General features: G+C 34.1%; 1 protein-coding gene across 1 annotated transcript; it reads left to right on the top strand.

Annotated features, from left to right (window-relative positions):
* The first annotated feature begins 18,255 nt into the window (after positions 1-18,255).
* On the top strand, positions 18,256-46,512 carry LOC149534918 (ABC transporter C family member 4-like). The gene is made up of 11 exons (XM_089807015.1): positions 18,256-20,550; positions 20,826-21,146; positions 21,324-21,410; positions 21,772-22,452; positions 22,545-22,709; positions 43,007-43,301; positions 44,471-44,685; positions 44,843-45,148; positions 45,648-45,711; positions 45,828-46,067; positions 46,163-46,512. The coding sequence occupies exons 1-11, from the start codon at positions 18,463-18,465 to the stop codon at positions 46,261-46,263; spliced, it is 4,563 nt and encodes a 1,520-aa protein (XP_089663141.1). The 5' UTR covers positions 18,256-18,462; the 3' UTR covers positions 46,264-46,512.
* The last annotated feature ends 25,577 nt before the right edge of the window (positions 46,513-72,089 follow it).

A 72,089-nucleotide genomic window follows, 5' to 3' on the forward strand; every position in this document is an offset into this window, starting at 1 on the left:
CGAGTTATTGTAGCTCTAGTGTATTCCAAGTTACTTTAGCTCTAGTAGATGCCGAGTTACTATAGCTCTAATAGATGTCGAGTTACTGTAGCTCTAGTGAATGTTGCTCTAGTGGATGCCGAGTTATTGTAGCTCTAGTGGATGCCAAGTTATTGTAGCTCTAGTGGATGTCAAGTTACTGTAGCTCTAGTAGATGCCAAGTTACTATAGCTCTAATGGATGTTGAGTGAATCTGTTCATGCTAAGTTGTCTGTGAGCTAACTTTTGGCATTTAATTTGTGTATGGGTATTTAATTTTGTGTTGTACTTGACTTGTGGCTTGACCTATATTTATTGTAAGGGATTTAATTTAGTTTGTAATGAGTTGGGCTGACTTGTGGCTTAGTCGAGTATAAGTAAGGGGTTTTGTGGAGTCTTCAGGGGGAGTTATCATTCCATATTAGAGAAGGGGATGAAGTGTAGATGTGGATGTTAAAGAGCTAGGGCTGCTACTTGAGAACCAAAGGATTTCTTGGTGAACTTGAGGGTACAAGTGTGGAATTTTCTTGGTGTTCTTGTCTAGTTGTGGATCTAGACTAACTGGAATTGAGTTTTTAAGTGGATCTTATTGGATCTTGTAGAACTGATTTTGTAATTGTTGTTTGTATTTGGCCCTAACTAGGAAGGCCTTATAGCCAAACATATTGCATGTAATTAGTTATATTTGTGAATAAAGAGTTGTGATTTGGTATTAGATCTTGCATTATTGTTGTTCTGTTGTTGTATTTATCTTGTTTGGTTGTTTTTTGGGGGTTTGGAAATCTCCTTTGGGGATTCTTTTGCCTTGCACTGCATCATATCATCCCCACCCCAACTTTACTTTCTATTCAAAAGGTTTTTGGGTTACCAAATATTGTGTCAAAGTGTTATGAATGTTTTAATTTCTTTTAGTCTTTCAAGTATACAATTAGATCAAATTACATGGTGAATGTTTAATTAGTGAATTAAAGTATAAGTTTTATTGGTTGATTCACCCCCACTTTCAATCACCTAGTCTATACTATATTTCCAACAAGTGGTATTAGAGCTTTGGTTCTCTCATTAGAAGTTTAGTAGCTTGAGAAAAAAATAGAGATAATTGAAGTCTATAGACTGGTGAAAGCTATTAAAAATGAAAAGTTGGATCTACAATTGGCCATGGATCAAATCAAGAAAGTGAAGAAACAACTCTCTCAATCCCTAAAAAGAAGAAAAGATGTTGCAACACAAATGAATGACAATCTCTACACTAAAGAAAGAATTGAAGACATTTGTCAAGAAAGAAGTTCAGATGAAGCTGATGCAGCAATCATAGATCTACATGAAAATAATCTTACTCTTCATGAAGAAGTTAGAAGGTTGAAAAGAGAACAAGAAATTCAATCAGACATATTATGAAGTCATGGAACAAAAGGACAAAGCCAAAGAAAAAATAAAAGAAAAGGCCAATGAAATTAATTAACTATCTCTTTAGCAATCATATCTAATTGATCAATTCAATGATGCAAATCAAGAGCTTATAAACTTGAAGACATAAAATGAAAGATTGAAGAATGATCTCAGCATAGAGAAGTAGATGAATGAGAGGATAATGAATTCACAAGAAAGCATGAATTAGCTAGATAAGAAAACTCAATTTAGACACAAAGGTAAAGCTAGACTAGGATATATAGAAGAAGGTGAATCTTCTCAGCAAGGAGCTCAAATGAAAAAAAGGCCTACATGTAGTCATTTTGGAAAAATAGTTAATACATCAAACAAGTGTTGGAGAAATTGTAAATCAAAGTTCAATGGAAAGCGTTATAGTTGCAAGAAACCAGGACATAGATCAAGTGAATGCACAAAGAAACATAAGTTTGAAGGAAAGTGTCACAATTACAAAAAACAAGGACACAAATCTTCAAAGTGCAAGACCAAGAAATGGATCCCAATAGAACAAATTGTCAAAGCTATATTTGGTTGGGATTACAATACATGGTGCAGATGTCACTACTATGGTGAGTTTGGGAACATTACAACAAATTGCATAAAACATCACACAAGGAAGATATACACTACAAAGAGATGTTTTGTATGTATAGAACTTGGACATCTTGTGAAGAATTGCATGAACAGAGGAAGAGTTGAAGATGAAAAGAAAGCTATGGATGACAATATCATAAAACAAATGAGGTAGAAATGGGTAAGGAAATCTCTTGAGGATGCAAATCAGAGTAATGAAAGTGTTGATACCCAAGCCAATGAGTTGAGTGACTCAACCATTTCAACCTAGCTTTGTATGGAGATTAATGGAACTATGATTCTTAGAGGACATCTAATATCAATTCTAGTTAGTGAGAAGAAGATCCATATCTTCATTCAAGATGGACAAGGATCACCAAGTGAAGATGGAAGATGAAGACCTTACTGAGCAAGGTCAAGTCACAAGACCTTACTAAGAAAGGTTGGGATGCATAACCTTACCAAGTTTTGGATGCAGATGACAAGTTGGTGACTCTACCGAGTTCAAAGTTTAGATCAAGTGGTGGTAACTTTACCAAGTTTGAAGTTCTTTCCGAGTTGGTAGTTCCTATTGAGTCAAGAGACCTTATTGAGTTGAAGGTATCTTCCAAGCATTAAAGACCAAACCAAGTGGAGGATAACTTGTCATCATGAAAACATTTGTATGAAGCATTAATGGTGATCTTAAAGACAAAATTTTGATAAAAGGAGGAAATAAATCAAATCATTTCACCATAAATTTTCAAAGCTAAGAGAGAAGAGCAATTTCAAAGCCCTTAAGTGACTTAAAGCAGTAATTTTTGAAGTTTACTTCTATGTTCAATGTTTAACTGAGTGAATGGAATCTTCTAGTAGTAAGGTGAAAAAGGGTTAGGAGATGTTGATTCAAAGAGTTTATTGAAAGGTTCCTACATTCAAGTGGAGTCAAACATTGCAGAGGAACTTGATCCCATTGGAGCACAGTCATAGATTCCTCCAAAGGTACTCATTATTCATGATATTCCATCATTTTACCACTATTCAATTCAAGAACTGGGAACCCTAGAAATGAATTAGGCATACAATGAGCTATGTGTGGATAGTGTTTTGAAACCCCAGCACAAGCATCTAGAGATGAAAGGTTTAACACACATTTTACACATGCCAAGGGATTTCCAAGGGAAATGGATTAGGTTCATCCCGAGCCAAGTCCATGACATGCATTTGTGGTTGGATCACCCCATTTTGATAATGAAGAAGATGATACATAGAATTATTAGGTCGTTAATGTTGAAAAAGGAAAATTCCCTCGAAAATCCTAGGTCGAGTTGAACTGACTAAGATGACTCTTGCTAAGTGAGATGATAGAGGCATGAAGTTGAACAAAGTAACTGACATGGAAATTAAGTTTGGCATCCATGTTATTGTATACAAGATATACAACTCATGCCATCTGAACATCATTTCCTGTGAAGCTATTGACTTGGCTTACAAGTTGGTGAAGAATAATCTATTCTTTAACCTTCCCAAGCTGCAGGTGAGCCACTTTAAAAAGAACATGGAAAACATCCAAGTCTCAAAGAATAATCCATGTAAGTTTGGTTCTCTATTGACTTGTTTATTTTTCTATGTGAAATTTGTTTTCCTTCAAAATGAATTGTGGTGTGGAAGAAGGGTACACTAGTTTTATCTCAAATTAATGAGTTTATGGCATAGATGGTTGAAAAAGTTTAATGTATAATGGATAACTATTTTGAGTCCTTCAAAGAGAAAATACAAGGCATATTTAGAAACCAAGGAAGTTAGTAGAGGATTATGAATAGGATACCTATTTTCTTGGTGACTATGACAAGTTACATATCTAAGTAGTCAAGCCTAGAGTGGCATGGGTCAAACCTTTGGGATATGAGGTTAGTATTGATGACACTAAAAACATAATTGAGGCTCTCTTGAATGAGTTAGTCGACCCCAAGGCTCCATGTTTTGGAACCTATGAGGAAGAAAAGGCTAGAAGTGAACTAGAAATCAAGCTTCCCCATGTAGTGAAAAGAGGAAGAAAGAAGGTGAAAAAGATTCTTAAGGCCACCAAATCCTCTAGCTCCCTTCTCTTGTTGATTTAAGGGAAAGGAGATGATCTTGATGAAGTAGGAGAGGAAGAGCAAGTAGAGGTAGAAAAACCTAAAGAGGAGCCTCCTAAGAAGAAAGGGAAGGTCATTATAACAAAACCTAAAAAATCATCCCCTACTATGTTCACCAGAAGAGTAGAAAAATCTAGGAAGAAATTGAAACTTAGAGATGACAAAGATAAAGAAGAACATATCATATTTAAGAGGTCCACCTCTACCTTCAAAGAAAGGTATCTAGAATACAAAGTGCAATAGGCATGGGAGAACTAAAATTCCTTAGATATGAGACAACGATCGAAGAAGAGTAGAAATAGATTGAGAAAGCCCTAGTGGCTAAAATGGAAAAATGGAAATACTCCCAAGAGGAATTGTCAAAGGAAGTTCTTGATAGTCTATTCAAGTTAATATCACATCATCGGGAGAATGCATTAAGTGTTGCCAAGGACATCATGGAGCAAACCCTCAGATAGTTTATGTCGAGTCTTATTGATAAGAAAGTGAAGACATCATTGAAGGAAAATAAAACAAAGATAATTCCTAGATTCAATGCATTTCCAATCTTATCTAAAGACATAGAGTTAATTATGAAGTACAATACCATGACATGGAAAACAAATTATGTGTTGTACAAGCCTAGTGATTAGGTTGTGAAAATTGATGATGAAGGAGGTGTTGAAAAAGATGATGAAGAAATTGATGATATTGAAAATAAGGAAGGAGATGATGCTAAAGGAGAAGAGGATCAAGAAGCTATAGGAGGTGATCTTCTTGAGATATAGAGAATTAAAGACTCAGATCTTGAGAAGATTGTAGTAGAGGTAATGGCCTCTCTTCCCAATTCTTTGAGCAAAACCTTAGTGCAACCTAGCTCAGAGAAGGCTTCTACCAAGTTGGTTGAGGTAAAAACTACATCACCAAGCACCCAACCAATCTCTAGAACAACACTGACAAGTGATACAATGAGTGAAGTTTCTATCACTTCATCTACCATGCAATAGGCTTTAATCATTCCAGCATTAGGCTGTAGTGAGCTACAACAAGGTATTTCAAGTATTCCTACTGTTAGTATTGTTACTCAAACACTTTTTGATGTTTCTACTATTTCAACTATTGTTTCTATACCAAGTGTTGCCACAATAAGTGCAACGACAATTGAGGTTAAGCCTCAATCGAGCATAGAAGTTAAGAGCAAAGGAAAATAATTTTTTCCTTCTACTATTCTAATAGAAAAGGGTAAAGAAGAAGAAATTGATTTGGATGAGGAAATTGTTATTCCAAATTGGGATACCTCTGACCTCACTCCTAAAGAAATGGATACCCTAGGTACGCTATGGAAAAAGAGGGCTACACAAAAAAAACTTAGAGAAGAAACGAAAAAGAAAAACCAAGTGCTTGAGGATATAAAAGAAATATTCATTGATGCACTAAGTATTGAGGTTGATGAGAAGCAACCAATTTTGGATCAACTTGTTGAAGTTGTTTGCAAGTATAATGAAGAGCTTAATGGGCAAGAAAAACTCTTGCAGAGGGAAAAAGATAGTTTGAAAACAAAGTTTTGGAGTAGGTAGCATAGAAGATAGCTATTTACCAAGTAGAATTATCTACTATTCTTACTACACTTGAAAAATCTATAGATAATGTTGTTTCTTTATTTATAAAGTTGAGTGATGTATCTAATTTTTCTAAGGAAATGAAGGATAAACTGTCCAAGGTAAATGAGGACATGAAGGAAAGTGCACAACAATTATCACTTGATCCTATAACAACTTTGCACATTTTGTAAAGATCAGGTACTTGTTAAATCTTCAGGCATAATTATTAAGGGAAGAAGCCATGATAAGGGCCACACTTGTAGATATTCAAGACATTGTCCTTCCCAACATGGATGCAATGCAAAAACATATTAGACATGTGAAGTCATTGGTCCATGATAATAATTTCTCCATAGTTGATCATATGATGGAACTTTTAGCAGAAGTGTAGATAGCCTTGCATGCGTCAATGATATTATAAAAAAATTGGGACAAGGCAATGACAAACATTTTGAAGGTACACAATGATTTCTTGTCACATTTTGGTATTAACTTGTAAATACTTTTCACCTTTGGCATTTATGTCAAAAAGAGGGAGAATATTATTGATAAAGGGGGAGAATATTATTATACTCTTGATATATGTATGGGAAAATTGTAATAAGAAAGGAAACACATGTACAAATAGTAGTAAATATGTTTACAAAATCAATTTTGCAAAAAAAAAAAAAAAAAGAGCAAGAGGTTATCGAGTAGCAACAACAAACATCAGTCAAAACTGAGTTGAAGACCCAAATTGTGGACATAGGAAGTTTTGACTTGTATTTTGGGCATTTGGATTTTTGATATGATAAGTGTTTTTGTTACTGATGCCAAAGGGGGATTTTTTGACCTTATGGTCAAATTAGTTGTCTATTAGTGACTTAACACTTAGACAGTTAGTTTTATTACAACTGAGCTCTATATTTGCTATCAAGATTACCATACTTCTAGTAGTATTAACCAAGTGTTTCAGTTGCTACTGAGCTAATCAATCAAACTATAGTTCATGACAAGCTTCAGAGTATCTACTGAGCATTTGAGACAATTACAGTGTTAACCGAGCTTGCAGTGTTAACAATGTGAAGTTAGTGTTGGCCAAGCCATATAGTATCTACTAAGTTTCTTAGTGTTCATTGAGTCATATAGTGTTAACCAAGTTCCTACTACTCAAAGTGATTAGCATGGACCGAGCTTCAATGTCAACCGAGTGCTAGAGTCTACTAAGTGTTGACAGTTTTTGCCGAGTGTCAAAACATCATCGAGCTATCTTCAAAACCAAAGTTATACTAGCGTGCTGATTTAGTGAATTATGATAAATTTGGTATTGTATCCAACATCAAAAGGTGTATACATAAAAAATTTGGTATTGTATCCAACATCAAAAGGTGTATACATAAAAAAACCTACCTGTTGGGAGCACTCTTAAACAAGGAAAATATTAGTAAATTTCAAACAATAAACAACTAAAACTACTTGCATTTTACTAAGCTAAACAACTAATAGATATGAGTCCCACACAACCTCAGAGTAGCTCAATAAGGACACCTGTGTGAACCTTTTTGGTGTGTTCTAGTTGGAGGGATGTGGATGTGTTCTCCCAAACACAACACTTGAATGAATCCCTTCATTGATAAATGTATGAGAATGAGATATGAACCTAAGCTAGGTGAGTGAGGAATGCTTCAAGAGGAGGGTATGGAAGAAGCCATTCTTAAAACATTCTAGGAAATGGAGATGAATGCAAGAAATTAAACTAGATTATCAATGAAAGAAATAAAATCTAACAACTACCAAAGAGTTAGTAACAATGCATGAAATCACTAAAGGCTCTAGAACTATACTAACATGATAACAATGCAAATGAGGGAGACGATGAATTCTTTAGATAAGGGCTCTATTTATAGTTTTGAGAGAGGCCTTGGGGAGGTGGAATTTATGTGGCATCCACATAGGTTCCATAAGGGAGACACATGGGCTAAGGAGACAAGCCATGCAAAGGTCAACATAAGCCTTTTTGGTGATAGAGATGACTCAGGGTTTGTTCACACGTGTGAGAAACCTTGGAGAAAGGAATGGGGGACAAGTGTGTAAGAGTGTAAGACATTTTGGATAAAATAATAAAAGGGAGGCTTTCTTAGATTTTAAGTTTCTCACACATGTGTGAGCAAACACTTAGGGACTAAAAGTTGTTTAGAATGGTGTTTATGATTAATTAAGTGGGATTAACTAGTGGATAGACTTAGAAGGATGAGAGTGATGGGTGGTGGTTTTAGGTGGGATTAAGATTAAATTAAATAAGATTTAACTTAATCATAGGATTATAGAATTTAGTAAAGTTGAGGGAACTAAATAAATTAGATTTTATTTAAAAGGAGATTTATGGAGCACTATGCATTAAATAGATTTAACACATTAGAGAGGAAGTATTCAAATTAAATTTAAATTCATTACTGAAGTGAACCTATTTAATTAAATAAATTTAATTGAGTAGAAGAATATGAAAAATATAAATAATTAATTACAGTGTCAAGGGAGATTATTAAATTAATTAATATAGTGTTTAGGATAATTTTAAGTGTGTACAAAAGGTAAATAAGTAGATTGGTATATATGCAATGTATTATATCATATCAAAAATATATATGTGAATAAGTAAGAAGTAGATAAGTGTGGATTGAAGAAGGCTACAAGCATTATAAGGAGAGGCAAAGACTTATCTATCATAGTCAGGTGATCATTGTTATTCAAAGGAATCTCATTAAGGAAACTGAGTTGCAAATCAAAGATTAGTCACTGATTCATCCTAATAGGTGCATTAGTCAAATCCTTTCACAAGGTGGACTTGACAGTCTCATTCCAAATCTCCTAAGAGAGTGCATACTTCATTGTATGTTGTAAATCTTTTCACAAAGTGGACCTAATAGTCCTTATTTCTCCTAATAGGGCAGATTACCAGAATTGGTCATTTGTAAGTTTTAACAGGCTAACTTTATATTGTAGTAATAAAGCTTGTGGGTATCATCTCCACATGAATTTTACTTTCTATTTGGATGGATTTTGGGTCACCAAATATTATGTCAAAGTGTTATAAATTTTTTAATTTCCTTCAGGCTTTCATGTATGCAATTAGATCAGATTACATGGTGAATGTTTAATTGGTGAATTAAATACTATAAGTTTTATTGGTTGCTGATTCACACCCACTCTGAGTGACCTAGTCTATACTACATTTCCAACACTAAATGGCATCTTTCTTCTTGCATTTCCTAGCTAGAAAAACCTTTGCCCAATCCTCCACAAGGAAATTATAGATCATTTTTGAATCATCTTTACCCAAGCCTTCTTGCTCCTTGTAAGTTAGCAGTTCGAGGGTGGTCCTTGTTGCATGTGTCACGTTTAGGGAGAATTTGGAGAAGAGAGTGAACCCTTTGTCCAATGCTTGACATTGATTCTTTAGTTCCTAAAGGTCTTTGGGAGTAACAACCACCTCCTTCACACTACCTATCTTTAGTTTTTTGTTGCAATTCATAAGAGACTTCCTCTTATCTTGTACATCTAGTTTGTTAATGGAAGCCCTTAATATTTCCAGGCCATTAGGACTTACAAGAGAATAAATAGTGTCAAGGAAGTCTTTGTTTGACTTGGGGTTTGTCTAGTTAGCAATAGATAATAGGGTGAAAGTGGCAAAAATATGGGAGGGGTCTTGGGAAGGGTCCTTGGTAGGGTTTTCTGCCTCAAAATCCTAGGTACTATCAACATTGTCGCCCCATTTCTCCCCCTCTTTGTTATTAGTATCCTCCTTCAACTTCTCCTTATCATCCCCCGATGTCTTGGCACTTTCCTTTGGATTAGTCCATTCTTCCTTCTCCTCCTAAGAGTATCTGGTCATTTGTTTAAATCTACCTTTGGTCTTGGAAAGCCTACCCAATCTTCTTCTATTCCCACAACACTCATCATCTGAATCTCCAATCTCCACTTTCACCCTCTTTTCAATTCTAACATTTTTATTGGTAGCCATCTCTAAAATTAGGGTTTTTTTTCCTAGTTTGTACAAGAGTTTGGCATGGTGAGGGTTGTGGAGTAGGGGCATAGCTACCACCTGCAAACTCAAGATGAAGGGGGGCACTAGTGGGGAGGAAATTATCAATGGCTATGACTCTAGGAGGGAAAATGGATAAGTGAAACTAAAGTAAATGGAACATGAGCCCTTGGTACAAAATGGTGAAATTAACCCCTTTCTTTACTTTCTCCTTGACATCCATAACCATCTCTTCTATGGCATGCATTAGAAAAAAAGCAATGCAAACTAACTCCCTATTATGAAAGTGATTAAGCAAAGGAAATGGTAAAAATTATACACACCATATCTACCTTCTAGGGAATGATACTTCATTATGACCAAGCACACATCGTCTCAAGGCTCTAGTAATTTATCCCTCCAAAAGCCATGATGATACCTATCTAGGGCTTTGTAACCTTTGAAGAAACTAGATAGACTAGATTCATCTCTCATCTTCATGATCTTCTGCCACTTCCTACTAGTTATGTCAAGACTTGTTTTCATAGCTATGGTTTCCTCATTCACCTAGAAACCGATACTATTGATTGTGACTCTTCTATCCTTCCAACCGCTGATGAATTGTTGAGAATAATTCTCATCATAGCTAGCTATGAACTGCATGTATGGCGCAAACCCCTCTTCCTTCAACATATCCAGGTTGTCCACCTTTTGAGGAGATCCTCCATCTTTGTGGGCTCTAGTCTGTTAAGTTCCCCACCCATGAAAACTTGCTCTTTAATGATATCACTTTCCATGAGCTAGATAATTTTCATTTGCAAGAAAAACACCATCCAGAAAATCAAGAAAATAGTGCTAAAAATGGTGTATTTGACAATTAAAATGGCTTTTGCCTTACTCTTCATGAGGATGTAATATGTAGAATGTTTAGGCCATCTTAAATCATCATTATAGGTACTTAATGATCTAACAATAATAATAATGATGACTTTTTTTGTAATCATCCCATACTACAAAAAATGATGATTATTTTTAAAAGTCAAGGTTATTAGTTTCTTTCCTTTTTTTGTGCCCTTGCATGATGAAATCCACATAATTGATCCTTGCTAAATGTCTTCTCATATTTATGATGATCTTAACCATCATATTATTAGGAAAGCTTCCAAAAATTTAAGTTCACCAAATTTCGGTAGTCATCAAATGTGTTTAGAGGGGTCAGTTCCCTACTTATGAGGGAATTTATATAATTTGGTAGCATTTTAGTACTCATCCAACTTTTTAGGCTATCCAATTCAAATCCTCTGCCACATTATTAGTTCCCTATCCTAGATTTCTTGAGTGGGCTAACAACACTTCTCCCCTAGCATTTCCCAACACACCTCCAACGATTGCAAAACCCTCTCTCGCTATCCCATCAAAATTGAGCTTGATAGTAGAAATTATTGGAAGGATCCAATGGGTACTTCTTCTTGCTAAAATTTTTGAGTTGTCAAAGTGCTGGAAGTTGGGAAGAATGTTCCATTTTCTACCAATCTCCCCATCCTTCATGCTTAGGACTTCCTGTGGGGCTTTGTACTTGGCCACCATAACATTCTTCGTAACAAGATTCATCAATATCTCTCCTACTACCTCCTCCCTCCTTTCTTCACCCATGAAGACCCAATTATTCCTCTCCTTTCAGACACCCCAACAATTGTGTGGGGGGCCAATATTCCAAAGGATTTCAAGTTAGGGGTGGTAGAAGGGACAATTCTAGTTCTCCACAAATTATTCCATTCCTATGTTCATGACCCAATCCAATAGGAATTTTCTCCAAATGTAGGACCTACCCTTAAATTATATTAATGTCCAAATGAAATGGAAACACCTATCCACTACTGATATTCCTAACAGAGAGGACCCCCTGGTTAAATAATTGGAGGAACTAATAAGCTACCACAAACTCCCCTTGCATGCTCAACCTGATAAGGCGGTTTGGGATAGGAGGACTAATGGCTAGTTCTAAGTTAATTTTTCCTACCACCTTAAATTTGAAAAGGATCAAACCCCCATTATCTAGACAAAGATCTAGAATAGTCACTTGCTACCAAAAGTCAATTTCTTTTGGTGGATGGTCATGCATGGAATGATCTTAACAATTGACAACCTAAGGAGGAGAGGCATACTGCTTAATAATAGATGCTATCTCTACAAGGAGAAAGAGGAAAGCATAGGGCACCTTTTTTCTTGAATGCCCCTATATAGTCAGCTATTTCTCTCCCACCATTCTTTTTAAAGGTTCTTGTAGGTTCCTAAACTTGCTGTAAATTAGTGGTCCCCCCACCCTCCAGCCAGTTGTCCTCCCATAATCTTATTCTTTTACCATTTCCCACCAACCATATTACCCCTTTCCTTAGAAGGTACCTATCCTTAAGGATGTTATTCCAAACCTTAGAGCCACTCAAGAGGTCATTATTGGGGAGATTATACCTAAGATGGGATTTGGCAAGGTATTTAGCCCTCATGATTCTCCCCCACCTAGTCTTGTTTTCCAACAATCTCCACTTGATTTTGGTGAGTAGTGCTTTATTCAGATCAACAATTCTTCTTATTCCTAACTCCCCTTCTCTTTGGGTTTACAAATAGTCTCCCAATTAACAAGGTTAAATTTGTTTTTCTCTTCCGTACCTGACCATAGGAAGTTCCTTTGCATTTTTTTGAGTTTTTTAGCCATACTCTGATTAATCTTGAAAATGGACACAAAGTAGATAGGTATATCTTGAAGAGCCACCACCAGTAGTTGGAGTTTCCTCACATTTCTTAGTATTTTACCTTTCCACCCAGCTAGCTTCTTTTGCATGCTTTCTAGAACAATGTTCCTAAAGGTGGTGGAAACATCCTTGGTCATCAAGGGGAGACCTAGGTAGGTGTCCAAGAGGTTTGTAGAATGACATCCCAAGATATTTTAAAGCTTAACCTGTAAGATCTCAGGAGTGTTAAAAAAATAGACCTTACTTTTTACTAGGTTAATTTGCTGACCTAAACAATTCGCATAGTTAGTGAGTAGATTCCTCTGAGATCTAGCCTCTTGGATAGAGGATTCACCATATAAGAAAGTGCCATCTACAAATTTTTGTATAACCTAAGGAGGTAGTGTAGTAGTAGGTTGGATACCTTTTATGTCACCTGACTCTGCCAACATGCAAACTGACCTTCCCAACACTTCAACTATCATAATGAAAAGGTAAGGGGATAGAGGGTCACCTTGTCTCAGGCCTCTGCCAGCTTAAAAATTACCCCAGGGGGCCCCATTGAGAATTACCTCATATTGTGTGGTTTCCACCATATTTCTTATGACATTCATTACGTTCTTTCTGAATCCCACCATTCTAAAACATCATAAAGGAAGGTCCAATTGACTCTATCATAGGCCTTTGAAATATCTAATTTAAGGGCCATGCTCGGTCATCTACTTTTTTCCATGGAGTGAATGATTTCATGGGTGGTAATGGCAACATCTAGGATTTTTTGACCTAAGACAAATCCCTTCTGTGGGCCCCTAATAACCATTTCTAGAAAGGGTTTAATCTTATTGACCTGCACCTTGTAGAAGACCTTATAAATGGTATTGCATAGGCTGATTAGTCTAAAATCCCTTATGTTTCTAGGTGTCCAGATCTTAGGCACGAGAATAATAAAGGTTTTATTGATCCTTCTTAGCATTTTCCCAGTTTTGATCATGTCCCTAGTGGCCCAAACCAACTTATTTTTAATGACTTCCCATAAATGTTGAAAGAAAGTTGGTGGGAAGCCTCAGGGCCCAAAGCCATGAAGAAATACATCAAAAACAAAAATTTCTTCACCTCTTCTTCCCAAACTTTCTCCCTTAGCTTATCATTTTTTCATTTCCCAACACCGTTGGGATAATATTGAGCATATTCTCTTAATTATATCATTGTTTCTCATATCCTCCCTTTAGTAGGCCTCCATGAAGAACTCAACTGCATGTTTTCCCATATCCTCCTACTCCTTCCAGACCCTTCTTCCATCCTCTTGAAGGGAGGTAATGGTGTTTATTTTTTTGTGTTTTGAAGCTGACCTATGATTGGAAGAGGTATTACTATCACCTTCAAAAATCCAAGAAATACGAGATCTTTGCTTCTAGAAGACCTCTTCATTGTTAATAGTTTCCTTCCACCTCCCACTACAACATTCCTTCTCTTGGGTGGTAGCCTCTGTATTGTCCCTAGCTACCATAATTGTCTGTAATATCTTAAGTTCCTCTTTAACATCTCTTTTGATTTTAAACACATCCCCAAGAGACCTCTTTGCCCATTCCTTTACATTCCTCCTAACATTATCCAGTTGTTGGGTAAGCATGAACATTGCAGTCCTATCCACTTTGATGTTCCACTATTCTCCCACCTTATTCTAAAGCTTGGGTGAGATTGCCACATAATTTCATATCTAAAAGGTTTAGACCTACTCACTATACCATTCTCCCACCTTATTCTAAAGCTTGGGTGAGATTGCCACATAATTTCATATCTAAAAGGTTTAGGCCTACTCACCATACCATTCTCCCAATTGAACATAATCAGGGAATGGTCAGAGATGGTTCTTGAAAGATTAACAAGGGAGGAGGGGATGAGGTGTGGCTAGTCCCTTGAAACTAGGAGTCTATCCAATCTCACTTGGATAAAGTCCTTACCCTTCCTATTATTGGTCCAAGTGAAGGGTTTACCCTATAGTTCAACATCCATGAGATCATAGGAGTTCATAAAATCTAAGAGATCTTGCATGCTTTTTGAGAAGTCATTGTTCCCCCCCAATTTTTTCCAAAGGTATATGGGGGTGTTAAAGCCTCCCATGCACATAATATTTTCATACTTCATATTTCTCAATATTCCTCCCACCCTCCCCTAGGATTCACTTCTGTCGACCCTGGCATTGGGAGCATAAATGTTCACCAGGTTCCTCAGTATTTTTCCATTGCTGAACTCCATAATCATGAAGTTCTTTTCTTTATGGACCTCCCTGCCAGTCAAGACATTGGGATTCCACATAGTTGCTATACCCCTCAAGGCCCCTTCCACTTTTGAATAATAGAAGGCAACCCCAAGCCATAACATATCAGCCATCATAGTAAAATTTTGGTCAGTCATCTTAGTTTCCTCAATGAGAATACAATCTACCTGTTCAGCTAGAATACATTGCCTAAGAGCATACTATTTCAGGCAGTTATTCAACCCCTTAATATTCCAAGAAAGGAATTTCATTTCTTACCTTTCTTGATTGTCTCCAGTGTAAGCTATCTTCCACTAGCCACCTCCCTTGTTGCTTGCTTCATTGATGTTGTTTTTCTGTTAGGGCATCCTAGAGTATTTGTTACCCTCACATTAGCTTTCTTTCCACCCCTAGTCTTCTTTTTATGGAATTCCCAATCTCCCATAGTGCTTGTTTGAGGAGAGAAAGGGGTCAAGAGAGCCATCATACCCTTAGCCACCTCAATACTTCTCATAACTTTGGTAGCGAATTCCTTTGGAGTCAGTAATTTGGGCTACATTCCCCCAATGGGGACTATTAGCAATATTTCTAGTTTCTCCTTTATGGAAAATTCCTATAACCTCCTTTAGTAGTAAGGAGCTCTTGACAAGCGTTACCAACACCATGGTCTATTTCTGGGCTAAAATGATCGGGGACCCCATAGAAGTCCTCACCAAGCTCACTTGGCTCTCAATTACAATATTTCCTATAATTTCTTCTACCATTAGATCTCCCTAGGAAGTCCCAACCTCACCTTCTTCCAAGCTCTGGTTTGTAGTTTCCCCTCTCGCATCTAGGGATTTTAGGAGGTCATCAATCTCCCTCCTAAACGGATATTCTTCCATGTCAATCCTAATTTTTACTACACTACTTGGTGACACATCCAAATGGTTAGCTTCTACATCCTTATCTTTGTCGTCTCTTTCCTCTATGATTTGGCCTTCTGGGTTAGCCTCCTTTCTCTCAACTTCTACCCCCACAAAAGTAGTTGAAGATTCGCCTATCACTATGTTAGGCTTCACTATACTTGGCGAGCCCACCTTTTGCTTATCCTTCTATAATAGGTCATTGCAATCCGTCATCACATAACTGAAAAGACCACATTTTTGGTAGTAGAGGCCAACATTCTTGTACTTAATAGTTTGGACTTTTTCCCCCACTTAGTAGACAATGTGACTATGGTTAGAAGTGTCCCGTTAATGGTAACATTCACACATAATCTAGCAAAAACTAGTCTAGATTTTTTTAGGGTTACCTGGTCCACGACAACAAAATGACCAAAAGTATTTCCTATCCATCTCAAAATCTTTTCATCCTAGAATTTCAGTGGTAATTAATCCTGGCAGGCATACCCACACCACAACTAGGCTTTGGGGCTCTTGTCTAGCACCACAACTAGGGTGCCATATAGCTAGGGCTAAACAATGTTTGCCATAGTACCAGGTCTCAAAAATGATGGCTACTAGGTCCTCAGCTGCCGTGAAGTGAAAGCAAAAAATATCACTGGTCAATTGTAGGTCAAAAGGAAATGAGTCTATCTGCCACACAATGTTTAAGGGAGGCAGTGGCACTTTCTACAACACCATTCGGGAAGGATATTTTTGGTCTAGTAGCACCATGGGTAACCTTGGGATCCACCAACATGGGAATCCCCTCCATTCCCTTGACAAGTACATTTTTTCACCCCCCAATTAGGATGGGGGGAGGAACAATGTTCCCATCCTCCTTTCGAGCATAGTCAACTTTGAATTTTGAAAAAAAGGGCTCATGTATGTTGTCTATACTAGAAACATTACCCGACAAAGTAGGGGAATCTTCCCTCTGAAACACCAACACCATGTGTAGGTCCGGACACTCTGGAATCCCCTACAGGCCTGGCCCCTCTGGGGCCATGTCGGTTCAAAATTCAAACCGTCTATGGGCGAGAAGTTGCAAGGCGTGCAAAAAGAAGTTAGTCTTAATATTAATTTTAATCTAACTTCTTTAAATTAACTGTAACCCCAACTTAAATTTAAATCTATCTTTATAATTCTAAAATAAATAATATAATTATTTAAAACTATCTATATATTTATTAAAAAATATAAATTAATAATAACTATATAACTTTGGGGTTCACCCCATAATGCAATGTGAGTTGCAAGTCTATATTGAAACATGTCAAATGTTCAAATTTCTTTGCTTGAAAATATTTATATTGTCCATTGTTCTTTCTTAACTAACAAGTGCCACATAGTGCATGTACTTACCTAAATGTCTTGTAATAGAAATAGTTATTCAATATTATTATTATAATTAATCAATATAGTAGATGAGAGATTTAGAAATAAATGTATACAAAAAATATTCTTTTTGGTTATGTAGTATACAATACTTTACTATTATAACATGTATTTTAAAATAAAATAAAATAAGTTAGTGTTAGTTGATTTCATTTTTAGAAATGAGGACTATTTTGTTAATCTTATAGTAAAATATTAAACAAAATATAATATATAGCATGCTATTTAATCAACAAACAAATTAAGAATATATTGAAAGTTAATAAAAAATAAATTTGAAATAATAATGTTATATATGATTTTGAAATGAGAGAAAGTAAGTATTTAAATTATAGTAAAATATTAAACAAAATATAATATATAGCATGCTATTTAAACAAATTAAGAATATATTGAAAGTTAATAAAAAATAAATTTGAAATAGTAATGTTATATATGATTTTGAAATTAGCAAAAGTAAGTATTTCAAATCAACTAATAAAAATATAGATAAAAATAATTATCAATAAGTTTACAAATAATTTCACGAGAGTAATAAATTAGGTGAAAATATAGCCAACAAATCTGAAAATATAGCCAACAAATCAAGCACAAATATAGTCGAAAAGAAAGCAATATGTAGAGGAGACCTCCCCAAAAAGGGGTCTATAAGATAAAAATCAAATGAAACAATCTAGAATTTGTTTTAATAATAAATTATATTAGTAAATTAATACTAAACTTTATGAATATTTGATCAATAAAAAATAATTCATTCATAGATTATAAACTAATTGAATAAAAGTGCAAAGTAAATATAATAGTATTAGTACAACAAGTACCATAAATATATAATAAAAGTAGTGCTGATCTCTGCCTTCAAACCAGAAACGAAGGAATCATCTTAAGTTCTTAGATAGTATTAATAATTCTATAATTGAATTTTCTTAAATGTAATATTTATCTATTAAAAACAATTAAAAAGAAAAACTGTAAACGTTTGTGGGGTGTGCACTAATTTTAAATTCCTTGTTGACTGTCTCCACGATGCCTATCTTTGTTGCCCGTGGCTATACAGCCACGAAAATGCAGTTCATTTACATTGCTTTTTCTAACTTTTTAAAAAATTGACCGAGTCCTCTCCTTCGTATGAAAGTGCATTTTCGTGGCTGTATAGACGTTGCCTGAATATTCCAGTCCACATGCACGGCATCTTCCCCGCAATAAATACTTCATTCCATTCATGTTTACTTATGAGCAGCTGCAAGAAGCCTTTGATCTGTTGTTGGATCAATCTCTTGCAACAGTTAAAGCCAATTGCTATGTTGATTTTGGTTGGGTTAATTACTTTTCATTATATTTAAATTTAATTAGAAATCACGGCAGAGAATCCATGGTGGATTCTGTTGTGTGGGTGGCTTACAAATTGTGTTTGAATTGATATTAAAAAAGCAGGGGCAATGGAGGCCTGGATAAGTTCTGTGAGCTGCTCAGCTCCTCACTGGTCAGCGGGGGCGGATTTCCCCATTTCAGAGGATCTGGGATGGGCGGTGCTTGCTCCATGTCCTCAACGAACACTCTTCGCCATTATTGACATTGCTTTTATGTTATTGTTTTTCGTATTCTCTGTTCACAAACTGCTCTGTAGACTGCTCTCAATACAAAACTCTGTTCCCCCTAAAGCCAATCAGCGTCTCCAAACTGGCCTCAAATTCAAGGCTACCTTGGCAATCTTGGGAATTGAAAGTTTGGTGTGGGTTGGGCTATGCATATGGAGATTCAGAAGAGGCTTTGGAACGAAATGGGCTACCTATGAGGCAATCTATGCAATATTACAAGCACTTTCATGGATTATATTTGCAGCAATAGTTGGTCATGAAAAGAAATTCAGGGCTACCGTCCATCCGAAGTCTCTCCGTCTGTGGTGGATCATGCATTTCATTCTGAATGTGATGTTCCTGGTTTCTGCGTCATTCAGATTCATTTCTGGAGTCTACAGTGCAGATATAAGTATCTGCGAGGATGATCTTTTTGCATTGATAACGCTCCCTGCAAATGGGTTTCTTCTAGTAACAGCCATTACAAAGGCTACAGGCATCACTATTGATAGGGAGAGAGTGATAAACAATTTGAAGGAACCGTTTCTCGTAGAAGAAACAATTGGGGATGGTAGCAGTTCGGGTCGTGGGAATGAAAAGGACGATGCAACCCCTTATGCTACAGCAGGGCTTTTATCAAGAGCGACATGGGCATGGCTGAATCCAGTATTAAACAAAGGATACAGAAATGCTCTGAAATTAACGGATGTTCCTACACTAGCACCCTTCGACAGTGCAGAAAAAATGTATGAGCGGTTTAGATCAAACTGGCCGAATGATAAAGTCACTCACCCAGTTTGCCGGACGTTGCTTCGCTGTTTTTGGCCAAACCTTGCATTGACTGCATCCCTCGTCATTGCAAAGCTCTGCGTAATGTATATTGGTCCAATTTTAATACAAAAATTTGTCGATTTTACTTCTGGAATGCAAATATTTCCCTATGAGGGCTATGTGCTTGTATTGATCCTACTACTGGCAAAATCCATAGAGGTTCTATGTTCGCATCAGTATAACTTTCAGTGCCAAAAACTGGGAATGCTTATAAGGTCTACTCTAATTACTACTCTATACAGAAAGGGGTTGAGATTGTCAAGTGCTGCTAGACAAGCTCATGGTGTAGGACAGATTGTGAATTATATGGCTGTAGATGCTCAGCAGCTTTCAGATATGATGTTGCAACTTCATTACATTTGGATGATGCCTCTCCAGGTAGGTGTGGCTTTAGCGTTACTGTTTGGGGTTTTGGGCATTTCTATGTTGTCTGGTTTTTTCTGTATGATTGTCATAATGGGCATCATAGCATGGGGATCCAAAAGGAACAGAAGATTTCAGTTCCAATTGATGAAAATGCGTGACCTCCGAATGAAGGCAACTAATGAAATGCTAAATTATATGAGGGTGATCAAGCTTCAGGCGTGGGAAGAACACTTTCGGAACCGCGTAGAGTCTCTTCGGGATTCCGAGTTTGAATGGCTCTCCAAGTTTATGTATTCGGTCACTATGAACATCATCGTTCTATGGAGCACACCTTCTTTGGTATCAGCAGTCACTTTTGCTGCGTGTGTTCTGGTAGGAGTGAATCTTACACCAGGAACAGTTTTTACAGCGACATCTATTTTCAAAATCCTGCAGGAACCGATTAGGAATTTCCCTCAGGCTCTGATATCTCTATCACAAGCCATGGTATCCTTGGAAAGGCTAGATAGATACATGACCTGCAAGGAGCTTGATCCAGAGGCAGTTGAAAGACTGCCACCTGGTGAAAAGCTTGCTGTTGTTGTTGAAAATGGTAGTTTTTGTTGGGATGAAGAGGAATCTAAGCCTACTCTCCAGAATATAAATATAAAGATAGAGCATGGATCTTTGGTGGCTATTGTTGGTACTGTTGGATGTGGGAAATCCTCTTTATTGTCATCTGTTCTTGGGGAGATGCCAAAAATCTCTGGGAAGGTATGATAATCACAATACTTTGTGCTTTTTCCTCTTCAGTACTTATGATAATCATTTCCAAAGCTCGAGTTACTACAGGCACAAATACTGAGGATCTAGCTAGTTAAACTAGAGAATGTATACCTGGCTATGATGTGGTACACACCTGGATGACATCAAGAAGTTGTTAATGGTGTCTCAACACCTAATTAGTGCTGAAAATAGGCTGAAAGTAATCTTATCACGGGTTGATTTTCACTCTTTAGTTTGTTCTCTCTGCTTGCTTGTAATTACAGGTAAAGGTAAGCGGTAGCACAGGGTATGTGCCGCAGACATCGTGGATACAAAATGGGACAATAGAAGAAAACATTTTATTTGGACTGCCCATGGACATTTCCAAGTATGAGAATGTGATTAGGGTGTGTGCATTGGAAAAGGATTTAGAAATGATGGAATTTGGAGACCAGACTGAAATTGGGGAGAGAGGGATTAATCTTAGTGGTGGGCAGAAACAACGGATTCAGCTGGCAAGAGCTGTCTATCAGGACACAGACATTTATCTTCTCGATGATGTTTTCAGTGCCGTGGATGCTCACACTGGCTCTGAAATTTACAAGGTACAAGGATTCTATTTTCATTGATCTCTGCCTATTCATACTGCACATTGATTTGTTATATTGAAATATTTATCGTAAGAGAACTTTGCTTTTCGCATCTCTTGTATTTCAGGGCAATTTGAGAATGCTGATATCCGTATAATAGAGCTTTAACTTTCCTTATTATTCATCATGCAGGAATGTGTCAGGGGTGCTCTCGGTCAAAAGACAATTTTACTGGTTACTCACCAAGTAGATTTCTTGCATGCAGCAGACCTTATTTTGGTAAATGTGAACAATATCTCGTGATTTATTCAAGCATTATATATATATATATATATATATATATATATATATATATATATATATATATATATATATATATATATATAAGGGTTCCTCTGATTTTCCAGTGACATTATAATTGTAGTTTGATATGCAGATGAAAATTAGTTATTACAAAAAATCCTTCTCCAATTTAGCAAAAATGACAATGAAGATTTCCCGAAAGCAAAAGCACTATCTATCATATTAGAATGACTGACAGTCCAATGCTAATAGAGCACAAAATCAAAGATCATAAACACAATGACATGACTTGTTCTTTAGAAATACATTAATAATTGTCAACATTGGATACTAACAGGTAATGAGAGATGGCATGATAGTGCAATCAGGAAAGTATAACGAGCTTATGGGGCTAGGGACAGATTTTGAAGGACTAGTTGCAGCACACGAGGATGCTATGGGATCAGTTGAAGCAGGAAATGCATCTAGTGTTCATGCTAATGAAAGAGAGCCAGAAATGATCCCAGAAGAAAATGAAAGAGAGCCAGAAATGATCCCAGAAGAACAAGTGGATCATAACAAAAATAAACCTGATAATGCTGCTCAACCACAACCTTATGAATCAGCACCGAAGGCCAGTAAGGGAACATCAAAGATTGTAGAAGATGAACAAAGAGAGACAGGGCATGTGAGTTGGAAAGTTTATTGGTTGTACGTTACCAAAGCATATGGCTGGCCTATTATTTTGATGCTGTTTACAGTTCAAGTAGTATGGCAAGCTATTCAAGTAGGAAGCGACTATTGGTTGGCATTTGAAACATCGGATACAAACAGGGAATCTTATAATCCAAAACTCTTCCTAGAAGTATTTGCCATTCTTTCAGCTGGAATATGGATTTGTATACTCTTACGCTCCTTCTTGGTTACAACATTTGGACTCAAGACCTCTCAGATATTTTACAAACAAATGCTCTACAGCATCTTCCGTGCTCCTATGTCATTTTTTGATACGACTCCATCAGGCAGAGTTCTGAGCAGGGTAAGCTTTTTTCATTCCTTGATGTTTTGACTGAAGTATTATTTAACAATGAAAATCTGAAAGAAGTTTTCTGTTTGGTTATGTCGTTACAGTCATCTACAGACCAAACGTCACTGGACATTTTCCTTCCATTCTTTATGGGAGGATGTGTTTCAACATATTTCACAGGCATTACCATCATCGCTGTTACATGTCAAGTTGCCTGGCCAACTATTTTTGTGATTGCGCCACTAGCTTGGGTGAATATCTGGTATCAGGTGAGAGCCTTCCTTTGGGTTTAAATTTTAACCTCCATTGATGGTGGCTTTTATTTCATAAGCAGATTACACTTATAGTTGCACCATAGATTTGCTATCTAGCATCCATAGAACCTCTACAAACCAAGTGTAGCATGCTAGAATGAAAACAGTAAGATGCCAATGCTCAAACTTCAGGATTTTCTTCCTGGAAATGATTATCAATTTTAAATAAATGTTTTGGCCGATTTCCACTACGGATAAGAGTATCTAATATAATTTTTTTTTACCCTAATACGTGACATTCAAAAAAAAGAAGATATTTGATGATCTCTCTAAATACCCTAAAGTAGTACTTTAAAGATTAATAAATACATGCCCAGATTTGTCCAATTAACAGAGCATACACATCTTTAACATGTTTCTAAAACTTTACACTGCAGAAAATAAAATCAGACTGCAGCATTTATAGAAGTTGCTTAATTTTAAAGACCCTATGCTAAAAGACTATTCATCAGTCTAAACATCTGTTACATAGAGACACACCGGTCTTGTAGAGATACACACCTGTCTGCTTATTTTGCCTAATTTAAAGGATCTTTTGATCCCTAACTTACGTTTAGCTCAAATCTACTTAAAGTCTCTAATTTCAACTTAAAACAATGTTGTAACATTGATTAAATATATAAGATCATGAGAATTCCTTTTTACAACATACTTTGTATCAAACTGACATTAATATAAGCTTCCAGCTATGGGAAAATAAGTTTGCGATTTTGAATAATGAAAAGGCTTTGAATAAACTATTACAGCAAAAAGGAGCTTTCGCAAGTATTTTTTTATTAAGTCTCTTTCTTAATATAATATAAAACCAAGAATATAAGTTGGTAGGCTAGAAAATTCTTTTGGAGAAGTTTTGCAGTGACATCATTTATTGTGTGCCATCTCCGCTAAGTTTACTGATGTTGACAACAATGGAGAATGACATCAGTAGATTAAAAACATTTTTCTGTTTTTAGACCTCATCACCATTGTTAGTGGAACTGCAACAAAGGCATCCTGCAGATGTTCATCTCCAGGAAGAATTTGAGGAAATAACACCAAGTGCTGGTCTTCATAAACTCTCTATGTATGGTAGATTGAAGTGTGTGTGGAGTGCAACCACACCAAAGGAAGCTTGGGATGCAATCACCACAATCTTTGAGCAAGAGAATGATGTGAGAGCATACATGCTCTGAAATCAATTGTACAATTTAAGAATGGATGGATCAATGATTAAGCGTCTCTTGAAGCTCAAGGGTATTTTAAATTATCTCATTAATGTAGAGTAGACATTGTTGGTAAATTTCTCATCTCCTCTATATAGTTTCCCAAAATCATTAGAGAATTTCAAGACCAATGACGAAAATGTCTGATATGGAGTTATATTTATTAAATTGGTAATTAGTTTGTACTACTTGGATTTCTTTTATGAAATTAATGTTCTTTTTCTTTAGTGAGAACTTTATGAAAGATCCCAAATTGGTCTCAAGGCAAATAACTGTCTTGTTTGAAGAACTTAGCTTTGACCAGTGTTTAAACCCTTGTCCGGATAAGTGCCAAATTCTGATTTTTTGTTGTTTTTCTCTAATATTCACCTTTTGTCTGATCTTTTGGAAATACAAATAATGCAGAGAAAGCAATAAACAAATTCCAGCTAGAACAATAAGCAAAATGCTAAGAGTTTAATAGTACTTTAATTCTGAAACAATACATACCTGTACATGCAAAGAATCTGATTTTTCTTTAATTCAACAATGGATCCTTGCATTAGTTTGATGCCTTCAACAGTCTGAATTAATGCCAACTTTAGGAAGATTAACAGCCGTAAACATGATGATACAACTTGCTGTCTATAACCTCTTCTCAGCAGTTCTCAACAATGGCATCAGCTACAAGATGAATGATGCCTCCAAGAACACTCACGTGAGCTTCTACAGAGGCATGTGCAAGCGGAAATGAGTTGGCCGCCCAGCTGAAACCCTCTTTACCAAACTAAATTTGCAGGCAATGATGAAATCGATCTCTACCTTTGTCAATCTGAGTACCCAATCAAACAATATGCAACAACCAATCCTTGCTGAGGGTTACGTCCTAGCAATTCCAGTCCTGGGGTTTGCATCCCAGACCTCTAATTCACTCCACCAGAGCAATGGCAAATTTCAAAAGTGTAATGTTCAAAAGATACTCAGAAAATAGGATTGCCTCTCCTTATATCCCCTCTCCAAAGCAATTCAAACCCTAGAAGGGAATTTCCCTCTTTGCACTTTAATTAAAATAATATTTCCCATATAAATGGCGTCCAAACTTAGGAAAAATGTTACTTTATTGAATTGTCATAACTCAATGCATCAAATAACCTCCCAGTAGAGAAAATAAGTTATAATAATTCAAGATCTTTCCAACGAGCTATCACACATAGGTATAAAAGCCCAAATTATTAAATTATTCCCTTATTACTCCAAAATGACTATAAATATAGCCTTATTATAATTTATTTAATAATCAACTTAGGAAATACTAAAATATTTCTTTTTATTCCCCCAAAAGCCCAAATCAACCAGATAATCATAAAACCGACCATGCCACTGGTCTGTAATTGACACCGATTTGTAACTAACATCGAACAAGATGGGTCAATTGGCAGTCCTGTCCCCAAAATCTATAAATGCTCCTAAAAACTAGGGAACTCACCTAGTCGTCCTGAAACTGAAACCATGGATTGGTCCCAAGGAGCCACATATCTGGAAGCTGCTGCATCCTCCTAAATTTTAGGGAAACCTCCTAAAATCAAGGAACTTCTCCAAACTGGCCCAAAACTGCTTGAAATGCCATGCCCGGCCACTGAATATCTTGTGTGAGTCTCTGTCCAACACTGCTAGCCTATGAGACTCCCATGATAGGCTAACTCTCATGACCCTGATAGTCCAACTAAGGAGGGGACATGACACTTTATGAGAATGCTTGTTTATCATTTGACATATAATTAATTTTTTCTAGCAGATATTCTTTTATCTTCTTTTAGCATGCGACTCCCTTCCAAATCCATTCTGTCTAAAGATATGCCGACTCATTTTTAAGATATAGGAACCTAAGATGCAACTTATTGATGGGTTCTATTGAACCATGGTTTTTAATGTTTCAAAATTGAGGGTTGGTCTTAGTTTGACTAGGCTAACACAAAGATCTTCCACAAAAATACTCTTGGGAAATGTATGATTAGATTAAACTACTGATCAAGTTCCTTCTGAAGATTGTATTCCTCATTTTCTTCTTGTTGACAGAGACTACAGTATAAAGTCAATGTAGAATCTTATGGCACTGTCACCCTTGTCTCATTCTTAATGTAAAAATGTGAAATGCTTAACTAATGAAACATTAAAGAGATCAGATTTCCACAATCCATTGCATAATATATATTTGTTTCTGGATTTGATTGTGTAGAGATTTTTTACCATCAACGTTTCGAATCACACTACGTGATCCATCATCAGGATGAAAATAGAGCAAGAGATGTAAAACAAAATGAGTTGCAGAAGTTGACTGACCCAAAAGATAAAGGAACCAAGAGGAAAAAGGTTGCACGCTAACCAAGGAGGAAAGAAGGTTGGCCAAGGAACCAACAAGGGCACACTCCACACACAACAAGAAAGAAAGAGCAAAGAAACAAAAAATCAAAAAACAAGAGATCAATCACATGTAGTCAAAGTAATGACACAACTAACCAATACTTAGAACAAACGAAATATGCCCGGACAAACAAATATAAAAAGAAAACCTATGGAAAACAATAAATAAGAGCAAAAGAAGCAAGTGAGTAAAATTACCAAGAAATAAAATCAAATAAGGAGACTAAGTAAGAAAGAGGGTGTGAAAGAGAGAGGTAAAAAAATGGGCAACCACCACTAAGAAACACAAAAATAGTAATGAATAAGAACAAGAAAAAATCACAATAAGAAACCAATAAAAAAGAAAAGAAAGTCAGAAGATACATATCACTAAATAAGGACAACAATCAATATATATGTATAAATGGTTATATAGTTATATGTCTAGTTAAATAAGACACGTGCACACATCATATAACAAGTGTGTGTGTGTGCATGTATTTTATTCAACACGATTGTTAATAGATAAACAATTAAAAGAAACTAGAACTAAACAACCAAAAAAAATTAAAAAGATAGTTGATTAATACATATAAATAAAAATACAAACAAACACTATATATATATATAATCAACCACAAGTATACATAGTATAACTACTATGTGCACGCATTTATTATTTAGCCAAATAGTGAATAGATAAAAGAGAAAGAAAAACCAAACTAAACAACCAAAAACTCCAAAATAATGTACAAACCAAAGTGAGTATATATATATATAGTAATACATAAAAATATAAGTAAAACCATAAATCTATATAACCTGTTGAATAAAACCTATGCACACGAGATAAGGTGTGTGTACGCATTTTTATTTAACTGGTTATATATAAGAAAGTCACAAATAAATAAAATAGAGAAAGATAGAACCAATATGTGACAAAAATCTAAAGGTAGAGAGAGAGAGAGAGAGAAGTCTAATGTTAGAGAGAGAGAGAGAGCGAGAGAGAGAGAGAGAATGCATCAAATGCCAAAAGTTATATATATATATATCAAGGAAGTAATATATAAGCATGGAATAGAAACCTACAAGACATATTGAATATATGTGTTTTATTTAACATGATATATATATATATATATATATCTTAATGCAAAAATAGATAAAAAATAAAAATAAAAATAAAGATAAAGTAAAGAAATATGCAAAGTTAGAAAACCCTAAGAAGAAAACAAGGAGGAGAGAAAACAAAGCAACAAGAAATTAAAAACTCAAGACAAAGAAGAAGCATGAGGGCAGCAAGCAAACTGAAAAAACAAATAAGGGGAAATAAAGGGAAAGAGGGAAACCACCGATGGAGAGGGGAAGCGACCAAGCAAGAAGGAGAGGGAGAGGGGGGGGGGGAAGCGGAATTACCCCTCATGACAATGGTCATTGCACCTCGAGGTTAACAATGGTTGCCACGAGGGATTGAGGGTCCAACCATCTTCACGATTAAGGTTGATGGGGTGGTTATAGATCTCAACGGCTTCCTTAAGCTTCCGTTTGAAATAGTTGTCCTCATTGGCAAGGATCTGAGTGTTTTCCAAGCGGATGTGGTGTTTGGTAGAGAAAGAATGCTCAGCTAGGGCAGATTTGCAAACCCTATCATGACGAATGTCTGCAATGTGCTCTTTTATCCGAGTATGGAAAGAACGACCGGTTTCACCAATATAAGGAGTCCCACAGGAGCAAGCAACTTTGTAGACCCCTGAGTTAGAATGTGCATCTCTTAAGTCTTTAAGAGGTGGGACAAGGTACCTGATCTTGGATGGGGGTTTGAAAGCTACTCTCAACCCTTTTTTGGTCAAGATCTTGGCAATTTTTTGTGAAATACCTTCGACAAAGGGGAGAGAGGCAAACAAACCAAGAGGAGTGGTGGAAGGTTTGGGATCACAATGGGAAAGGTGGAGGGACTTTGCTTGGTTGAGAGCTCTGGAAATTTGTCTGGCAGAGTAACCATTGAGCCTAAAAACGTGACGCAAGTGGTTTAGTTCAAGGCTTAAATGATCATCATCACAAATTGTATATCTGCTCTTCCTCCCACCACCCCCCGAGCCAAAAAGTTGGCATTCTTAAGACCCTTGCCCTGAGAGCCTATAGAATCTGTGATGATGATCATTTAAGCCTTGAACTAAACCACTTGCGTCACGTTTTTAGGCTCAATGGTTACTCTGCCAGACAAATTTCCAGAGCTCTCAACCAAGCAAAGTCCCTCCACCTTTCCCATTGTGATCCCAAACCTTCCACCACTCCTCTTGGTTTGTTTGCCTCTCTCCCCTTTGTCGAAGGTATTTCACAAAAAATTGCCAAGATCTTGACCAAAAAAGGGTTGAGAGTAGCTTTCAAACCCCCATCCAAGATCAGGAACCTTGTCCCACCTCTTAAAGACTTAAGAGATGCATATTCTAACTCAGGGGTCTACAAAGTTGCTTGCTCCTGTGGGACTCCTTATATTGGCGAAACCGGTCGTTCTTTCCATACTCGGATAAAAGAGCACATTGCAGACATTCGTCATGATAGGGTTTGCAAATCTGCCCTAGCTGAGCATTCTTTCTCTACCAAACACCACATCCGCTTGGAAAACACTTAGATCCTTGCCAATGAGGACAACTATTTCAAACGGAAGCTTAAGGAAGCCGTTGAGATCTATAACCACCCCATCAACCTTAATCGTGAAGATGGTTGGACCCTCAATCCCTTGTGGCAACCATTGTTAACCTCGAGGTGCAATGACCATTGTCATGAGGGGTAATTCCGCTTCCCCCGCCCCCCCCTCCCCTCCCCCCCCCCTCCCTCTCCCTCTCCTTCTTGCTTGGTCGCTTCCCCTCTCCATCGGTGGTTTCCCTCTTTCCCTTTATTTCCCCTTATTTGTTTTTTCAGTTTGCTTGCTGCCCTCATGCTTCTTCTTTGTCTTGAGTTTTTAATTTCTTGTTGCTTTGTTTTCTCTCCTCCTTGTTTTCTTCTTAGGGTTTTCTAACTTTGCATATTTCTTTACTTTATCTTTATTTTTATTTTTATTTTTTATCTATTTTTGCATTAAGATATATATATATATATATATATATATATATATCATGTTAAATAAAACACATATATTCAATATGTCTTGTAGGTTTCTATTCCATGCTTATATATTACTTCCTTGATATATATATATATATAACTTTTGGCATTTGATGCATTCTCTCTCTCTCTCTAACATTAGACCTCTCTCTCTCTCTCTCTCTCTCTCTCTCTCTCTCGCTCTCTACCTTTAGATTTTTGTCACATATTGGTTCTATCTTTCTCTATTTTATTTATTTGTGACTTTCTTATATATAACCAGTTAAATAAAAATACGTACACACACCTTATCTCGTGTGCATAGGTTTTATTCAATAGGTTATATAGATTTATGGTTTTACTTATATTTTTATGTATTCCTATATATATATATATACTCACTTTGGTTTGTACATTATTTTGGAGTTTTTGGTTGTTTAGTTTGGTTTTTCTTTCTCTTTTATCTATTCACTATTTGGCTAAATAATAAATGCGTGCACATAGTAGTTATACTATGTATACTTGTGGTTGATTATATATATATATATATATATATATATAGTGTTTGTTTGTATTTTTATTTATATGTATTAATCAACTATCTTTTTAATTTTTTTTGGTTGTTTAGTTCTAGTTTCTTTTAATTGTTTATCTATTAACAATCGTGTTGAATAAAATACATGCACACACACACTTGTTATATGATGTGTGCACGTGTCTTATTTAACTAGACATATAACTATATAACCATTTATACATATATATTGATTGTTGTCCTTATTTAGTGATATGTATCTTCTGACTTTCTTTTCTTTTTTATTGGTTTCTTATTGTGATTTTTTCTTGTTCTTATTCATTACTATTTTTGTGTTTCTTAGTGGTGGTTGCCCATTTTTTTACCTCTCTCTTTCACACCCTCTTTCTTACTTAGTCTCCTTATTTGATTTTATTTCTTGGTAATTTTACTCACTTGCTTCTTTTGCTCTTATTTATTGTTTTCCATAGGTTTTCTTTTTATATTTGTTTGTCCGGGCATATTTCGTTTGTTCTAAGTATTGGTTAGTTGTGTCATTACTTTGACTACATGTGATTGATCTCTTGTTTTTTGATTTTTTGTTTCTTTGCTCTTTCTTTCTTGTTGTGTGTGGAGTGTGCCCTTGTTGGTTCCTTGGCCAACCTTCTTTCCTCCTTGGTTAGCGTGCAACCTTTTTCCTCTTGGTTCCTTTATCTTTTGGGTCAGTCAACTTCTGCAACTCATTTTGTTTTACATCTCTTGCTCTATTTTCATCCTGATGATGGATCACGTAGTGTGATTCGAAACGTTATCTCTTGCTCTATTTTCATCCTGATGATGGATCACGTAGTGTGATTCGAAACGTTGATGGTAAAAAATCTCTACACAATCAAATCCAGAAACAAATATATATAATGAAACATTGTTAGTGCTTGAGGAGTTCAGTTCTTCAATCTCTAGGCATCTATATATATCCTTGAGGAATCCTTTAGTCTTCTTCCTTCCCATGAGAAATGAAGGAGGCCATTTGATGTAGGAGCATGTCTGGGATAGTGCAATGTCGCATGAACTAACATTATTAGGTTCTTTTAGGCACATGAATGTGGAATTAAGTGAGTCCTCTTTAGTGAAAGACTGTGTCGAGCACAAACAGAGGACTTTGAGGATGCCATGATAAGGAAGGCATGGGTAGACTTAGCAATGGCACACTGTAAAGGTAGCTAGGGGTGAAAGTTGTTTCACGAAAATTTTACTGTTGCTGCAGAGTATTTTCATAGCAGCTTTTTTCTGCTGTAGAATCTTTTGCTTATTACAACAGCCTGCAGAAGCTGTTTTGTAGCAACAACATAGTTGTTTGGCAACAGTCACAACTACCACTTTCAGCATCACAGTAGTTTCAACAGTAAGAAATGGACGAAGGTGTCATTATGTGAAATCAAACATCAACCCATCTGCAACTGAACAAGTGACTGAACATTGAAAAACCAACTTAAATTAATGGCTTTCAAGAGAGAGGAGGGAGGGAAATGCTTATCAGTTGAGAGGACTCTTGGAGAGATATGAGGCTCTTTAGATTGGTATAGCTCCTTTGGAAAAGGAAAGTGGCTGTACAAAGTCTGCCTCAACATGTTGTGCAGCCAATTGTAGCAAGTTTTATGGCTGCTTATAGCATGATCTGTAGCTGTGTGTAGTTTATTCTACAACAAAAAATCCAGCATGTAGTGTTTGTTATATTATAACAATGTTTGTCTGTAGGATGCTTAACATTGTTGTGATAAGCATTAAAAACTGAATTTGTTGGATGTATTCTGTGTTGATTGGATCTGTGAGAGAGACTAGAACATGGATTCAAGGATGAGACATCATTAGTTTGACCATGTTTTGTCTGCTTCCCCAATTGTTGTGACATTTATAGAAGTTATCAGGGTTTCATGGATAAAACATACCAAACTAGATAGTGTCATACTTGTTTTTTGTTATTTTCTTTACGTTGTAAAACCCTTTTGAATCTTTGTTAACATTCAGAACTCAGTGGCATAGATTAGACTTAAATAGCTTGGAAAAAAAATCAAAACTATGCAGTGATATATTCTAGCATATTTGCTAAATATGTTCACTCAACTTGACACAAATGAGCACTTCATCTTTCCATGTCTTATTTATTATAAGATTCTAGATGGTTATCATTGGTTTTGGGTTCATCTGGCTTACTCCCTCTAGTGTGATGATTTACACTTTACCTTTGGATAGGGCCAATCTGTTAAAGGTGATTATTGTTCATAAAAATGCATGACACTTAATACCTGCCCTGCTGCCTATTTTTATACTGCTAATAACATGGCAGTTTGAAGCCTTGATCAGATGGTAGTGTTGTTCTAGATCTGTGAAATTTAGTGTATATTCTAGATCCACTAAACAAAACGGATGGTTGCCTAAGTCTTCTTGACAGAGTAGATGAAATAAAGATCACAATTTGATGCAAGACAAAACACTATGCCTATAAACTTCAAACTCAAACACAAAACAAAAAAACACAAGCAGAGACTCTCTACCACAATAATACTGTTCACCAAATCTGCACTTAAAGTTGACATTAGTAACCTCACAATGGCTTCTCTCTCCACATAACATTTTATAAATTCCATTACAAATTCACTCGGCCTCTCTCTCACACTCCACACTCAACTCAGACATACTATGTTTTCATTTTAGATTTAATCTTTCTTTTGAAATTAAACCGCCATGATTATCTACCTTTGGCATCTCTCTTGCATGTACCACAGTCCTATTTTCTTCCTCTCTGCAAGCTTTCTATTTCCTATTTGCAGCATTTCCTTATTTTTCTGCAGCTCCAGCTTATTGGTTGCTATTCTCCTAAGAAGACCCACACTTCCCTTCTGTTGGTGTGTATTCTGCCATCTTTAATTGCTCTGTCCCCCTTTCTCGAGATACCTCTCCCTATTCTATGAACCCTTGTTGCAAATAAATTTCCCCTGTTGATTTGCAGCCCACACAACTCTATTTTGGGTCAGAACCTCTATCTTGGGTCAGCAATTGAAGAGGAACTAAGCGAAAGTGAAAAATGCAGTTGAAAAATAAACAAGACAAGTGCATGAATATTTATCGTGGTTCACCACAAATGCAGCTATGTGCACACTGAAGAGCAGGGGAATTCATCATTAATGAATGAGTGTCTCTGAGTATACATGAAATCTGTAAAACGATGCAGAAATAAGCTATACAAAGTATTTTATAGAAGTGCAAAACAATCTTCATATGGAAGGCCTCTGTTTCCCTCCAACGGTTGTGCTTTACAATATATTAAATCTCCCACTTGAAGTTCAACCGAAAAACTGCTCAGAAGAAGTTCCCCCACTCAGCCCTTTATTTCATGTCTTAAAACAGACCAAGAGAAGTCGTACAGAACTCGGACTTCTTTGTGGGAACAACCTTGGTTAAGACATCAACCGGATTGATTTTCATGACAATTTCTACAACTTGCAACTTGCCCTCTTCAACCACATGGCGAACAAAATGAAATTGAATATCAATGTGCTTGTAGCGATGCAGAGATGAATGATTGTGAGCCATGATAATAGCGCTGCGAGTATCACAAAACAGGACACAACTATTTTGTTGACATCTCTAGTCACTTAACAATTGCTGTAACCAAATCATTTGCCTGGCTCCTTCAGAAAGAGCCATGTATTCAGCTTCTGCGGTGGAAAGTGCATTTGAATGTTGTGCAGCTGCAGCAAAAATAAAGGCATAATGAGTAGTAGATCTGCGCTTGTCTAAATCTCCGGCTAAATCTGAATCAGTAAAACCTTGTAATTGAACATTGTTCTCCCCAAAACATAAAACATGATCTGAAGTATCTTTAAGACACCTTAATATCCACTTGACCACCTCCCAATGTGACTTGTTGGGATTGCTCATGAACTTGCTCATATCTCCCACTGCATAAGCAATGTCTAGACAGGTATAGACCATGGCATATTGTTAGCGAATAGTTTTTCCCTCCCGGTTATTTATGTTTACGTTAATAGGAAAAACAGTTTTCACCACAAATGAGTGCTGAAAATTCACAAAGACTCTCTATGTTTAAAGGCACAACTCCCTTCTACAATGATTCATCCATATAGCTCTTATTGTAAATGAATTATAACATTTGCTCTTTTAACCTGAAAGAACTTAAGGAAAGCAAAACATTCTCTCGTAAACACAAAAGAATGTTATAGATTATACATTTGATATTTGATACATGCCACACGACACATGTTTAAAGATTTCAGATTTATGATCAAGCTCACTAAACTGAATAAAAGAAGAATCACAACTCCAACATAGTCAATGAAGCAGCACCAATGCAATAATGAATTTCACACAAAAATACCATCAAGCAAGATAACCACATGATCATCAAAGAGATGCCCAAAAAATAACCATACAAATTAATTCTATTATCACCAACTTACTGTCTTTAAACAAAAAGGAAACAACTACCGACTTAATCAAAATAGCAAACTATCTAAGTCCAAAGAGCTGACCCCCCAGGTCAATTAAAACAAAGTATATATAGCCACACAGGGCTTTCCAAATCAGTTTTAAAACTAACTCCCTAAGGAATTACCAACTGTTTAAACATAACCCAATTTTAAAGTGTAAATTAAAAGAAAACAAGAAACTAAGGCACGTGGCCTCACGATCATCTTTTAAACTCTAGCTGTGTCATAGACGTCATCATGCGGATCTTGGGAGTTGGAGCAACCACCACTAGCTTCTTTCTAGGTTGTATGCGCTGCAAGGAGATTGATCAGTTCCCGTTGTTGCGGGACACCAACTTGCTCCAGTCGAAGTTTCCACATCTTCATGATCTTGCAGATATGATCGAGCTTTTTATCCTATACCTCTAAATGATCTGTGCAGATGATCATCGTGGAATCCACCCTGGTTATGTGGGTTAAGTCTTTAACATAGACCTCGCTCGTTTCTTTCAGCAACTCCACCTTAGAGAAGAAAGTCGTCTCCACTTCCTTCAAGGTTTTCTCATTTTGCTCCTTGTTATCCATTATCTTAACATCAAAGCATTTGACGTTAGCCGTTAGGATCTCCTTCAAACACCGCACTTCCTTCAACAGCTTAGAGCATTCCTCCAATCCTTGTTCAATCACTATATTTCTCTATTCTAAATTAGCTTTGACAATGAAAAGAAAATCATTGTCAAATTTTACCTCTGAATTCTTAGCCGAGAACTTGTCTGTTCCATATCGTTGAACCTCTAAAATGTTAATGATGTATTCATCCCGCTTGATCTTCTCAGATTCCCAAGAATTTATTTATGATTGTAGAGCACTCACCAACTTGTTAGCTCTCGCATTAGTGTTAGTAAAGTGGGAGAAATAACTAAGTGCCTGGGTATGAACTGCATTCAACCATTCACCATAGGCTTGAGAAATAGAGCGATCTCTCTTAACTTGTTCAATAAAACTTTTATTAAGGGGAGAAGTGACATCAATGATAGAAATAGCAGTCAATAGAGCCTTTGTATTTGGATTTTGAATCTCATGAATATATTTAGACATCTTTCGCAAGGATTGTTTCAGTTCTTGTTTATCCCTCTGATCCTTTTGTTAGTTTGGAAGTACTGTACATACTTCATAAATTCTTTGGGGTTCGAGGCATCACCCCAATTTTTTTTTCGGTACTATTCACCAATTTGCCACTAAAGTTTGGGCTAATATTTGCCAATTTATGGCCAATATGTTGTAGCCCTAAAGCGGAAAAAATACTTGTATAAAAGGGCTTAGGGTTAGGTGTTTTCATAGTGAATGATGCAAAAATTGGTTCTTGCGGCAGTATTGAGTTGAAAGGGATTTCGGTACTATTCGCCGATTTGCCACTAAAGTTTGGGCTAATATTTGCCAATTTATGGCCAATATGTTGTAGCCCTAAAGCGGAAAAAATACTTGTATAAAAGGGCTTAGGGTTAGGTGTTTTCATAGTGAATGATGCAAAAATTGGTTCTTGCGGCACTATTGAGTTGTAAGGGATTACGGATTGTAATTAGGTTGTAATCACCGGATCGTAATAATATCAGACTTGTTGTTTGGTAGACGTAGCCCAGGGATTGGGTGAACCACATTAAATCTTGGTGTCTTGTGTTCTTTTCTGTGTGATCTATTATTTTCTGATATTGGTTATATTTGCATTTAATTGTTATTTATGTCCGTGGTTTAATCCTAACACCTTCCATATGCGGTGAGAAATCCTTGAATTTCCAATAGTCCATAATTTTATATCTGTAGATCTGGAAGCAAGACCAAGGATTGTTTTCTTTGTCATATAATCTTGGGGAAGAACATCATCTATACTCTTGTCAGTCATTGGCTTCATCACTTCGGCTATCCATTACCCTGTATTCTCATCAACATTTAGTACGGTCTCAATCTTTTCTTTCTTAGTTTTGGGAGTCTTTCCGAGACATTTTCTTACCATATCACCTATTGGAAGAGTTGTTGGAACTATACTCCTTTTCTTTCTCACAAACAAGTCGAACCAATTAGGGATGGATGGATTTTCTTTAGGAGGGGTTTGCAGAACAGGGGATGAAATGAGCGCCATTGAACTTGGAGTAGTGGCTCCCTCCATTACTTGTTGATTCCCTTGCTCCATTTTAAGATCAATTATAACTGACTTGTCACAAGTTTCCTTCGAAATGCTTGGTTGTTCCTACTCCTTTTTTGATACGAGAGCGAGTCCACTTGACGGAAGGAGGGAGTTGAACTGAACTTTGAACAAGGCATTCGGGTTCAACTCTTGACATTGGTTTACTTGCAGTGGGAGAGGGAACAACTTCATTGGTACTAGGAACTACCATGGGCGAACTAGGGCTAGTAGGGACTTCTTGACCACTATAAGTCATTGATTTTGACTATTCTTTTGTTTAAGAGCCATTGTTCTATTCTGGTTAGGACAAGCAAGGTTCTAGCATGCAAGTCATCTTCTTCTGGTATGGTCTAGTCAAGTGCTGGCAATGGGTAAGCCTTCACTTGTTCAATATAAGTTGGGTCAACAATTTCTTCATTTTCCTCTTCAACCACTCTAGAGGTATCTAGTGAAAGATCAAAATCTTTGATCTGGGCTAGTGACAATCTAGACCACAATCTTCTTCTAACCTCAAAATCATCTTGACAGTTAGCCCAAAAGTCTTCTAGATGAGGGACATGAAGAGTAGATGAACCTAGCTCAAAATATCTTAGGGCAAGTTCTTGGCTATCAAAATTAGGTCTGGCAAAATAGGTCGATAGGCTCATGGATTTAATTTCAACCTTAAGCTTCAGGGCATCGTGGATTGTCTTGCACTTGTAATGTCCAAGTTTAACAGGGAATGCATAGCCAGAGCCTTTTCGAGTTTTACAACTCTTTTCTACCTCAGCCAATTGTCTACATATTTCAATCAATACAAAATAATCCAAGTAGTGGTGAGGCAGTCTTAGGGGTTTTCCTTCATATCCTCTGACTCTTAGGTAGGTGAACTTTTGGAACTGAGTAAAGAAACTGCCATAAATGTTAATCAGTTGAGTGGCTTCCTTTGTTATTCTTATGTTCTCTTTTCCTTGAAGCTCGAACACTAGTTTAGGAAATAAGGTATCTTGAACTATTTTGAAACCTTCTGGGTTCTTGGTCTTTTGCAAAAGGGGATAGTATTCATAAATCGACATGCTTTGATTCCAGTCTAGGTGTAGTAAACCCCTCCATTCCCTGCCACAAGCCAACATATAAAACAAATAGGAAGACATATAAAAGCCAAAAGTTCCAAAAACTTGAGAAAGTTCTTCTTGAAGCCTAGTTGCTATATTATCTGCCCAGTCAATAAGTCTATCTTCTCCCAAAAATGTTTGAATGAAAAAGTACATCAAATTCTCTCACTGAAAGGTGTGGGGGTTCCTTTTCACTCTATTCGGCAGTGTAATGACATCTTTAATCTCATGAATCATATGCTCTTTGGTTAATGTATGTGGAAGGCGGGAACCTCCTCTCGTAGATTTGGAAAGCCAACCTTTAGCAATTGTAATATTAAACTCGATGACATCTGTAGAGAACTTTGTGTAGGAAGAGCTGATAGTCCAATCTTCATAGACCTCATGCAGAGGAATCCTCAACGCACCCATTACAACAATTCGATTGACATATACCAAGACCTCACCATTAAAGGCATAGATACACTTTTTAGCTGCGTCATACCTATGTCTGCATGCTGGGACTTATTTTGGGCAAGTAAAGGCTTCAAGGAAGGCAAATGCTTGTAACAGCCCACTCTTTGAAACCTTTTGGGATATAGACCGGGGCTTTGGGTTTGAAAATTTGGCTAATAACTTACCCATGTCTTCCTTTGCAAGGAAGGTGTCTTCAATATCAAGCAAGACACTACTTACGACGGATTCCTTAACCTTTTCAGGTAACTTAGGACAAAACACAGCCATTGCAGGAAGGGATAACTAGAACAGAGCAAGAACAAAAGAATTCACAGCCCTTTAAATAATGCAGGAAAAGAAATAATACTTGACAAGAAAAAGCGGGAAACTCACTGTGTTGGGTGCATGCAAGCTTTGCTGAAAGAAATGCTTAAGCTACCTTCGTGTATCTCTAGACAAGACAAGACAAATCCTTACTTAAAACAACAATGGCAAAAGGAATGAGAATGAGGTAACTTCTTTTAAAACATAAGACCTGGATCAAAAGCATGCGAATGGATGACAAGACTGGTGAAGGGATTGGTACTTTCCATTATTAAAGGCTCAATCGGACTCCGCACGTACCTAAACGTGTCTTGTCATCATTGCCATTAACTCCCAATTAATATGTAACTTTCCCGCAGATCTCAATAAAGAAAAGTTATTTTTCATACCACCTCTTGCTTGGACATGTGCCACTATTGAAATAAGCTTTTTCAACCAAGCAAACATGAACCTTCGAGCTACAAAAACAATTCAAGGTTCAAGTTCAACAGTCAAGAAATGTTGGAAACTATGCTCACAAGACAACAAAACTTAGAATTACGGGTGAACCTATGAACTTGAACAAGAAAGTTCATCATTCAGCTTCGACAAGTTGCAAAAGTATCTGTGAGAACAAATGACACTCCAAAACTTAAACTGACTCGACAGAAGAAAACTCACGAACTTATGAACATTAAACCTTGAATTGTTTGTTCAATGTTCATGTTCAAGAGTTTGTTAAAACATAAAATCAAAGAGTATTGCACAAGCCAGTGTTGAAATGAAGATTTCAATTGGAGACCTTTTCCTTAGAAATAAGCTTAAAACTACCATGATTATGAAAACATATAGGTGAACCATACATGGGTAACACATATAATACTGCCAACCACTGAATGATAAGGAATGCTCTGCATAAATTGTTGATCTTCTTGTCTTGCAACACATATCAAAGAGCAAACAAAAATGACCAGCAAGAGGAGTGCTAACAACCATAAAACCAGTCATACCAAATCTTTCTACAACTTTATCGATGTATTGTTTTTGAGACAATCTGATGTCTCTTATCCATCTATCTCGAATAATGTTCATCGTAAGAATTTTCTTTGCAACCCCCAAGTCCTTCATAGAAAACGGACTAGCTAATTCTTTCTTCAACTTACCAACAATTCATGTAGAAGAATCGGCTATCCACATATCATCAACATAGAGAAAAAGAATAACAAACTCACCATTTGGAAGTTTTTGTAGTAGACACATGGATCTGATTCACACCAAATGAAATTATGTTCAGTCATGAAGCGATCAAACTTAATATACCAATGTCTTGGGGCTAGCTTGAGTTCATACGAGCTACGCTTTAGTTGAAAATAAAGATTTTCTTGTCCCTTTTGAACGAAGCCTTCAGGCTGTTCCATATATAATTCCTCATTGACGTCACCATGTAGAAATGTTGTCTTGATATCAAGCTGCTCCAACTCAAGATCCCCTATTGCCACCAATCCCAAAACTACCCATCTTGTAGTCATTTGCACAAATGGTGAGAAAATTTAATCAAAGTCTACTCCTTTGTATTGAGCATATCCTTTTAAAACCAATGGAGCATGATATCTCTTCTTAAATTCCATCTTCCTCTCTGTTTGTACACCCAACGATTCTTCAGAGGTTCACAATTGGGTGGAAGCAGCACCACATCCCAATTTTGTATCAGCATAGAGCGAACTCATTTCTTCGTCCCTCGTGACTGTCCATTGATCCTTATCACTGCTCTGACAAGTATCTTTGAAATTGACTGGTTCAATTTGATCAGAGATCAATAATTTGGGTTCTGACTCTACTGCTTATAACAACTCATAATCTGAATATTTACCAGGTATTCTTCTTTGTCTATCTGATGTCCTTAATTGAGGAGCTTCACATTGTTTTTGTGGTATTCTTACTCTTGAGTTACCACCAGTATGCTCTGTAGAATTCTTGTCTGTGAAATCTATGTGAATTCTTAGTTGCTTTGTTGTGGACGGTGACTGTCTAGGGATCAATCCATTGGAAGAGTTGTCCATGGTACCATGGCTGTGATGACCACTGATAGTTGTTGCCAAAGGACTGATGAAGTCTCCATCTTCCCTTTCATCCAAAGGGCATCAATCATAGTGTGGATCGGTGTAGTGAGATGTAGATGCCTAATGCAGTGAACCATTTGAAAAACTGTGGTTTCCTTCTGGCAAAATCTGGTTAGGAAAACGAGAACCCAGTTCGCAGTGCCAGTGATCCAGATTTTGGCTTGTGGTTGTTTGTGTGACCTGAGTCCTTCCATTTCTAAACTCCTATCCATGTGATACCAATTGAAGAGGAATTAAACAAAAGTAAAACGAGCAGATGAAAAATAAACACGACAAGTGTACCAGTATTTATCGTGGTTCACCACAAATGTGGCCATGCCCACATTGAAGAGCAGGGGAATTCTTTATTAATGAACAAGTGTCTCTAAACAATATGAAAATAACAAGCTATACAAAGTATTTTATAGAAGTGCAAAGTAGCCTTCATACAGAAGGCCAACAACCCACCATTTCCCTCCAACGGTTGGGCTTCACAATGTAACAGCAATTTTCCCAATTACTATGCAGCCGTCAACACTATTCTCCACGTGCTAATTACTCCACTATTTCTTTCATTATTGTGACTCTGTCGTTAATTCCACAACTGTTTTTTTTAATTTCCATCAGTTTCATTTTCCCTTTTCAGCATGGGTGGAATGCTCGTGTATCACAATTTCTTCAATAAAAGTATATGTCAAGCTAGGCAGATTCCACATAAGCCCTGGAGAGTTTCTTAAGGTGGGTCCACATTATGCACTACACACCTTACATTTTGTTCCTTTCATCAACTATTCTACTCCAACGAGTTTAAACTTGGTTCTGAATGAAGGAAGAGCTGTTGGATCTCATAATCTACATGAAGTCCTTTGATAACTTTCCTTGGGTTACAGCTAAATTTTGTTGTAATTCTCTTGCTTTTGTGCGCTCTTCATTTATGTATTTTATGGGGTGGGAAGCTGGGTTAAGGGGGTTTGTCAGCTACTAGATAGATCTCAAGTGATGCCTTTGATATTTTACACTCTTTTATTGACCACTTTTGGTCATCCATGGATAGAATATAATTCCCATCTTTCTTCTGTATCTTTTGAGAAGGTTAATTATTAGTTTGAGTTCTAAATAAATTTTCTCATCTCTCCATGTAAGAGCCACCTAACGATTATCATAGTTCTAGCCTGTGGAAGAGCATCACACTGGTATAGCTTAAATTGTTTCTTTCTTTTCCTCACACTACTCTTATGATCAGTCATTTTAATTGTCCCGGCATTTGAAGAGAACTCTCAACTTGAGAATTATTTAATGATCAAATTTTTACTCAAGAAAGATTAATAGCAAGTAGCAAGTAGCAAGAACCTTGTTTCATAATACCACTGTAACACCAGTACTGGGGTACATTGGGACAAATTTTTGGGATGGGGGGAAAATGGGCCTCATTCTCGGGATGGTGGGGGGATGGCGGGAGGGGGAGGGGTGTTGTATAGTATACATATTACATATAGAACTTGAAATGTTTGTTATGAAATGATGTTTCAGTAGAACATACCAAATTAAAATACTTGAACAGTGAAATTGCATCATGAACTAAAACCATTGAATGTTCAACATGGTAACATATTACATAGTAACAATCAAAACTCAAAATTCAAATAGAAATCCAAGTCCTCATTCTAGCACCAGCATGGTTGCAGAATGGCGGAGGTGGGGATGCTTAAGTACGTGAGTACCCGGTGTGGGGACATCTTAGGGACGAGTACTCCGAGGTTTGGGAGGGGGTGCGAGTCCCTGTGTAACACTGCATAGTACTCTACCTTGAATATTCCTAGCATGCTTGTAAGTGGTCGAACAAAGGATCAACTCAAGCTGTAGATCCCAGGTTTAGGCACATAAATGACATCTTTTGTATACATTGCTTTAAATTTGACCCTTGATTCTAGCTTCTTTAGACCTGCACTACCAACTAGAATACTCCATATATCTTCATCAACAGGTTCTTCACTTTGAGTTCTAATCATAATGATTATTCTACCTAGTCAACATATATTTTCCATATAACATGCAGTTTTTGGATAATCAATGAGATTTGTGCAACGAGGACAAACAAATCTATCAGAAGCCTTGAAAAACTAAGAATTCCAAGAGTGAAAATTCTCTGGACTCCATGTGGAATCCTTATTTTTATCAAATCTGTTTAAGAAGAATTGATTATTTAAAATTAAATGGTAAAGCTTCTGCTAGATAATTGTGTGTAAGTTTCTTTTTTAATAAAAGACATTTTAGATTCCACTCACGATCCATCATCAGAAAGAGGATGAAAATTAAGTTTGCAGAGCATGTGCCACATTTTTCTTTTGAATTTTAAATAGCTAAATCACTAGAGCCATGATTAAAATCTTCTCCAGCTTATTGAGGCTGCATTTATATTCTTAGCCAGCACCTGTATACATTTTGTTGTTAAACCATGGTATTTGTTTTGCAGAGGTTCTATATTGCCTCTTCCCGGGAGCTGACCCGATTAGATCAAATCACCAAAGCACCAGTCATTCACCATTTCTCAGAGTCCATTGCAGGTGTTGTTATGATTCGATGTTTTAAAAAGGAGGCAGGATTTTCACAAGTAAATGTTGATCGTGTAAACTCTAACCTACGAATGGATTTTCATAACAATGCATCGAATGAATGGCTTGGATATCGCTTGGAGATGATTGGAATCACTGTTCTATGTGCATCTGCCTTGTTTCTGGTTTGTCTACCAAGCAATTTCATCAAACCAGGTATTACAAAAGCACAATACTATAGCTCTTTGTTCAAGGCTCCTTTTTCATATGAATACATGACTTTAACTTCTAAAAAAAAAACACTTTCTTTTTCTATTTTTGATTCTACTGGCAAGCAAGTTTAATTTCATGTATATTTTTAATATTCCACATGATTTGATTTGTGAAATAAAATGAATGAAACTCTAATTATATCTATCGGATAAAGCAGCCATTGAAGCTATAAGCTGAACTGCCCATCAACAAACAAAAGTCAAGCCAACAAAGTACAATGCCTAATTCTGACTATCCCCTGTCTTTCATGATCATAGATCTTCTGCTATGAATTTTGATTAAGTAATCTGATGTTTTTGCATTCTGTTCCTCCTTGAATAAAGCTGTTAAAGACTTCGGCTTTAGAATTTTAGTATAATTGATTGAGTACATATGAGTTGGGCTAATGGTGGAGAATTTGGGTCTCTTCTGTTTTTCTGTATGCAGTGAGCTGTTTTCGGTCTCAATTGACTGTTTTTCTGCTGACTTTTTGCAGTAACTTGATTTTAGGAACCCTGTAAAATTTCTTCACACTTAATCAAAACATATGGTGCATTAATTTGGAGACCCCATAAAATTAATATTTTCCACTACAGGAACTTTTATAGCAATATTTCTTCACTGAATCACCACAGTATCTTGTAAAATTTTGATTGATTGAATTGACAACATGTAAATTCTAAACTTTTTTTACTACGTACTTTTCCATCTTAGCACTAATATTTGTTTATTCTTCACTGAATCACCACAGCATTTCAAAGAATTTTGATGGATTAAAATGCACCCAAATAATCTAATATGTAAAGTTTGTAAATTCTAATGTTTTTTTATACTACATACTTTTCTTTCTTAGAAACCTGTTTTTTCATGATGTTTACTTTCACAGCTTTAGTATGTAGTCCTACCACGAAACGTCCATTTGGGTTGCTTGCTTCCTTTGAACAAATGATTCAAAAGCTGCATTTACCTTGCTATGTTGGAGACTGAAATTATTATTATTAAATTCTTGTCCCAAACATTTTAATTCTCCACTAATAAGCTGCATCAAGGATTTTTTTGTCACTTCCATTACTTTCTAACAGTGACAGCAATTTCAACCAATGGTGATGACTGTTAATTTGCTTGAACTGCAGAACTTGTCGGATTATCTCTGTCATATGGTTTGTCTCTCAATTCAATGTTATTTTGGTCGGTTTGGCTTTCTTGTTTGGTTGAAAATAAGATGGTTGCTGTTGAAAGGATTAGACAGTTTACAACTATTCCATCAGAGGCAGCATGGGTAGTCCCAGAGAGTGTGCCATCTCCTAATTGGCCCTCTGAAGGAAATGTTGAATTGAAGGAGTTGCAGGTATGCTGTCAAAGATATAATACTCTATAATGCACCATCTTTTAGCTTGATGAAGACACCCTGCATTTAGTCTCAAAAGAAAAGAATGATATAAGCTAAGATTAGTCTTTCTGTTGTAAATTGTATAAAAAGGGCTAATATTTTCCTGTTGTCATAGGTTCGTTATCGTCCAAATACTCCCCTGGTTCTGAAAGGCATAAATCTGAAGATCAGAAGAGGGGAAAAGATTGGTGTTGTAGGCCGAACTGGAAGTGGGAAATCGACTCTCATTCAAGCTATGTTTCGGCTTGTTGAGCCTGCTGGAGGAACAATAATTGTTGATCAAGTGGACATTACTAAGTTGGGCCTTCATGATGTGCGATCTCGATTCGGAATCATACCACAAGAGCCGGTTCTTTTTGAGGGAACAGTAAGAAGCAACATTGACCCCCTTGGACAATACTCAGATGATCAAATCTGGCAGGTAATGCTATTCATCCCTTCATCCTTTTTCTTGTTTGCCCTCCTGAAACCTGTGGAGGGTAATGTTATTCAAGATTTCGTTCTTTTTACTTGTTTGCCCTCTTGAAAAATCATGCCCATTTGACATCAAATGACCTGATACAAATTTCTTTTTTGTTTCTTTGGTGCTGGATCATGTTTTATTCTACTGTTGCTTTGGTTGTTTTTCCGTGATTGGTTGCTTTATATTACTGTAATTTTGGATGTCCCTCCTAAACGTTAACCCTAATTTGATACTTTTCTTTTATCAATCTTTTATTGTTTAAGAGTTTATTTTTCTAGTGGTTCCGATCCAACAAGGGTATTTCCAAGTTAATTGCACAAAAAACATTCCTCTTAAATATGACAGGGTCTTTGTTCATCTAGTCAGCTTCAAAATATATTCTAGTCCATTTGCATTGCTGCTTGATTGTGCATTATAAAGTGGCTGATTACAAGGTGATATATTTGGGTGCTTACAGAGCCTTGAAAGATGCCAACTTGCCAATGTAGTTGCAACAAAAAATGGGAAACTTGACTCCTTGGGTATGTTGCCACTGAAATTCAACATAAAATGATTTAAACACTAGAAATGTTAACTGTGTCATAGCTTCTGAATGTGATTTGCAGAGGCTAATATTGTGGCGATTTTTGTTTTGAAGTTGTTGACAATGGAGACAATTGGAGTGTGGGACAAAGGCAGCTTCTTTGTCTGGGAAGAGTTATGTTGAAACATAGTCGAATCCTATTCCTAGATGAAGCAACAGCATCAGTAGATGCACAAACGGATGCTGTGATCCAAAAGATCATACGCGAAGATTTCTCTTCCTGTTCCATAATCAGCATTGCCCACAGGATACCCACAGTGATGGACTGTGACAAAGTTTTGGTTGTGGATGCGGGTAAGGAATCATTACTAAATTCCATCCACTTCTTCATGATCAAGTTTTTTCTTGTTCGCCTGCTTCGTGATTGACCGTGCAATGCATTGAAACAGGATTTGCTAAGGAATTCGACAAGCCGTCCAAACTACTAGAACAGCCATCCTTATTTGGAGCACTCGTCCAGGAATATGCTACTCGGTCATCCGATGTGTGAATCCCAGACAATCATCTATTCATCTGCCGGGGTTTCTCCCATAAAGAGGGGAAAATGAGACAGAGATTTTGATAACAGCTCAACTGCTTCATTCATATTCTGCAACTCCTCTGTTGGATTCTTTCTGCAAGTTCTCATCTGTAAAACATTATGGATACAACTGTAATCAATCCACTTAGGATTAAATTATAATTTATACTCATCTATACTCTCTCCTATTTGGTGATAATATTAATTACGTTTGGGAAACTGTGGAATTTTCTCCTCAAAAACTGCAGAAACACATGGGGATTTTTATTATTCCTTTACATTAGCCTACTTGGCGTAGGCAAAGCTCATTTTTTTTGGAACTTAAATTATTTATGGATTGTTAAACAATAGTCTATTTTTCTATGAAATGATTAATATATAATTATATCTCATTAAATTATATAATTATATAAATATTGCTATTAACAATTTTTATATTATAACAATTTTTATAAAATTTAAATCGATATAAGTTATATAAAATATTGTTATATTTTAAAATATTATAATATATCATAACTTAAAATCATCTAGATAATTATTAAGATTTTAAATATATAATAAATATATAATTATATAATATATAGAATGTTATGTTATATGTGATTTATTATAGTTATATTTTGAATAATATCATAATATATTACTATTATAAATTCTAAAATATTAATTTTATTAATTTTTTAATATATAAATTTTGTAAATAAATATTACAATTTCATATATTTAAGATATATTATAGAATTCTATAATATATTTTATAATAGTACTTGACTATTTATTTTCTTGTAAGCCACAATATTAAACCACAATTGTAATGTTTGGCTCTATTTTTTGTAATCTTTGTAAATTTCTAATGTTTTTTAATAATAAAATTAAGATGTTGCACAATTTGATTTGAAAAAATAATAATAAGAAATATGCAAACAATAAATAATAAAATAAAGCTTTAATATTTCTTTAAAAATTTTAATATTCAAAGTTTAAAAGTATTGATACATGTATGTGTGTGAGAGAGAGATTTTAAGTTATTGTTAAAATAATTATAAAAATATAAATATTCATAATATTTCACATAATTATAAAATTATTTTAGTTATAATTGCATAAATCTATAAAATATTTAATTATATATATATATATATATATATATATATATATATATATATATATATATATATATATATATATATATATATATATATATATATATGATTTTAAGTTATTGTTAAAATAATTATAAACATTATATAATTATAAAAATATAAAAATTTGTAATATTTCACATAACTATAAGATTATTTTAGTTATAATTGTATAAATCTATACAATATTTAATAATGTATATATCTATATATATAGAGAGAGAGAGAGAGAGAGAGGATGCAGGAACATTTTGTCTTTGCGATAAAGTCAAAATAAATTGAGTTATATATATGATTTTAAGTTATTGTTAAAATAATTATAAACATTATAAAATTATAAAAATATAAAAATTTGTAATATTTCAAATAACTATAGGATTATTTTAGTTATAATTGTATAAATCTATAAAATATTTAATAATGTATATATATATATATAGAGAGAGAGAGAGAGGATGCAGGAGCATTTTGTCTTCGCAATAAAGTCAAAATAAATTGAGTCTAAGTAATAGTTTTGTTTCTAACATAAGCGCCAAAGTTCCTACTTGTAATGGAATGTCTGGAACTTTTATTTGTCAAGACGATCATATCGTGTAAGATATTTCAATAAAAAATTAAAAAAGCAATATAACCAACTATTATTTCATTTAGTACAAATTTATTACACATGCAAATTTATTAAAACCAACTTAAATGTTAGAGTTTCTTTGATTTATCTTACCCCTTATAATCTGTTGAGACATTGTGCTCACTCAACGAAATATAGGGAAGATAGATTTCCAATGCATTGCATGCATATTTCTGAAAAATCCCTATTTTTTCATGTGTGTTGTGCGTCTTTGCATATTCTATGATATTAATAATCGGTAAATTATAACTTTACTACCTTCAAAATTGCATATTTTAATTGAGAAGTTACATGTTTTACATATATGTTATTTGTAAACAAAAACATAAAAACATAAACGTAAATGCCAAAATTATTATTTCACTAATAATTAAATTTTTTACAAATATTCTATTATATTAATAATTAGTAAAGTGTGTGTGTGTGTGTGTTGTGTCTTTGCATATTCTATGATATTAATAATTGACAAATTATAACTTTACTCCTTTAAAATTGCATATTTTAATTGGAAAGTTACATGTTTTACATATATGTTATTTGTAAACAAAAACATAAAAACATAAATGTAAATGCCAAAATTATTATTTCACTAATAAGATTAATTTTTTTACAAATATTCTATGATATTAATAATGAGTAATATTTTATATTATTGCATTTAAAACTAGCTTATATATATTTATATATATATATAAAAGTCAAGATTTATAATCTAACTCAATACAATAGGTGTCTTGAGAAGGATAACTCTCAGCTTATATATATATATATATATATATATATATATATATAAGCTAGTAGCAAATGCGACACTAATATTATTTGTTTAAATATATTATATTTAATATTTTATTATTTTAGAAAAAAATTATTTTCATTTATTAAGTTTAATTAATTATTAGAATAAATAATTTTAATTATTAATAAATATTAAAATAAAATTTGGCATAATGCATTTGAGTAATTAATTTTGAATGACTTATAAAAAAGATCAATTTTTCAAAAGGTCAGTATCAAATTTTATATTTATTACTATTAAATTTGATGATTATGCATACAAATAGCTCAATTTTATACATTTTATTATTAGTTTTGATGATTATGCATAGATAATATAGCATCTAACATATCAATGAGAACATAAATTTTATACATAATATTGTTGTTCATAAAACTCACATAGATGAAATAAAAAATATGTGTCCATGACTTGAATAGTGAAAATAACTTATTCATGTTGTTGTTCAAAATATAAGCCCAAGTAGAAGTATTTAGATGAAGTATAGGAAATATGAGAAGAAACTAAAAAAAGAAAATTTCTCCATAATGATTTAGCTGCATCACATATTCCTCAGTGATAAGGATGGTGTTGCGACCTTTATTAGAGCAATGATCGCAGGAGACTTATTTTATCAATTTTGGAAATGCATTTGTTTTTGCAGATGTGTCATGCATAATTTTGGCAACATTCGTCATTTCCATTATTTCTAGTTTATCAACAGTATCAATTAACAATGCAATGCTATCCAAAGCTTTGTTATATGTGAGCATGATTCTCAGATTATTCGTTTACATTTATCTAAATCAATCTCAAAGAAATTATTTTAGGTTATGGAAGTAGCATGACTTGTAACAATGATATTTGACTCTATAATAGAAAAATCCATAGCTCAAATGATATGCTGCAAAATTTTAAACAAATATCAATATAAATATATATAAAACCATTATAAGATATAATCAAATATAGAACACACAAATTAAATTTAGCACTTATACTTAACTATAGACCAAATAAAGTCAATAGAAATATATTTTATTTTCAAGAATATTATTATTTTACTGTACCATATCAGAAAAAGTTAAGTTCACTAATTTTAAAAAGTATGAAACAAAATCAAATTAATATTGGAGGATTATTAGAATAAGTAAATTATATTCATTGATTTTTTCTTTGAAATTATATAATGAATCTTTTAATTTAATAGTTTAAATAAAGAAAAGTTATCCATGATATTGTCATCAAACATTAAGAGACATTGAAGCAAAAGTAAATATAATATGTAAACATAAACTAATATTACTCAATGAATCAATACAATTATTACTTAAAACATCAATACAATTAGTTAAGATATAATTATTACTTAATACATCACTACGATTACTTAAGATCTATAAAAATAAAATATCATAAAAAAATTGGGTTTCTTAAAATATACTAAACTAAAATGAAGAAATTTTTTTTTATCATTCATCATTGTATAATAGAGACATTTTTAAAATATGGAATATAGTAGGAAGTGTTACAAAAAAAATACTAATGTGTCCAAAAAGACTTTTACAGACATAATAATTAAGAATAACATATCACATCAACTATCTTCAAGGTGCTTAAGTCTATTTTCTTCATCCTTGCGCTTGGAAATTTGTCTACCCTTTTTCATTTTCTCATAACAATCATATGTGAAAGGAGGCATTATTCTCGAACACTGGAGAGATTTTACATGTGAAACTGCCACAAATGTCAATCCTGCTCTTTCTCTTGGTCTTATATCAATTTTTGCTTTGGGAAGAGTCAATCCCTGAGATTTGTGAATAGTCAATGCCCATGCCAACCTCAATGGAAATTGAAGTGTTCTACCCCTCTGTATTGGTGGTATTGGAAATATCTTTGGATTATGATCTTCGAATGGTAGTCCTAAATAACCATCAAACTCAACCATCACATATGTTGGAGGCTCAGGCGGAGCACTGCGTTGCTTGTAGACAATTTTTCAAATGTATCCAAGAGTCCCATTTACAAGACCTACCTCTATCTGTAGATTTGAAGTTAGCATGACCCTTGAATCCTTACATATTAACAACTCTAGATCAAGCTCATCATTCAAAGAGTCATTCATTGTATTGATAGCACCTGCTTTTGATGGAACACAATGTGCAACAAGATGCTTCAATGAATGTAGCATTTTTTTATTATGAGCATGAACATTTTCATTTGTTGAGAACAAATGAACAACATTATCAAATTCAATTTTTTTTGCAACATCTATGTTGATAGGGGTCCTTGACATCAGCAACCTCTAATCATCAATTTGTGGGTTTGCATCTCGTAGATTTGTCAAAAGTTGTCGAAATCTTTGTTGTTCAATATCTTCCCCATCTTGTCTAAATATCTTATCTAATGTGACAACAACCTTGAATTATTGCCGTAGCAACTTTTCCCATTTATTACTGTCATATGTTGTTCTATCATTAATAGGAGGCAGCTAGCCCAAATCTCCCACCAATATTATAGATGCACCTGAAATAGAATTGAGGAAAATAATTATTTAAAAAAAAAAATATTAATTCATGTATTTGATTCAAATAAAGTATATTTCACACATGAGTTAGCTATTCATGATGTAAAAATGGAATCTTGACCTCCAAAGCTTATATGTGTAGATTGTGGGAATGCTTGTCGCAAATCGTGAATCTATATTTTCCTACATGTTTTGACCAATGAAGCTCATTTCATCAATCAAAATATATTTTATATGTGACATTTCTTCTTGAAAACTTATGAGTCTTGCTCCTTCCAACTGAGAAAAATCTCTTATTGGTATCTTCAATTTTGAATGAATTGTAGAAGCTCCTATATTGAATGCTACAACTCTTGTTGGTGCAAGTAATAGAATGGGAGAATGGGAGGGGATTGCTACATTTTGAAGAGATTGACTAATGACACCAATTAGGTATGATTTTTCTATTCCCGTCGTTCCTTGAATGATCATAAACAATGGTTCTCCATTTTAATTTATGTGGTAGTGTGTCATGATTATGTTGACTACCTTTTTTTGTTTCTCACCAAGGGCCATGTAGTTTATGCATTGAGGGATTTTATCATAGATAACACACCCATGATTCTTCATGTTACTTATGAAATTGATTGCTCTAGCAGTGTACTCTTCTCCTTGATAATCAATAGACCAATTTGTTTGTCTATTAATGTCTCTTCTCCCCAACATGTCTATTTTTGATAAATGTATATTTTGACCCTAGTGCAACCTAAATATAATCTCCCATTCATGTTCTATAGTATTTCTCTAAACATCTTCATTTTCTTCAGTTTTAGAATCATTTGGGTTTTCAACATTTTCTGCAGATATAGTGCATTGAACATGCCAAGGGTTGTAATTGAATGTCTCCCAATTTTATATGATAGAGGCATCATCATGACCAATATCTCATTTGATATCATGAAATGGCTCGTAGAGAAGTAACTAGGATAAGAAAAACTCAATCCATTTACCTGACTAATGTGAAAGGATGGATAAAAACCTAGGAAATACTCTGACAATTGCGGCTTTTTCCCGAGGCTCCCATTTCTTGTCTTTTTTTCTCTTAGGATTATATATCCATGATCTAGCTACATCAATTAATGTGACACCTTCCATATATAATGGCCTTTTTTTATAACCATCAATGAAAGATTTTTTTTGTTCTTCATTGTTCTCTTCATCATTTTTATTTTCATCATTTAGAGTTATAGGTTTGAACATCTCAAGTGAGACATTTAGATTGACAAATCTTCTACTACACTCCACCAATGGAAGTTCTAATAATATATGACAAGTTTCTTGAGAACCATTGTCTCTTTCTACAATTGTCTCAGTTAGAAGCCTCTTATATGCTTGTGCTACTAAATCATCTAGATTTTCCATGCTGGATAGACACATCAACATTTGGTGGTATGTTTCTGAGCTTTTCTTTTCTTTTTCTATATACTTGGTGATATATTTTATGATAGCATGTTTGGAAAGAACAAGTTGCCAATCTATATTTGCTCTTCATAATTATAGTATATGGAAATTATGTGAATTGACTCTATCATCACTTCTCGCTAGTTCAAATTTCTTTTCCCCTATTTCTATGTCTTCTTATAATTTTGATTCCCCTAGATTTAATGGCCAGGGAGCATTATACCTACACTCCACATAAGAAATATTGTATTTAGCCTCATCATTTTGTAGTAATTATATATATTTTATAAATATTCATTGGGATGAAATAATTACTTGTAAACCATCTTTCCCTTTTTTTTCGTAGGCATGCACCCTCCTTATAGATTGTGTTTTGCTCCACACGGTTTAATATTTCTTCATAGTCACGGTCCAAATCCACCTCTGCAAGCTGTCTTGTGTTTTTAAGACATGGATGTTGTTGAAAATTGACAAATGCCTACAATTCAAGGTAAGAAAAAAAAGTACATTAATTAATATCACCTTACATGAATATATATAAATATTTATTAACATGCCTATATATTTCATTGATGAGGATCATTTCTATGGTTGCATGCATGAACAATGGAATGAAACTATCTTTCAACACTTCTTTCCTCCTCATTTGAATAGTCAATTTTATCCATGTCAGGTGCTCCTTCGATCCATATGAATCCATGTACTTGTAGGGACCCCCTATGTTGCCATTCATATCTACACCAAAAGTCCTTGACATTCATTCCCTTTTCTAGAATCTCTTTTTTAAACATTGTGTGTCTTAAGTGCATATAGTGTATGACTATGTGAGGATAGTCTATAATATTTTATCTTCTCCAATTCTAAGCTTCTTGTGGATTAGTTGGCATTGTTTCTAGCATAAGTGCATGCAAATCAGGCCAATACATTTTTGCTGCACTTAATGTGAAAAATATTGTAGGAGTACCAATTTGATGAAGCAAATTTGTCAATTTTGCACAAGATTTAGTCCAATAAGATCATGTTCCCCTTAATGATGTCCCAAAATGCATCAATTTATTTGCCAAACTAGAATGGGGTGTGTTTTCTATATGTTTTCACAACTCATGGATGGTAATGGGCATGTCTTTAAAGTTTCTTTTCAAAAACACCGAGGATGAGTTTTGTACACGATGTCTCATTATCATGTGTTCAACACAAAATATCTAAATCTGGGATGTTTGCCAAAAATGATGATCCCTATAATGCATTAGATGTTTCCCAAATTCATGAAGATAAACCTGCCACAACTGTGGATCTAGCCGATCTCAGCTTCCATCACGAAACAATGTTGGAAATGCCATATCAAGTAATCCTAATGTGACATTTTCATTAATGGGAGATACATCTATACTTGGCCAATCTATCAATGATGTTGGATTCACATCAGGGTTATTGACCCATGCATGAATAAGTTCCATTTCTTTTTGGACATTAGGTGGTCTTGAAGCCATTGATGTTGTCTGCTCTATTATATTTCCTTCATCTGACTCCATGACTGGCCCAACAAAAAAATCTCATTTGCATCATAATCAAATTCCATATTGACTGTCTTTAATCTGGTAAAAATATTTTCATTTGTATGTCTAGGTAGATCATTAAGAGCATTTTCATTAATTTGGACATCTAAATAAAATTTTTCATGCTTTACTTTGTATTTGAGTGCTTTGTAGACATGATCCCTATTCACAGTCAAGTTATAGTGTGTTCCATGTTGATCTCTTTGTCTAACAATAGTAATTGGCAAATTATCTATTGTGTGTAGCAATATATTAGAAACATGTTCTATATTTTGTGGGAAACTTATTGTATGCCCTTTGTATTTATATTGACCACCTATTGCATGTGTAATTGAAGTATGGGACTGACACGTGCAATTAACATTTCCTCAGCTTGGGTCAAGTTTGCAAGCTCCTCTGGTTGTGGCCTTGGATCCATATTATTTAAAGTAGAAAATCTATTGTTTCCCTTTTCTTGTTGACATCTATTACTGGACCTTCTGACGTATGGAACACTTTCATTCGTAGATAGCATTCCTGACAAATATAACACATATGTGGCATTCTCAAACATCCAATTGTTGTCGAAACTGCATTTGGAATCTATAGAAATTATCTTGAAGAAATGCAGTTGGGTTTTGTATATTTTCTTTATTTCCTTGTCCACCTAAATTTATTTTGTTTTGGCTTGTAGGATGAGGCATTTTAGGAACACGCTCTATTGTTCTTGAATTTTTATTCTGGTGACTCATTTCCACAAATGTTGGTAATGCTTGATTGTACCTCTCACTTAATTCAAAATCAACTTCATGTCTCCCTTGTGTTTCAAAATGAGATACTTCATCGGATGTTTGTTGATGACTATTTCTATTCCTATTTTGTAATTCCAATTCTTGTAATGACAATTCTACCCTTCTAGCATAATTTAGTTGTCAGACTTCATTGTTTCTTCTTCTTTCTTCTTCTCTTTTAGCTCCTATCATTTGTTCTTGTCGTTGTCTTCGATACTCTCTCTGGTATGCTCTTCGTTGCTCCATTTGGTATTGTCTTCTTTCTTGATCCGATTGGAAATTCATAGTTGATTGATTCCTTTCTATGAAATAAATTTGTAACCAAACATTAAATTTTTTTTAAAAAATTAGTAGATCTAGTAAACTATGTTTTATAAATTTGGTTTAAACTATCCCATAAATTTAGTGGCATTGCATTTCAGATAAGATAGATATTTATTCATTTCTAATTAATAGTTCAGCAATTCACAAATACATATAGCAGGAACTTTTTGTTGGATAAGAGAAGAAGATTTACAAATATACCAAATACCAAATACTCTTGTATGTATAATACTAAATTTATTTAATACAAAGAAAAAATAACACACGTTCATCAAAATCAATAAGTTGAATAGACAAGTTTATAAAAAAATGACAATGTCAAATAATACGACACCTAGATTTCATTATAGTGATGCAAAAACATGTGGAATTCATTAATGAGGAAAATGTTGTTTTTGCCATCCATGTGCTCTTCATCATAGTGGATGTCTTTCATAAATTCAAAGAACTCAAATGATTTCTTCCATGCCTCATGAATTTCCTTTGTATATTGTCCCATCTGGAAGATTTGAGAACCTTCGACACCTCAAGCATGAGAGCTCGCAGTATGTATTTCATCTATAATTTTTTTACAAGACTAAAAAATGATTGTTCCCAATTTATCCAGATAAGTTTGAACAATATGATTTGATTGCATTGAGTCATCTCGAAGAAGTGGGCTTGTGATAGTATTTTCAGAATTACTTTGTTGAGCATCCATAGTTAATTTTTTTTTTTCTAATATCTATAATGAAAGGAAGAAAAATGGTTAGTATCAAAATGACAAGAATTAAGCTATGCATATATAGCAATAAAATGGTATTTGAAAGAGAAGAAGATTTCTTTGACTCTTTCCCATTGACATGGATTTATGCATTTAATTTTTCTTAACAAAAATCTTATATTTTTCTTAATATTATTTATTAATATTCTAATCTTTGATTTAAAAAATTGATAGTAAAACCTAAATTCAAAATTTTCTTTGATGATTGAAGATAAAAGATGTTTTAATAAATGTACTCTTTTTTATTAATTAAAATGCACTTAATAAGGTAATATCTAGTAAAATTACAAAATTTCATTTTTGAATTTTAATAGTGAGTACAATATCATAATAAGATGCATCAAGCTACTATGACAAACCAAAATTTAACACTACTATCGCATGTAGTGTATTTCAGACCAAAAAGTGAGACTACTATGACATGTACTACATGTCAAATCCAAATGTAACACCAAAATCTAGAATGTCACATTGGTTGAACCCATCATCCCATGAACCATTCCTTTGCAGGACGTAGTTGTTCATGTGAATATGGTTGAAGTGTAGATGTATTAGGAATATACACTTCAAAAAATTGTTTTTGACTAAGAGGCAAATCAAATGTATCAAATATCATCCTCCACCGCCAACAATCATTATCAAACACTTCAACACAATATCGTATTTGTATAAAATTAGGCAAGTTGCTTGGTGGTGGAATTGGTCTCAGATACTCTACAAAAAAATCTTCAATGAGTGGTTCCCTGTCCCATTCATTATTGATGAAGTGATCATAATGAACAAAATACTTGGGCCTTTCACTATTTTGAACCCTCCTTATTATTGTTCCTTCAAACCATGCACCTTGAAAACCATCCTCGTCACATGAAGCTTCAACTCTCATTCCAATGTAAACCTCCATTACAAAACCTTATGTATAATCATGAATTAAAAAATCATTACATATAAAGTAATTTTTCATAGAATCCGTAAAAACCAAATTGTTAATAATAAACCAAAAAATAATATACAATAAATTATATTTAACAAAAAACTATAATCTATTACTAAATTTTCATAAAGCACAACATAATTTAATCGTAAATAGCTATAATATAACTGAATAATTAGATTCAATAACAAATATTTTTAATTGTCTAGCTACAATTCTTTTCAACCAAATAGTTTAATAATATAACTTACATAATATATGAAAGCCCTCTTTAAAAAAAATAAAAAATAAAAAAATGTAAAGTTTTAAATGTGTTGTCAACAAAAAACTTCGCAAACATTTATCTAGGAAGAATCTTTTAAAAGGAAAATAATTAAATATTCAACAATCAATTAAATATTTTATGAAAATACATTTAAAACTATAAATTATTTTAAGGTTCATTAAGTGGTGGTGGTTATGTTCCTTTTTAAAATCACTTAGTAAAATGTAAATTTATAATTAAGTGGATGTGATATCTTTAAAATCAAATATTCTAATTTGTTACAAAAATATGTCCTCATAAAGCTCTTAAAAAATGAAACTTCTATTTTCATTCCAGTTAAAACTATATACTTCAAAACTTAACATTACTTGTTATTTTAATAATTTTAATAATTTATTAATACATTAATTATTAAACATTCATACTTTCTAAATTTAAATGAAAATCATTTTTATTGGGATTCAAAGTTTTTCTATGTGATATTAGAAAAGATATTAAAAAGAACCACAAATCTAGTTTCAATGAAAACAAGTAATAGAGGTATTATTTCAATATATTCAAGTGGTTATGAAGAACCATTGGAACAAAATAAGCGTTGAGTCAACTTATAAAATATGAGGAAGAGAAATAATATTTAAAAAAAGGAAAAATTTAGAGGCCAACTAATACACAATGTAACAACTTAAGAGTATGAGGATGAAAACTGATATATGATATCTCTTGCAAATATTCTATGACTAAAATAGTCCAAAAATACACTTACAAAAAAAATTATTTTCCATTTGCTATTATATTTTTTATTCACACTCTATATTCCATACTTGAAGTGCATTCTATCACAACTATCAAAATTATAAAAACAAATTACATTTTTAAATTATCTATAGTTTCATTTTGTTTTAAAATTTGTAACAACATAAATTTCAATAAACTAACAACAATTTCTTCAAAAAAAATGGAAATGTCATTGAATGTATACCGTACCTACAAACACAATCTTCTCCTTTTGTTTATGGTGATCAGTGATTCATTACTAACTCTCTTCTACATTGTCATGCATATGGAAGAAAATGCAGTAAGATTATGCACAACGGAATACACTTTCTGCAAACTACATTAGGAAAAAGTAAACAAACAATTATCTTATTAAATTTGTATAAAAATTTCAATATAAAACCTCTAATTTGTTATTTAAATAAATAATAATAATAATAAAGCAAACAACAAACCTAAATGAAAAACTTGATGCCAAAAGCTAAGAAAACTTTTCTCCAAACTTGAGAAATGCCAAATACTGATGGAGAACTTCATATATATAGAAGCTTCAACATTAGTCGGTTCACTACTATTCTCCTTGTAACGTTAGTCTCCTTCTCTTCTATTTAATAGTTGCTAGGTGAAGTCATCTGTTTATCTGCCCCACTCCAACTCTATACTCTAGTGCCAGCCTAGAAATTCTTTGTAATAACATATTCTCAACCATCTCATGGTAGCACCATCCATGGCATATGGGGGAATCGCTCTAGCCTTGCTCACCTTTGAGAAATCAAAGTAAACAACACGTATTCCTTCCTTTAAATGACATACTTCTTTGTGATGGCAAAATTGTGAATGATGGAAAAGATGTGTCTGTTGCGATGAAACAATGCTGTTCTATTTTCAATATACGTTATGTCTGTTCATTTCCACCACTCTCTTACCATTATTAATATGTTATTTAAAAAAAAACAATTAATGATTTCGTCTTATAACAGATGAATGCAATAAAATATAAGAACAATTGACATCCATTGTTTACATGATAATGAAAATAAAAGATTAGCATTGATCTGCTTCTATTTTCGTTCTTTACTTTTATTTCATCTCCTTTATTTATTTATTTATTTTTCTTTCTTTCTATTTTTTTTATTGACTATAATTAATAATATATATAAAATAAAGCTTAAATTTTCAAAAAAAATTGATGTGTTTTATTAAAAAAAAACTAATCATAACATATCTTCAATGTAAGATAAATAAATCTTTTTAAGAAACACACAACCATCCATAAACTGTACTATTTTTATAACTTTAAAATTGTAAATTAACTTGAACAAAGCAACATTGTTAGCTAATTTGTCTTTGACTTCACCTTCACCTATAAAAAACATTTCTTTACCTTCATAGCCTATTTCTATTTATGTGTGCAAGCAATTACGTGAACAAAATTGCAACGTTAATTTGAGATATTGCAAAGTAGTTTTTAAAGGTAGAAATTGAAAGATTATTTCATCATGGAAGCAGCGTGGATGGAGAGGCCACTAGTGGGAAGAATCGAGATTAGTTTTGAGAATAATGAAAGCTTTGCACCCCCTTTCATCAATGGTGAAATCCCTCAAGTTTTATGTGAGTAGAATGTTTAAGTGTGTAGAGGGTTTTGGGGCTTCTATGATTACAAATGATGATGATGATGAATTTGCTGAGTTGGTGAGGAATTTGGTGGAGCGAAGGGGAAGAAAATAGATAGTGGAGCGAAAGGAGCCAAGTGTATAAATGTTGGAGCATTATAGCTGTTCATCATCATATTGGCAGCTGCTTGTCAATTTTTTTTAAAATGCTAGATTGTTTACAACAAAATCTACTCCCATTGTAGAAGCCTCTTGGTTTAATTACATATTCTAATTGGAAAGTTGCATATTGTACAAATATGTTATTTGTAAAGAAATTTTTTCTATTTTTTTAGTATAATAAATATAGGTTCTTTTGTGTGGATGCTCCTTAGTCCTTGGCTCTTAGCTAAAGAGGTTTCATGCACATGTGGGCTCGTATTGGGTACCTAAATCTTGTTTGTGGATGACCCCCATAAAAAAAATAGCTTTTTTTAAAATAAAATAAGGAAAGAAATAAGTGTAAACAAAGTAACATATGTGAATGTTAGAGTTTTTAGAAAGAAGATAACAAAACTTTGGAATTAGATACTTTAGGTGGGCTTTATAACTGTTATAAAAAAACCTTGAGAGGAATATCTTGAAAGTGTCTATCTAGCCAACCAAATGGATGTGATTAGATATTTATTTATTAGTCCATACCCTTTAAAGGCAGTAGACTACAGTTTTCAAGTGATTCTTTTCAATTAATTATGCCTTGAAAACAAAGAATACATCTTAAACATTTCCACAAAATTCCCCATCATTCAATATTCTCCATTTAACATAAATTATGAGTTGAATATTACTAACTTCTAATTGGTAGATAGCTTTATTCTGGGTAGTCTTTTCCATTTTTTTCACTATAAATTTCCCACAAAATATGAACCTAAGGGTTATTGCCAATTGTCACATGCATGGTAGCCAAGTTTCCTCAATGTGGCTTCTACATGGGCATGTGACATTTTGAAATAGAAGTGGCCATTGCATGCAATGTTGTCTTCAATATCACCATAGTCCTTTGTTAAAATCTATAGGTGAAACTAGTCCAATTTGGAAAGGAAGCATGAAAATCTCCTCTTGAGATCCATTTCTCTTTGCAAGTCAACTTTATCATAGAGGTAATGGATGTTTTTTGATATAGTGACATGTGCATGATGGGCATGAAAACTCTTAGCTAATTTTTTTGTGCTTAGTTTGTAGCAATTATTTCTATCATGTTCTACGTGAAATAATTTTTAATTGTAGGTGGAGCCCCAATCTAATTTTTTTTAGGTCTTTCTATAATCAATTGAAATACTCATGAGTGTTCAAAGAATGCACATGGATGACATGGCAACTTGCAAAGGCAAGAATGTACCATTCACATTATTGGAAACAATGGTATCTTTGAGAACTTGAATACCTAATTCATCAACCAATTTATGTACTTCATTAACATCATTGAGCTAAAAATATCTTCTGCAATACACCCAACTCAAAAGTTCTCCCAGTACTTGGATTGTACTGATGTAGGTAATCCAAAATGGCTGAAATGTTTTATTTTGGTTCAAGAATAGTAAGCTATTAATTTTCTTTTCATTTTGTGGTATATTGTTAAAATTTTACTCAAAATATATGCATGAAATGATAATGAAATTCTACTCATCATCCGGAAAGCCATGGTTGAGCCTTGAAAATCGTGCTTCATACTCAAATTGGGGTCAAATAGATATTAAGTTTATTGTATATAACTAAGGAAGTTGAGCCAGTATGTGGTGGGGTTCCATGGGCACCATATTAGTAATACTCTAATTGATTGCAAACCATTGTTCGCTAAAACCATTTCTTGTAATGGATGAAACCAAAAATTGAACACAAAATTAATTGAGATCATTTTTTCCCCTCAATTTTCCCATCTTTGATGTTCCATGTGTTTCAAAAAGATAAATAATTTTCAGCTAATGTTCATTTTATTTTAACTACACTTAATGAATAATTAGTCCCTGCCTTTATTTATGGCAAGGACTAATGTTTTCAAGCTAATATTTGGTATTACTAGGTGCTTGAAAATGGTGAAATTTAGCAAAATGTTTAACTTATTATATAGTCTCTACAATATTTTGGATTAATTTTTTTAAAAATTTGAATTCCTTTTTCTTATTGGCCTTCATAATTTCTTTGAGTGGTATTTTGATTTTCTCGTCCAAAAAATTTGGTAGAAAAAGTGTTATCAACATGGCATTATGTGACTCATGTACATGGCTAATACCTACTTTAACAATTTGCAGTATGCATGGAATGGTAAGGGAATGTGTAGTTGAGAATGGGTTCCACTTGTCTTGAATGACCTTTCACATTTTTTATTATTCGTGTAGGGGGAGTTTCATTGATAACAAAGACAACTTTCTTTTGGAAGTCTCATTTTTGCAGTCCACATCCTGTTTCCATAGATTACATCCTATCTATGGTTTCACTATTTCTTTTCCTATGGTGAGTGCTTCATCTATGTTCTACGATCTATTTTAGTGTCCATAAGATATACTCTATCTCTATTTGATAGTTTATTGAATTATGTTGAAGATATACGAGTTTAGCTTGTACTTTCATTTAATTATTTAAACATTAATGATGATGTAACAAATAATAGAAATGATTTTGATTCAGCTATAAATCTAATTTTAGGTCATAGAAAATGTGGCATACATTTTTGTTCGTGAAAAGCATAGAACAATTTTGCCTCCACTTTATCAGTAGTCTAAAGCATATGGTTCTTTCAGCTCCTTACTCTTAGAGATTTTTCATAAAAGTGGACTTGTATAATTTGATTTCTTTGGACTGATAATACCCTTTCAAAAGGCAAACAAATATTTTGATTTATCATTTTGTATTTCTCAAGTTATGACCATTTATGCTATTAGGTCTAATATTGAAGTACCTTCACCATTACAATCCCAAAATTTCTAGTATTGCTCTCAACCCAAAATTTGTAGTAGTGTAAATATCATACTCATCTTGTGTATTTTGCATGTATTCCCGTGAGAAGCAAATATGAAAGAGAAACATCTTTGTTTCCATTTATAGAGCCTACAAAGGAACAATATCTAATTTACATGGCTCATTTTTGCTTCCACAGTTTTCACTATCTATGTAAATGGAAAGGGTATATGTAGTTCTACTATTTAGGATTTTAGACAATTTCAATACATATTTGATTTGACAAATGGACTATGAATATTTTCCATTCACGTAGGAGGAGGGGGAGCTTGAGCTTGTCCTTAGCTTTAATGTTTTCTATTTTTTTTCTTAAACATCACACACTAAAGAGTTGTGAACGATTTGTGTCACTAAGGAGTCAAAGTTGACTTAATAACCATTTCAATTATAGTGATAAAAAATAGAACTTTCATAATGAATTTCAAAGTAAAAGTAGTTGACATCCATTATGCACTTGCTTATCCTTAGTGAATCTCATTTTTCTTATCTATTTAAAATTTCAAAGATCTTATGGTTAGTATGATGACTTGATGTTAATCTCCTCTTTTGGAGGAAACATTCAAATAGAATAGATATGTGTATTTTTCACCATTTAACCATAGTGTTTCTTTTCTACGACTGTGCCTATAGCATAATTATCATTTTTTTCCAAAATTTATTTTTTAAAGATTTAGTGTATTAAATTAGGACATGTTTAATAGATAGTATATAATAATTAATAAGCATTTATAGATAGTATATAATAATTAATAAGCATTTATTTGTAAGTTATTAAATATAAATTTTCAACTACCTATGGCCATACTTCTTAACAATTTCTATAGTTTTAAAATAGAGATTTTCAATTAGCTATGGACACATTTTTTTAATTTTTATTTGAAGACCAAAATACAACTCTTTATAAATAGCTAAACATCAAGCCTTGACATGTTTAGATTCCATTTTAGACTATAAGGAACAAGTAATAATCCTCCGTATAGTAATCCATTCGATGACATATGTTATTTTTATGAGTATTAGAGGGTTGATTTATTTAAACAAAAAATATAGGAACAAGTTAGAGCGTAAAGTAGGGAAGAGATCCTACGAGGTGCTAAGAGTTGATTTTGAGTGGTTAACAAAGAAAAATGAGGTGCTAACAGAGGAAAATGAAGAACTATAGAAAGAGTTAGCATAAATCATGGCTCTGAACAATGCAGTGGAAAGAGTTGAGAGAATTTAAGCCTTTGAAATACTACCTTCATCAGTGATTAAATTTCCATTGAGATAAAATGTTTTAGTCTATCATTTTTATAATCTTTTCATAACAGTATCATTTTTAGATAGCTTTCATGCCTAAATCCAGAACATTACTAAATGGAAAAAATGTTATTTTGTGATCAAAATTTAGTGTTGACTTGTTCTAAGAATTATTACTAATAGAATTTGTTAATATTTAATTTTAATAAATCATATGACATGTGTTGATCTTAGATTATTTTTGATGAGTGAGCTTCTATAAACTTAAGTCATTTGCTTAGTTCATGCCGAACAAGTAGTATATGCCAAGCACAACATGCATAAGATAGAGCATGTTGAGTCACTCATGTGCCGAGTCACCCAAGTGCTAAGTAGACAGTGTATGTCGAGTGATTTAGGAGCCAAGTAAGTAGTACATGCCGAGTCATTAAGATGCTGAGTCATAGTATAGAAATTAGTATATGCTGAGCATCAGGGTTTATAGATGTTGAGTAACATAGTGTTGTCATAGTTGTTAGTATTGGTACAAACTACTATGTAAACCATTTTTGAGACAACTTAAAGATTTAGTTATGATATTTTGGTGATAAGGATGAATCTCAAGTTGGAATCCCTATGAATTACATGCATCCAATTAGGTAAAGGGAAGATTTAAGTGGCAAAATGGATGAATCACAGCTGTTGATTCATACCTAAACCTAAGTCACCTAGGTCTTCTTAAGGAAGATAGACCCTAAACTTCTTATGTGTGTGGAAGGAGCGAAGAGAGAAGTTTGCATGTGAAAATAAAGTATTCATGGTAACTAAGGTATTGTGAATTGAAATTGCATTGCAGAATTAGTTAAAGGAGAATAGAGGAAGCAAATAGTGAACAACAAATAGACATCTAATCAAGAAGGATCAAGAATACATCAATTTAGAGGTGATCTATTATTAAGAAACAAATTTTTAACCACAAGATCAATGCTAAGACATTCTAATAGGTGAATCAGTTAAATCTCTTAACATAGTAGTCCTAATAGGTTGTATTGAAATCCTTTAACAAGGGGCTTACTTTATTGTGAGTTAAAGTCCTTTAAAAAGGCACATTTTTAATAGGGTGTTGAAATCCTTTAATAGGGTAAGACTTTATAGTAGTTGTAAGACTTTAACATGGTAGACTTTTCATAGGATAGATCATGTCTCATGATTAAACATTGTAATCTTAATTGGATACACTTTATTACTGTAGTAGTGAAGATTTATGGGTGTTATCCCCACCCCAGTTTTACCTTCTCATTGGAGGGTTTCTAGGTAATTATATCTGGTGTCATATATGTGTGAATGCTTACTTGTTTACATGATTTAGATGTACATGCTTTACATGGTATTTTAGTTTACTTATTAAATGTATGAGATGGATGTGTGGTGAATTTTTTATGAGTGAAAGTTTAAACTACTGATTCACCACCCCCATAAGTTTATCTTTCCTATTGTAATTCCAACAACTAGTATTAGAGCTTAGTTATCTAAAAGAGAAGCTTTGTAGCTTTGAGGAAAGATCTTGGAAATGGAATTCTACAAGTTGGGAAAGATAATTGAGAATCAGGGAATTGATATACAACTCATTCTACATCAACTAAATGAAGCAAGAGAAGACTTAAAGAATTATTTAAAGAGAAGGAAGGAAATTGCTATTGAGGAAAATGACATACAATACAAAGAGGTGGACACTACTAAGCTATTTGCTAATCGAGACTCCAATGGATTTAAAGAAGCAATTGTAGATCTAATGGAAAAGAATAGAGCCCAAGCTAAAGAAATCAGAAATCTCAAGTTAGAGCAAGAATCACAAGCCATACTACTATGTGAGGTGACTGAACAAAAAAAGAAAGCTATGGTAGAAAAAGCCAGGATTGAAGATGACAACATAGTTTTGACCAACAGATTAGAAGAGGAATCATTAGAGCTAACTAGGATTGCTAACATGCAATTGGATACTTTGAGTCAAATGATGAATACCAACTATGAATTGAATGTCAAGGACATTGAGATAACAACATTGAAGTTGCAGAATGAGCGATTGAATAATGAACTAAAAAGGGAAAAGGAATTTTCTAAAAGTTTCATTAAACCAAGTGAAGCCATAAAATACTTTGAGCAATTAATGAGATCCTCTAGACCTAACAATGACAAATCTGGATTGGGATACACAAGTATTGAAGAAGGAGAGTCGTCCAAAAGTGTTGAAGAAAGGAGTAACAAAGGTAAAAATTATAAACTTACTTGTAATAATTGTGGTAAGAAAGGACACACTACAAATGTATGTAGAAGCAAGACTATAAATTAGAATTGTAAGCAAAAGAGCATGTTCACTGTCATAAGTGCAACAAACAAGGTCATCAAGTAGATGAATGCAAAACTAAGACCATGCATACTCAAAGATTTGGAGGATTTTTAATAACTACTAGAAGTATGAACACAAAGCTTTTGAGTGTAGATCCAAACCCATGTGGTCATCAAACAACCAAACAAAGGTAAAGAATAATGACAACTCTTATAATTGGGATTATAATACAAGTTATAGTTGTTATTATTGTCAAGAGTATGGACATGTTCTTGAGAATTGTATTAGAAAACACTTTAGAAGTCACTACAAAAGGTGCTTGAGTCAAACCACATGTTTTAGTTATTTGGAGATTGGTCACATTAGTCAATATTGTCCAACAAGGTCAAAGGCACCAAGTTGTGAGTTCAATAAAGGAAAAGGCAAGACAGATATTGAAATTATCAAAAGTGAAATGAACAAGACATGGAAGAAAAAGGAGGATTGTAGCACATCAAGTGGAGAAGGGATCACTTCACCCAATGGGTTAGGTGATCACAACTCATCAAACTAAGCAATAAAAAGGTATGTGGGACTGATATTCAAAAGTTATATCATACATCAGTTCCAAAGAATTTAGTTATGAAAAGATTGCATAAGCATGAACAAAGATGCAAGATGTTATTAGAAATCAAAGAAAAATTGTTAAGTTTTTCATGTCACTGCCAAGCATGAAAAGTTTCTTATGATTGCCGAGTAAAATGCTAGAGGATACCAAGCTAATAGACTAGCCAGTTGTTGTTGAGATCGTAATGGTTTCCAAATGGCTAGTGGATGATGAGTGAGCTAGAAATTGGTTGATGCTAAGCTTACAGCTGTGTAAAAACTCAACATTAATTGTAGTACTTCAGAGGGGTATTTGATCAATTTTTGTTCATTCAAAATTATTTAAAATTAAGAGAGAGTAAAAAGAGCTAGAAGCGATTAGGAAATTCCATCCAAAGTGATTGTAGGAGATTTGAACAACTATTTGACATCATCTCATCAAATTTTGCAAGGTATTTATAGAGTGCCAAGCTACTCTATTTCTAATTTCGTAAAACTTAGTTTTTAATAATGGCATCTAGTTCTTTGAAGGAAAAAAGTGTAGAGGGAAAAGATGTTTTGAATGTTTAGTTGGTTAGCAACAAAGCAAACAACTTATTTTCAAAGCCATTCTAGACATTGCATATACAAGATCCCTCCAGTGCGCTATCTATGATACCATAGAAAGTTTTAATGATTTAGGATGTCAGAAAGTATTAAAATTGTAAGATTGGTAGTATTGGTGACATGGAAATAAGAGAAGCATATGGAAAACTTTCTGAAAATAGTGTTTAAGGGAAGAGTTTAAGATTGTAGAAAAGAAAGGGTTAACTTGTGCCCTAGATTTCCCTAACTTTTCAAAATTGAATGGATCAGGATTGTTTTGAGTAGGATTCATGATAGTTCACTATGGTTAGATAATAGGAAAATTAAAATTACAAAGAGAATAATCTATAGGATATTAGGGTATCCAACCCTAGATTGGCCAAAGACTATGAGGAGTGAATCCAAAGAAGTTATTGAGAATAACACAAGGGTTGTGTGGAATAAGAGGGGAATGACTATAAACACCATCACAAATCCTCTGATAGATTTTGTAGTAATGGTTATTGCACACAAGTTTTACCAATCAAGTAGATTTAATAGTGTACCCTACATTGTAGTGGATGTGGGTTACAAGATTCTGAAGAAGGATCATACATATGATCTTGCTAAGCTGCAACTACAACAAGTGATTGAAAACCTAGGAGCAATAAGGAAAAAAAAGAGTGCTTAGTGTAAATTTGGATCTATTTTGATATGTATCTTCTTTTATGTTCAAAACACATTTCCTACATTTGGCACTATGGCATGGAAGATAAATAGGTCTATTGTAGTTCAAATAGGAGAGTTCATTGAACAATCAAGTGAAAATTTTGAGTCAGTAATGACTAGTTACTTTGAGGACTTCAAGAAATTTATGAAGAAAAGATTGAGAATTCTAGTATCATTAGTGAAAAAACATTATGATGTTTTTTTCTAGTTGATGTTGATTATACATTTGTTCAAGCAGAAACTCTAAGAGTAAGATGGCTGAGGCCATTAGGCTATGAAATTAATGTAGATGAGGCCTCTGTAGTAATAACAACATTACTTGTAGAAGAAATAGATAAAGATGCCAAAGCATTTGTTTTAATTATGAGATGGCCAAATCTAAGATTACCATGGAACTAAAGACTACCTCTGTCATCAAGAAGAAGGAAAAATTAGTAAAGAAATTGAAAGAAAAATTTGGTGAAGGTGCCAAGCAAGAAGAGGATGAATAGGAAGAGGAAGAAGACACTTAGATTCAAGCCCCACTTGCATTGAGACAAGGAAAGTGTGAAGATGAGCAAGAGGAAGAAATAAAAAATGCAGAAGGTGCCAAGGAAGAAGAAGCCAAGGAAGCACCTATTCCTACTGATTAGAAGAAGAGAAATGCTAAGGCACACGTAGTAACAAGACCCAAAAAAATTGTTAAACCAAGCTAGCCCAAACCTACTACATCTACCATAAGGGCTAGTGCACGTGCCATTAAAAAAAAGGCTAAAGAGAAAGCCAAACCTACAGAATAGGAAGGAGAAGCCCAAAAAAGATCAAGGAGAAAACACATTGCTTAGGTTGAATTTGATGAGGAAAGAACTAAATCTAATGACAATAGCCAATTCCAAGTGGCGAGTCATAATCCATCTTCAGATCTAGACAACCTATGTGAGAATGTTAGAAATAATGCAGATTTATCAAGATTTTCTCACAATGATTTTGAAAATCTTGGAAAATTTGAAAAGAATCAAGTGGAGGAGGCAATATATGCCATGATGACTACTTTCAAGAAAACTCCTCTAGAGATTTCCAACTTCATATCTAAAATCCTATATGAAAGAGTTGAGCAAAAATGACACTTTTGTTTGGATATTGAAAGGAAAATAAGAGAAATTTCCCTTTCCCAAGTTATGCCATAACTTTGCAAGGCACAAATGGCTAAATCCATAAAGAAATATGCTGTTAGATTTGTTCCTAGATATAGAGCCTTTAACATATTACAAAATAATATAGAAGATGTTGTAAAGAAGACTGCATAGATGTGGAAAGTTAAATATGGATTAGCTACAGTTAAAACAGGAGAACAAGAGCCTATTGAGGTTAAATATGATGAAGAAGATGACAATAATGAAGGAACAATTGAGGGAGGTACTAAAATGAGTATAGATGATTAGGCAACAACTGAGAAAGAGCAACAACAAGAACATAGTGTACAAGATACACAATTTTCAAATGCCAACCCTCAACAAATAACATGTGTAAGTACTAAAACTATCATAGTAAAGGATGTTTCTGATCTCACTACTCAGAACATCAATTCCCTAATAGAGGAAGATTTAAAAAGGATACTTGATCAATCTACACTACAAGCTAAATTGGGTGACAACCCTGTATTGGTGAGTATAGATGAAATTCAGAAATTAGTGACTGACACTACAAGGGAGGAAGTGAAGACACAAGAACCACCTACCATCACCCCTCAAGTCACTAGTGTACAACCTTTAGATAAAGTACCAAAAGTTACACTAGAAAAGGTAGATACAATTGGAGAGGATAAAGTGGAAACTCAAGCCATTACTGAAGGACAGAGTCAAATAGGTCAGATAGATTCATCTACACCTCTAGCACAAGTTCAAGGTGCAATTCAAGGTAATGTGGTAGAAAAGGACAAGCCTGAAGATACTAAGTTGACACAAAAGATGAAGGTGCTAGCAACAATTCAAGCACTGGTAACTTTACTAGAACCTGACACTCCTTCCAATCACATTCATCAGAGGTTGAGCACAGATGCAACACCTTTGCAATTCTCAGTGCTAAGTCCAAGTTCATCAAAGGTAGAAGAGGTAATAAAATTTAGAGATGCAAGCTTAGATGAAGAAATTATTTTTTCCAAAATATGATTATGCCACAATGACAATAAAGAAGATGGGTATACTTCAAGAAGCCTTAGATAGAAAGAAACATCAAGAACTACTCATAAGGGAGCATAGGCAGAAGCAAGCTTTTCTTGATATTAAAGACATCTTCCTAGATGCATTCAATTTGCCTACTCTAGATGAAACAAAGCCACTTATTGAACAATTGGAAAATATAGTGGAAAAGGTAAGTGATGTAAACCTTGATACTAATGCAAAATTATTAGAAGGGTCTGAAAATAAATTTTGAAGTAAAATGAATGAGAAAATATATAGTGATATAACACTTACACAAGTTGCATTGGCAACTAAGATAGAAAGTGTGAAGAAGGTACTCGAGAACATTTTCTCTCTGAACACCAAACTATGTAATCCTAAACTCTTCACACAAGAGACAAGGAGTCACATTTTGAGCTTGGAAAGCCAAATTAATTCATCAAGTGCAAAATTTTCCATGACTCTAGCTCAAAGTGAGAAGCATTTCAGGAATTTATTGCAAACCCAAAGTTAGTTAGCAACATTATCTATAGATGAAGCCAACATAAGGGCCAAATTTATAAGCATCCAAAAAAACATTGACTCTTCACATGGAGATTCTACACAAGGAGATGGGCTATGTAGAAACTCTTATGAAGAAAGATCCCAATCTTTCTACATTAGATGGCCTAGTTCACCTTATTAGCGAGTTGGCCATCCAAATTAAGTCTTTCGATGTAGTTTGTGAAAATTGGGATGTGGCTCTTAAAATTATTCTTGAGGTCCATAAATATTTCTTGTAAAAACATACTATTAGTGTATAGCCCATTGACATTAGTGTCAAAAAGGGGGAGAAAGAGAGCTAAGCAAAGGGAGAGAAAGCCAGCTTAAGAAAAAGGAGAGAAAGAGAGCTAAGCTAAGGAAGAGTAAGAACATGGGGGAGCAAGAAAAGAACAACAAGCATAGACAACAATCAAGTAAAAGAGTATTAGTATAGACACATCTACTCAGTAGGAGTAACATTTTGAGTATAGAACCAGATCTAACAACTTAGGGGGAATTATTAGATTTTGAGGTATAAGTTGTTGCAAAATTTTGATATTTTGAATTTTTTTATAGAAGCCGAATAACAGATATGTTATGCTCGTAAGAATAGTAGTATTAATGCATGACCAAGTGTTTTTGACACTCATGTCAAAGGGGGAGATTGTTGATCTTAGATTGGTTTTGATGAGTGAGTGTCTATACACTTAAGTCATTTACTTAGTTTATGCCAAAAAAGTATTATATGCCAAGCAAAACACGTATAAGATAGAGCATGTTGAGTCCATAGTGAGTGCCGAATCACTCAAGTGCTGAGCATAAAGTGTATGCTGAGTGATTCAGAAGCCAAGTAAGCAATGTATGCCAAGTCATTCAAATGCTGAGTCACAGTATAGAAATCAATATATGTTGAGCATTAGGGACTATAGATGGCAAGTAACACAAATTTTTTAAAATTTTTTTGTTATTGGCACAAACTACTATGTAAACCATTTTTGAGCCAACTTATAGATTGAATTATAATATTTTGATGATAAGGACAAATCTCAAGTTGGAATCCCTATGCATTAGATGCATCTAATTAGGTAAAGAGAAGGTTTAAACAACAAATTGGATGAATCATAGTTGTTGATTCATACCTAACCTAAAGTCACCTAGGTATTC

The sequence above is a fragment of the Cupressus sempervirens genome, chromosome 10 (assembly GCF_028749045.1).
Source record: "Cupressus sempervirens isolate cs-2001-9-10 chromosome 10, ASM2874904v1, whole genome shotgun sequence".
Classification (NCBI taxonomy): domain Eukaryota; kingdom Viridiplantae; phylum Streptophyta; class Pinopsida; order Cupressales; family Cupressaceae; genus Cupressus; species Cupressus sempervirens.

Excerpts from the sequence above, each read along its gene's own strand:
- LOC149534918 (XM_089807015.1), top strand. The coding sequence starts at position 18,463 with ATGGAGGCCTGGATAAGTTCTGTGAGCTGCTCAGCTCCTCACTGGTCA. Across the intron at positions 22,710-43,006 it reads GGGTGAATATCTGGTATCAG|AGGTTCTATATTGCCTCTTC; the intron begins GTGAGAGCCTTC and ends TTTGTTTTGCAG. Across the intron at positions 45,149-45,647 it reads CAGATGATCAAATCTGGCAG|AGCCTTGAAAGATGCCAACT; the intron begins GTAATGCTATTC and ends GGGTGCTTACAG.